General features: G+C 41.1%; 1 protein-coding gene across 1 annotated transcript; it reads right to left on the bottom strand.

Annotated features, from left to right (window-relative positions):
• Window positions 1-2,272: 2,272 nt before the first annotated feature.
• shha (sonic hedgehog signaling molecule a) lies at window positions 2,273-11,944 on the bottom strand. Its single transcript, XM_012853159.3, has 3 exons — window positions 11,082-11,944; window positions 7,783-8,044; window positions 2,273-4,041 (listed from the first exon to the last, which is right to left on the bottom strand). The coding sequence occupies exons 1-3, from the start codon at window positions 11,382-11,384 to the stop codon at window positions 3,371-3,373; spliced, it is 1,236 nt and encodes a 411-aa protein (XP_012708613.2). The 5' UTR covers window positions 11,385-11,944; the 3' UTR covers window positions 2,273-3,370.
• Window positions 11,945-59,930: the final 47,986 nt, after the last annotated feature.

Here is a 59,930-nt window from a genome sequence, read left to right as displayed (position 1 = left end):
GGATTTGCCAAAGTATGTTTATTCGGGGAGAAATGGAGTTTTATTCCACATGAATGTCTGGGAGTCCTCTCAATTACCACTGTCGTTACGACATGACAGAGCTGATGAGAGTTTCTGCAGCTGCATTGTGGCTGACAAGAGGAGCCCTGCAGCAGATAGCGAGGGGAGCACAGAGGGTCTCCAACCTTGATTTGTTTCAGACAGGAAGAAGGCGCTAAAGATGGTCAGAGACCCCTCAGAGCCTCTCCCTGAACCTTTCCCGCTTGCTGCCACGAGGCAAAGGATACGGCAACATCAGAGGCAGAACCACCAGACTGCTACACAGTTTTCAGACTCTTAAAATGATGCACCTAATACTTTGGTGGTTATTGTATTTTGATCTGCTTTGTCTTTTGACATATTTTTCTTTTTTAAGATAATCTGTTGAACGATCCCAAATAAATGGTTGGTATTTTCTTGTAAAGGGGCAATGAATTGATTGGATTTGAAGTATTTAAAAAAAAGACCTTGTAAATGATTAATTTACATGATCCATCCATGCATCCTAACGGGTCCAGGAGGGAAACCCTATAATCCCCTTAGGAGGCACCCTAATCAGAAGCCAGAACCACCGTAACTCTCTTTTTGATGGGTGGGTCCAGCAACCCTTGCAGAGAAAGACCCTGTTTGCTGCTTGCATCCAGGATCTGGTTCTTTTGGTGAAGACCCAGCAGCTGATAAAGTTGGAACTTCACTCTTGGCTCAGCTCTTTCTTCACTACATCGACTTTTACCTCTCACCTGAAAAGAACTGGATTCCTGCCTTCGGATCGGGGAATCTGTCCCGATCAAGCAGAGTAGTTCAAGAAGCGTCTTGTTCATGAGTGATGGCAGGATGGACTGGGGTCTCCTCCACAGTGTTGCTGTGGTCCGTCTCAGAGAAGAAAGAGTTGATGGGGGGGAGCAGATCTCCTGATTTACCACTCTTTCTCTGTTCTGACCTTTATCTACGATCATCAGGAAGGGATGGACCAAGACAAGAAACCCTGGAATAATCTTCCATGACAAGGTGGAGTGACTCAGGCTTGGAAGCCCGGAGAAGAGCTATTGCTCCACCACATTGAAAAAAAGTTGTATTTTAGGTGGTCTAGTCCGGATCCTCCCTGGATGCCTCCCTTTGGAGGTTTGGAAACCCAGAACCGACCGAATGGACTATACTTCCCTTTTAGCCTACAGACAATGGATAGATTTTTTTTCCCCACACACCACAGCGAGCTGATTTCTACAGATGAAGTCCCGATGCATCTATTTATCTGCAGCTCCGTCCTGCCGTCAGCCGTGTAGAAGGTGCCGAGGTACCGACGTCTCCTCAGCGTGAGGCAGAGGCCCACAGACCTGGAGGAAGTAGTACACCGTTTTTTGTTTTTCTTTGCCAGTCTCATGCTTAGAGAAGATGACATTCAAGCAACAAGAATTAATTGCGTTAAGAGTCCTAAACTCAGATCAGTTCTGTCATGCAAATGTGTCCAGATAAAGCAGTTAGGTCTGTCCCCTTTGGACTAATTCAAGTCATTTTCCAATCAGCAGTACCCCTGTTCAACCACATGGTGTCACCATTGCACCGACCAAAGAACCTTACAAGCGACAGCAACAGAGAGCGCTGGATTCAAATGTAGGCAATTACCCCCCCCCCCCCCCCCCCCCCCCGAAAAAAAGAAAAAAAAAAGAAAGAAAAAGACTCTCCGTTAAGCGCTGAACGCGCACTATAAATCTGTATGAATTATAGCGGATTACAGAGATTTGCTCCAAGTGAGGCTGTGCTTTGGTGGACTATACGCGTTTCCCCGCAGCCCGTTTGACCCGAAGCAGCCCGGCTCCCGGTGGCACAACAAACACGCTCCTGTTTCATTTGTCTGCACGTTTGGGAACTTATTTGCAGAGGGCAGAGCTCGTTAAATTTGACATGGGCTCTCAAAATTTCACAAGCATGCAAAAGGAAGTTCAAAGCGCAATATTCGGCTTTCTTTCTTTCTTTCTTTCTTTCTTTCTTTCTTTTTTTGTTCTTGAGAGCGCTGCGTCAAATAAAGTAACGCATGAAGACGTCTCTCCAAACAGGCCGAGATAACCCAATTAATCTGCAAACCGACTGGTTCTTGTCCATTATTGCCACCCAGTTTGCACGAAAAAGGCAAAATATAAGAAGTAAAGCGGATGTTTTTTTTTTTTTACCAGTTTCGAAAAAAATGTGGAGCTTTCTCTCCACCTCCGTTGTTGCTCATTTAGACAAAGACAACTGCAAGTTTGAAGATTTGCTTTATCTCATTTCGTAATAAACATATAAATAATAAACTCTAGACATTTTTTGACACATCGCCCTGTTATGAAAGTTAACTGGTATGGTAGAGACTATCCAGACATGTGCATCTGCCGCAGGTCATTTTCTATATATAGAAAACTATGTCCCTATTACAAAATATGAAAAGGAAAAAATAATAATAACATTTTAGTACATTTACAGGAGTTACTTATTAATTTATTTAACGAAGCTGTTTCAGTACTACTTTAACTGTCACTGAACTGTCAAAATCTGCATTTTTTTTCCATTGACATTTTCTTTTCATCTGAAGAAAACAAAAAATTGAAACTAACACACGCACACAAAAAAGCAGAAAATGCAGACATGACACCAAAAATTATAAAAGAAAAACAAATAGCAGTACAAGATTTCCAATACTTTCCAAGCTACTGTAGTTTTTTTTTTAAATTAAAATATATTCTCATATCTTACACTATTTCAAAAAACGAAATGTGATTCGGCAGCAAATCTAATTTACATTTCTGTGTATAAAAATATAATTTATGGAACCCCGCGAAGTTTGTTCTGTACCCCCAAAATATAACAGTCAGTCGCACATGTGTAGTGATCTTCTTCTCTGTCCAGTTTTTTTTTTATTATTAATTTTTGTCTCTTTTTTTTTGTTGTTTTTCTCCTTTTTTAATGTTTTTTTTCTTTTTCTTTTTTTTTTGCAGTTGCGATATACAAAAATAGATTATGCACAATTTGCTGCTCGCATCGTTTCACAATCCATTCCTGTGACAGCAGCAGCAGAGTTCACATGAGAATAAATTATTCAAAGAGGATTTTTTTTTTTTTAAGGCTCCGTTCATTCTTTGAAAGGGGACGCATCTTGGAAAAGTCACTGAAATAAATATCCCAACTTCGCTGGGGCCTCTGTCGTCTCTTTGTTCGTTTTTCTCTCTCTCTCTCTCTCTCTCTTTTTCTTTTAAGATCATTATTATTATTTAATATGTCGTTCTACTAGATAGTTCGAGGGTCCTACTTGAGTCTGGTTCTGTTCCTGCGGGTTGGGGAGGAGGAGGGGGGGAAGTTTTCAGCTTGGGTATGCTGACATCCCCAGTGGGTGCATCGAGTGGTCGTCCAAGAGCCACGTCCCCAGCTGGTACAGCAGTTTGGAGTACCAGTGCACCCCCTCGCTGTGCGTGCTGACCCGAGGCCCGGAGCTGAACAGCGACGTGGACACCCAGTGGGCGATCCGCACGGGCGCCAGGGCCCAGTGCGCCAGCTGGTGGTCCTCGATCACCGCGTAACAGGACGCCAGGACCTGGTCCACCACCACGGTCCCCTGCGCCGTGACGGGCGCGTAGGAGCCCTGGTGCTGCTGCGTGTAAATCCGTTTCACGCTCACGGCCACGAGCGGACGCGGCTCCCCGTCGTAGACGAACACCTTGTGTCCGGGTCGCACGTCGCCGGCGAACACCGCCGAGCGCGTGGAGTTGCCGCGGCTGACGAAGAGGAGGTGCGCGGCGGTGAGGGTGATCTTCTGGCCCGCCTCGGTCTCGATCACGTAGAAGGTCCTCCTGGTGGCGGAGTCTCGGTCCAGGAACATGATGAAGTCGGTGTAGACCGGGTTCCCGTCGCCGTCCGCCGCCAGGACCTTGTCGCCCGTCCGGAGGTCTCTGACCGCCTTCTCGCTGCCGTCCAGCAGGGTGACAGTGGAGGAGCCCGGGAAGCAGCCGCCCGACTTGGCTGCCACTGAGTTTTCTGTTGGAATAAAAGTTTATGTTAAAGTTCGACCAAATACACCCCCCACAAAAAAAAAAAAATCTCTCATTTGTTTTATGCCCCGTTTTCTCCTTCATGCCAGATTTTTCCTTAAATCTGACAGATTCTGTGAAACCAGGAAAGTTACAGTAACTTTACTGTAAAAACAACAACAAAAAACATTTTCTTCCCAATTGTTTTCAGCCTCCACTCATCTTGATGGATCCATACAGGCATTTTTTCCTGTTTAGGTTGTGTCCTTTCGTTTGCTCTGTGCCAGATGTGTTTGAGTTTGACCTGAAACGTGAATTTTTTCTGCAAAATTAGAAACCTTTAAGTCGTATTGTTGCCTCCATCATTAAAAAAAAACCCACAGAAGGAGGCCTTTCTCTTAATGTTTCTCAGCTTTCAAGGACCTTCTTGGGCCCATACCTGTTCTGCATATAGATGCTTCTTCGTGCAAAATACATCTTAGACTAAACCTTATTCCCCAACTCATCCAATAACCATAATTTAGTTTTGCATGCGTTTTGCATGTAGGCGCCCTTTTGGGTCTTGCATGCTAGACGCACATCGTCTTGGTATAAAAGCTGAAGGTTTTCATGATATTAGAAAACTTGAAGCAGTGATACGGCCAGCCTTCACACGTCTTTGTGTCTCCTTCGGGCCAGATGTGTATTGGCCCGAAACGTGACATTGTTTGAGATATTTGAAAACCCGCTCATGTAAATAGCCGTCATTCAAAGCCACTAATTCCTCTTGAATTTAAGTCAGCCTTCACACGTCTCGCCGTTCCTCTATGCATTTCGCGTATTGATGCCCCGCAGGCTCCTTGATGCTAGATGTGTATTAGCTTGGCCTGTAAAAAACCTAAAAGTCTGGGCTCATCTACCCTTAATTAAAAAAAAGGAGGGGAGGGGGGGAGCCCAATAAAGAACACGGCATTGTTATTCTAAATCAGCTTGGTGGACGGAGCTGCTCTCTGTGAAGAACACTCACGCCTTTCCCAGCTTCTCTCCCCATATTTACTCAGGTGCAGAAACCTCCATGTGACAATTCACACAAATAGGCGACTCACAACTACTATTTACCCAGTGGAGCCACTTTTCCAAGCCTCTCGAGTTGTAGATTTGAATTTAAATGAGTGGCCCCGGACTCTTAAATGCTTGCTGTTGGGCAACATCAATGCGCGCCCCCTCCGCCACCACCCTGTCTACCACCTCTCCTTGCTTTGTTGTCAGTCTTGATGACAATAATTTTGGCCTTGGTCGAAGCTCTTCGCATACCAGTTTCAAGGATCACGCAGAAAAAAAAAGAAAGAAAAAAAAAAAGAAAAGAAGAAGAAGAAGAAGAAGGGAGGTTTTCCTACTTAGAATTTTGGGGGCTTTTAATCTTCTTTTAGGGTTCCCGAGCATGAAATGAGGTGACAACTGCAAACCAGATTTGGCCAACATTGTTCGGCCAAATCCTTTCTGTAAAGTCGCCTGACCCCTGATGACACGTCGGCCCGCCGCGTACTGTGATCTCAGAACGCGTGAGGGGAATGAGAAGTGAGGGATTTATCAATAAAGTGTGGGCTGAGGGAAGCGCAATGGTTCATCTGTCAGTGGGAAGGAGGAACTTAAGTGTCATGCAGTTAAGGCCTGGATTATTTTTTTTTTTTTTATCTAACACAAAGCTGAATATAAGAGACATTTCATAAGTGATAATGAGATTTTCCATCATGATTTAAAAAAAAATATCTATATATTATGGATTGATCTGTTTTTGCATCGTTTTCTTATAGATTTTGCTTTTCTGGGTCAAAGCCAGCAGCCTTGTTGAGACTGCAGTGTGTGGTTCCCACTAGGAGACGGTGTGGGGCAATGTAAGATCAAGGAATGAGCTGCATGAAAAATGTTCACATATGCCACATGGCTGATAGGCTCTCATACATCACTGCTGGAAGTATTCTGCCTCGTCACCAGTGGCGATGCCAGGGAGGGGCCCATAACTTCTCCGGCCATTAACCGGCAAACGTTTTAAAACGGAAGACACATTTATTTATCTGCAACCTTTTATGTGTTGCACCTGACTGGCTACAGTGCTGTTGTTTTTTTAACTCCACTCATTTGCTTTTCTCAGCTTCCCACAAATTTCTGTAGGAGCCGTTTCGAAAACCATCATTTTATTTTTTCCAGTGCCTAACACCGCATAAAATGTCACAAATCAAAGCCTGGGTTTTCTAATCGGTCATAACTGTAAGCATGTTTATGTCCAGCTTTGCTCTGTCCTTACACTGAGATTTTTATGCTGCTCTCAATCTAAAATGGTCTTGGTGCCAAAAAAGTATTAAAAATGCATTGAGTCCCAGAAACGGAACAAGGATTTCATATATCTCAGATTTTAAAGATTTTCAAGAGCAAATGTTTGCAGAACAGAGTTCAGATTAGTAGTTTAACTTTTTTTTTTCAAGATTTCAGAATTTAGTCAAGATTTGTTAAAAACACCGCTAAAATAGCTCCTGAATAATACTAATCAGAGTCTCAACTCAGATCAGCAGCTGGCCTCGTTGCACAATCATATTTTTTTTACACTCCCCACTGATTGGACAACACAATAAACTGCAGAAAACCAGTGCGATCCCAAATGACTCAAAACCTTTGTTTCACTTTTGTTGCCCCCTGACAGAGTTGCACCCCGGGCTGTGAGCCAGATCGCCCATATACAAAAACCCCAGGATGTCTATAAATGTGCTGCAGCCACACCTCTACAGCTCTGGAGTGGTGGACATCGACTCCATCTCCACCAGCCTACTTACATGGTATAGGGTTTAATGGTGCGTTTGATTTGTCTCAGAAGTCAGACCCAAGTTCAGCACCCTCCAGTTGCAAATCGGAAATCCAGCCTTGGTGGTTGTTGTGTTGATAACTACTCCCAGCAAGACCAGCAGACAACGACATGTTTTTCTATTTCTGTAGAGTTTGGACTGAGATGCCCGACATCCAAAATGTCGGTGAATGGTTCATGCCTTTCACCGTTATAAATGTGCGGCAGCCTCACTGAAGTCGGAGAAAGTTGCCCACCTTTAAATTTTCCTGCTGGGAATCCAGACTTCAATAAGTTAATGTTGCATTTCTGACTCAGAAGCAGAGAATCCAACTTCTGAGCACGGAGACAACACGCCACAGATGTGCCACCCTGGGTTCATTGGTGGTCCCCCATCTGGCCACCTTCTTTGAGGGCCTTTTAGGATCTTTACATACACCCAGTGTTAACCAGCAGGACACCTTTAAACAACAAATCTGCGACTTTTATCTGTCGTCAGCTCCCCTCACTATTCTTCGCAGGGCCGTCTTGTGAGTAAGTCAGAGATCTCCCGAGCTCTGATCTGTTTTTGAGGATCCATTTTCTTATTTGATCCAACAGCCAGCACCACAGGGTGCACCCCACAGCTCCCGCCTTAAATGCAGTGGATTCAACAGAGGCAGTGGCGACCCTATGAATAGCCTCCCACCCCAACTCCGGTGGCCAGTCAATCTTAAATGGTTATTTCAGATGAACGTGAGTGGAAGTCAATATTCAGTGTTTATATATGACCATCTAACTAACTTTTAGAGCAACTTTTGAATGCTCACTCCCCCACACTCTTATATATTAAAAGTGTATAGTAAAAGTCATGCAATTCTATTATGACTTTAGTTTTTTGTGCCATTTAATGATCACTTTCTTGCAAGACGTTGTAGAGAAGCCCCTGCTTACCTGCTTTAACAGAGCAGTGGATGTGAGCCTTCGACTCATAGTAGACCCAGTCGAATCCGGCTTCCACGGCAAGCCTGGACAGGGTGCCGTATTTGCTCTTGTCTCTATCCGAGGTGGTGATGTCAACGGCCCTGCCCTCGTAGTGCAGGGACTCGTCAAAGTGGTGCCCGTCCTCGTCCCAGCCCTCCGTGACCCGGAGCTTCACCCCGGGCCACTGGTTCATCACGGAGATGGCCAGCGAGTTCAGCTTGTCTTTGCACCTCTGCGGGAAAGCAGACGTCAGGTAAATCATCTGAAACCGACGCAGGTCATTCGAATGTGGTGAAAGGAGGCCATTCTTTGTCATGCTGTTTCACCAGAATAATGCTTCCACACTTTCTCCATCATACACCGGTTTGCTTTTTCCTACAGTAGCAGTGAAAGATGGAACATTTGGACCCAGTTAAGCGTCTCCATTCGCCCCTGAATCCACGGATTCTCTCAGCTGTGCTGAAACGCTGCAGCTCTGGATCCTGAGCTTGCATTTCTCAGTGTGAGCAGCAGCGTCAGAGGGCACAGCTCGGGTAAGAAAGCTGCTCATGAAATATGGATAAAGCACTGCATTCGCTTCACTGGCCCTATATCATATGGGTCTTTGGTTTCTGGAAGGTGCGCGGAACGTCACTCCCCCTTTCCTATCAAAAAAAAGGGGCCATCTGAACAATATTATTACATTATAAATGCACAAGTTAATGTTTGTTTGCTTTCGATCAATAATTGATTCTGGAGGTGATATGAAGTTGATCTTTCTGTAGAATGTGTGTGTTTGTGTGTGTGTGTGTGTGTGTGTGTGTGTGTGTGTGTGTGTGTGTGTGTGCACTCAGTGAAGATGCTTGGCCCTCTCCAGGACAACTATTCTCAATATGTCAAATAAAACATCACAAAGAGTCCTTTCAGACACAGGGTGGGGGGAAACTTTCCTTATTCCTCCTCTGTAAAGTCCTGGAAAACGTGACCTGCCTCCTTAAGTGGAGGTGTTATTAGTTTGCTGACTGACAGACCCGTAAAATATCAGAGGAGCCTTATTGTTATGGACAGCGCAAGATTTTCGAGGCTTCACACTGAATTTCACTTTATTCTGTGTTATATAGGAGCGACTCACTTGCAGGATGTGATTAATAAAAACCGTTTAACAGTGGTGGTGATGGTGTGTGTGTGTTTGTGGGGGGGGGGGCAGCAGAGTGGGGATTGTCGGAGTCAAGAGCCGTAAAGGCTTGAACCCTGTTTATTAATTCATCAGGTCGTGTGCCGCAAATCAAGCCAAATTCTGCTCAACCACCATGCATGAAGCAGAGCCCAGCGGGGAGCCTTGCAACCCTGCGCTCCTGCGCTCCTGCGCTCCGGAGGGGTGAGTTGTTCAGCAGCCCGCCTCTTAATCTATTTTCACAAATGATTTGGTTAGAGGAAACACTTATCAGCTACCTGTCAGTGCAAACAAGCCCGAGAGCGCAACTCACTTACACAGACAGTCACACCGCATAAATATACACATTAACAGCGGTTTAATCCACCAACCAGAGTTAAGTCAAAATAGGAAGCCGAATCAAAGAGACAGATTAACTTGTTAAGTTGGGAAAATAGCAGACAGTCCACAGAGAATGATCGGGACGCACTTTCTTGTTTCTTACAAGACATTTGTGTATCACCGACAAAGCTGCCAGACTCGGAACTTTCCTGGGAGGGGGTTGGACCACCTTCCCCTTGCGGTTCTATTTCGGTCCTGGCTGGACTTCAGTGAACTGATTTATTCATTTTGATACAGCACAGATATCTCAGAGCTACTGATTACGCCTTTAGCGCGGAATACATAGTTTCTAACCCGTAAGGCAGCAGAGAGAAACTGCGGTTTCGTGCGTAAAGTTGTGTGCGTCAAGGCGCGCACACCTACGGAACAAAGTAAACAAAGCTGGTAAATCGCCATGCATAAGGCTTGTGCCACCTGCAGCCACTATCCCTCTGTAAGGGGTTACGTGCCTCCATCCTACAGCTTCACGTGATGTAAATGGGAAAAGACGATCTGTTACTTGGACTCTAAAGAGGACCAAACAGTTTAACGTGTGCTCTAAGTCAAATTGAGGACGCCTTGGAACTTTTCAAAATAAGACACGGGTGCAACACGCACCGCAACAAAAGACCACCATATTGCATAAATATACGACACATTTACACTTCTGGTAGTGTTTACTGCCTTTCCATCCACGCGTGTTTAAATCTATTCCAGAAACAACACTCGGATTCTTTCAGAATGTCCTTTTCTATTGAAGATGGAGACAAACAACCTCCAAGTTCATCCTCATGGTTCGACTCTGGAAATAAGACATCCTCCCAGGCCTGTAATTTCATAATCCCCATCTTTTGGGAATTTACAGGTATCTGATAGAAAGAACGAGAGAGGGGGGACATGTGGGGAAGGCTGAGACCGCACGCACGCAGTGAATATTTCATCGGCGCTCATACATGGTGCAAGGAGCGAGTTCAGGGACTCCAGCGCGCCACCGTCGCCACCATCACTACCGCCGTCGCATTTTTGTTCTCACTGAGCCGATATCAGCTCAAAGGCGCCTGTTGTGTGGTTTTATAATTCACCATGCTCTTGTAGAGCTGAAAGTAAGACGAAAAGCGGCATGCTGCAGACCTGGAGACGGGAATCGCAGTAGGATCTGCCGTCATTCGTGCAAAAAAAAATAAAAAAACGAGAAAAAAAAAAAACGCGCAACCGGTCCACGTCCGATCCCCACCCTTTAAGAAATGCAACATCTTTCTCTGCACCCGCTGTGCGCCTTACGCGAAAGCTAAATAACACAATCCAGTTGTGGGAAGCGTCTGAAGCGCATCACCCAGAGGACACAACAATCTCCTTTATCCAGTAACATAAAGAGTCACTGAATGTATCTGAGTGAGGCTCGATCTGAGAGTCTCATTGAGATACAAATATAGATATGAGGAGATGAGAGGTGGCGGTGGTGGGGCATTAATATTTCAAATCCACTGTCACAATAATGAAGGCCGAGTGTCCTGACTGTCCGCCTGCACATCACTCCTCCAGCTGGATTTCTATAGCAGAAAGTCCCAGGCTGGCGCATCAGAGTGCATCCGGATTTATAGTGAAGTTAAAAGGCTCAGTGTGAAGAGTTCAGACTTCACCTAACGTGCGCAATCAGCCTGACAGGGAGGCTGTTGCAGTGCGCGGCGATGGTGGTGGTGGAGGAGGAGGAGGAGGAGGAGGAAGAAGAAAATAAAAAATAATTCAGTGCGCTTACCTGAGTCATCATCCTGTCGGCTCCTGTGTTCTCCTCATCCTTGAAGATGATGTCTGTGTTATAATTGGGAGTGAGCTCTTTAAAGCGCTCGGAGTTCCGTGTGATCTTGCCCTCGTATCTGCCGCTCGCCCCCAGGGTCTTCTCCGCCACGTTGGGGATGAACTGCTTGTACGCCAGAGGTGTCAGTTTCTTGGGGTGTCTCCTCCTGCCGTAGCCCCTGCCCGGTCCGCATCCCACCGCGGAGGACACCAAGGACAAGCAGATGAGAGCGACAGAAGCGATTCTGGTCCAGCGCTGATGCATGTTCAAAATAAAAAAAATAAAAAAAGATCTAAAAAAAAAAAAAGAAAAGAAAAGAAAAAAAACGAATCACCGCTGCTGCTGCTGCTGCTGTCTTGTCTCAGCCGCCGATGTCCTTGTCTCCTCTCTTCTCCTTCTTTTTCCGCCTGCGTCTCTTGGTCTCTTACCGCGGCAGGTGCGGGAATGAGCGCCTCAGACTGATGGTAATAACGGGGCACATCGAAAGAGGATAAAAAAAAAAGAAAAGTAGCGAGAGAATTAAAAGCCACGGGATCTCTGGTTAAAACTGCAGCCGCTTGTGTGAGCCGGGCGCTTTTACTGCTTTGTATTATAGCAACGATCTATAGCAGGGGTGGGACTTAATTGGCTCGCCTAACCCTCCTGATGTTATCCCACTGAAAAAAAGGAAAAAACAATCTGAAAAAAAAAAAAAGGATTTCTCCCACCTTACGGGTAGTCTCCCCTTCATGGACGACGCGGGCTCCTCCTCCATGGGAAAACATCAATTATGAACCAAAGCGTCTCCAACCCTCCCGCTTTCCAGCTTTTCCACAGCAGAGGGAGAAACTTGCAAAGTGCAGGAGATCTGAAATCAGTGCAAGTTGTCCACCCCCCCACCCACCCACCTTACCCCCACCCCTCCCGTGTGCGCCGGGGCAACTCTCCGCATGGAGACACTCGCGGACGCGCAGTGCGCATACCTGTGTTGGATGACTTGGCAGTGATCCGTGTCCAGCGTGAAAGACGTTCAAAAAAGACACGAAGTAAAATAGAAACCTTTCTTGGGTCTGAAACAAACTGACTTGGTATTCCCTTTGTAAAAAAAATAAAATGCTCAAACCTGCGCAAAATATTCTTGGAAACACTTTTAGATGATGTAAAGTCCGGTACAGCCATTTTAATTTATGGTTTTGATACAAATCAAAAAAATCACTTAGTCCAAAAGTTTTCCAAAAGAATGACAGCATTGCATTGCACTCTCCATGCACTTATTCTGTGGGCCATTTTATCCATTAAAGCAACAGGACAGAGTGACAATAAAATAATAGATTGTGTTTTATTGAAAAACTAATGAGTGCCATAAAACTCCAGATGTAGTCAGAACGAGCTGACTACTATTTGTCAGATGAGCAGATGAGGCTGTTTGGTATTTAAAACCCCAGAATCAACCAAATGATCCCTACTCTGTTTCACTCGACCAATCCAAAAATAAGGAAAGAAACATAATACATGGCTTTAACTCTTCTACAAATAAAAATCTGTGAGCCGGTATGTAATTACAGCTGTGGGTCTTCATAGGTATGTCTCTCTTGCTGTAGATTCTTAAATCTAGAATTTAACCGAGCCCTTCAATCAGCTCTAGCCGATTGAAGGGCTCAGCTCCATCCACCACCAACTCTCAGCACCTTCTCTGTCCCCACAGCATGATGCTGCCACCATGCTCCACCATGGGGCATCGTGTGCTCAGGGTGATGCGCAGTGTTAGTTTCCACGGTTTTGTGTGCTGGCCAGAATGCTTACCTTTGGTTTTATCCGTCTAGAGCACTCCGTTCCACATGTCTGCTGGTTCTGCACGTCTCGTGGCAAACAAAATAATTTCTCACGGTTCTCTTGGCACTCTTGTCTTAACGGCTGTTTTTGTGGAGAGCATGATTCAAGGTTTTGTTCTAGTTGCTCTGCCCGCTCCTTGGTCTTCATGATGCTGCTTGTTCACCCAAGTTCTCTCACAAACCTCTGGAACCTTCATAGATCAGCTGCATTTATACTGAGATTAAATGACGCAGGGATGAATATGCATTTATTTGTTGGGGATGCTATTTTATTTAGGGGTATCTGTCTAAAGGCTATTTAATGCAATTGCACGGCACAATCCTTAGAATTGTATTTGGCATGCTTTGTGCTGGTATATGACATCAAATCTCAATTAAATACCTTGAAGATTCTGGATGTAATATGACAGATTGTGTAAGAGTCCAAATAAGTATAACTCTCACTGAATGGTGAAGTCATATGTTATGTAGGTCAGCGCTGTCGGACCAAAACCCCTTTCTACATTCGAAGCACACGGAGACAAAAACAGATATTTTAAAACAGTTTCAGGGATTCAAAAAGCAAAGCAGACCCTGATTTGTCTGATAACAAAGAGTAAGTACAGGCAGAGGGCTGCTTTGTGGCCAACTCTAGCTCTCATTGCACAGACTGCGTGGCACGTTTGCTCTGAAGTGAGGACAGATACAGCGGCCTTCGGTGTGGCTTCGGTCTCATTAAAGCGCGCTCTGGCTGACCTCCAGGCTGCTGTTGTTCAAGCCTGTGCCAGGCTTGTGGCAACCAGAGGAGGTAAGACTACCTGCTGCTCACTGAGATCGCGATCATCAGTTCCTGGCCAAAAGATGGCCGGTGCACCTGGCACGCTGCTGCATAACCCTTAAGCTCGTCCAACGGTGGATTGCAGTTGCTGTTTTTTGTTTTTTTTCTCGATGGATGCTCTCAAGATGCCCTCCTCAGCAGCTGATTCCGCAGATGTCCTTATGCAATGCTTGCCAGTACCCTTGAGCGGTACCATGGGTCAGAGAGTTGGTTTGGGTGTCTAAAACCCGCAGAGATGAGCCTTCCGGTAGACCTCAGAGGTCTCAAGTAATCGTGAAAAAAAAAAAAAAAAAAAAGGCTGTCAGGCAAAATAAAGCTCACAATAAGGTGAACGCTACAGGCCAAAGAGGGTTCTTTGTAAATTAAGTGAGTGACAAAACGTGATGCCGAATCAAATGAATTATGGAGAAATTGCGATGAATAATGCAACCAAGAGAGCAAGCAGCACTGATGGGTTTGAACTTGAGTTTCTCCCACAGAGGAAACCAAGAATCTCTCAGCCAGACCTGGGGCAGAGAGTATTGGCAAACATTGCTCCTCGGTGTTTGGGTCTGGTCTGAGCAAGGAGGCAAATGGGTGGAGCTTGAAGCTAAAACCAAAGGAGAGCTCTGCAGACAGATTAGACCGTAAAGATCTGACAAATGAGAACTACTGGAGATGTTTTCCTTTCTTGACCTGTGAAGAAAAGAACAAATGTAAACAAACTTTTGAGATCAAGGCCTTGACATTAGGTTGCGTTTTAAAAGCATTCATACCCTTTTCACTTTTCCGCATTTTATCACGTTAGAGCCTCAAACTTCAGAATATTTTATTGTTTTTTTTGTGTAATACACCAACAGAAAACATTGCATGACTATAGAGTGGGAAAAAAATGATATGTTGTTTTAAATTTTTGTTGACTGATCTAAAACTTGAAAAACTTTTCAGCCCCTTTTACGCTCTTACGCCGAATAAACTCCTGTAAACAGACGGATCGCCAATTAAGTTCTGGAGACTATTCAAGGGGAGTTGGGTTATAAAATAGGATCCCATGAATTAAACATCTCACAGAACACTTTTTTATTACATATTTCAAAAATCAAAAGAAGAGGGCAAGTAAGCCAAGAGGCCCATCGTGACTCTGGAGGAGCTGCAGGGATGTACAGCTCAGGTAGAAGAATCTGTTTAGAGGACAGACGTTTGTCACGCGCTCCACAAATCTGGCCTTGATGGAGAAGAGGCATTGTGAAAAGAGATCTGTACAGGCACAAAATAAGGACCCTAAATGGGCCATCCCTACGTTTAAACATGGCGGCGAAAGGACCCGGCACCAGGAATGCTACTCCCCAGGTAAATTGCTTTATTAAAACCCTGAGAATTTTACATATTTACATTCATGCTCACGTTAGATATGACAGCAAAATAGCAAAAGGAAGGTCCAGGTTATGAAATAGTTCTTAAGGGTTTGAGGTCGTTACACAATTCATATTAAGAAGTCAGAGGAATGTGATGCCTTTCCCACTGAGGCCCAGAGCAGCCAGTCAGGAACTACATTTAGCATTTTTTATGTCTCCAGTGAAAAAAACGAAAACTCCAGACTTCACCTGCACTGCTACCTGCTCAGTGAAATACTCGCCTCTGTTACAAATGCCTTCCTTTTAAAATCCTCACTCTTCATCTCGACACTCAAAGGAGTTAATAGATATGCCTTTGCTAAAACCAAATCCCCGCCCACGTTTTGATTTCTCGAACCACAGTCCCGATCAAGCACGAGCTAGATGCAACCAGGAGTGTTTGATGGAGTTTAACCGGAGTAAGTCCCCCCAATTACTGCTTAAAGCCTCCTCCTGTCTGAATGTTTTGTAACATTGTTAGACGGATTAGGGCTGCGGAATAATCACGCACAAAACATTTAAGCAGTGTCAGGCTGCTGCGCTGTTTTCCCTTCGCTGCAAATAGGGTTTCCTTTCTTCCAGTCCATCGGAAAAGCCTGCCCCACCGCAGCTCATTGTGAGTTTTTCTCGCTCGCAGGTGGGGTCCGCATTCAGGCCTTTATCCTGTTTTGAACATTCGACAAACAGTTCGCAACACAGACAGGTAGCGATCAATCCCACGGACATGCGTCCTCTTTTGTCCCAGCAATAAAGTCTGAATGGTCTCCCCCTCAATGGTTTATTTAAGTTGCACGCATAAAGCATTATGTGGAGGCAGAGAGCAACAATTCAGCTCAACAGATACAGGTGCCCTCGAGCTAATCTATCAGCCACAATGGATATTTCACAATACAGTATCTGGAATCACAGCCCTCAGCGTGCCCCGGAGTCTGTAAAGGCATTTTATTTGCACTCTCCAGCCGCTCCCAATACTTAAACATTAAACGCCAAGGCTAGACAGGCAAAACCACTTTGAACTGCAGGGCAGGGTGAACTGCGAGGGAGGGGAGGAAGAGCTGAGAGAGCACAGAGTAAAAGGGGGCTGGTGTTTGAGCTCCAGGTGAGTCAATGCAATGCCTTTTGCAATGGTGACGGAGAAGGGAGGGACCACTCGTGTCTGTGTTTTTAGATGTGACTGTGTTTCTTACCAGACAATGTAAACAAGGTTTTATGATTATTTCTTGACCTTGCAATAAAAGGGCATAAGTCATCATCTTTTGAAGCTAGAAAACACACAAAAAAAGAAGTATTATTCACGGATAAACCCAATTATTACATTAGAAAAGTGGGTAAGTACATTTAAAACACAGTTTGGAAAACAGGAAGGCATTACCATATATGGATGATGCTTCTGTAACAGCATCATCTCAAATATTTCCACAGTAATCACAAAACAGCTTGTTTTCTTGACAATACAGACCTCTTTAACTGTAATATGTAGACTAGAGGCTGACATTTTTTGGTGAGCTTTAGTAAAGATCACATGACTGAGACGGTACAGGATTTGCGGGAGCAAACCAATAGGAAGTAAAATAAACTAGGAACGATGGCAATAAAATAAATTAGAATCGGAAATAAAAATTTTTAGGATTGACGTCTCCATTTTGTATTTTTTTCCAAGAAACCTAAACTATAACGCAAGTCAAAAGAATTACACGACCCAAAAGCCAACGGTGCTTCTGATCTATGTTTTCCGCCCGCGTTCAAAAACGTATGAAAGTAAATTATGAAAGTAACGTCTTTATGCCCTTTTTTGTTAATTGAGTATAGATCTCTTGCTAGGTGCATTTTTGTTTAGTTTCAGAAATTTGAAACAAAAAAGTAACTTCATTGTTCAAAGGAAATAATTACTTAATAAATTAGTAAAAGGCAACATTGTACATTTTGCTTATTCAACTAAGATAGGCACAGTTTGTTTCCATGTTTGTTACTTTTATTATTTATTTATTATTATTCTTTTCACTTTAACTGGCTTTTACTACAGCTAAAAACACAATCAGTGTATTGCCAGAAGACTTAATGAAGACAACAAGAATGGGAGTGGCGCAGTAGCGGGACTCATTCCGAATGGGAGTGGGTGTAATTTCACCAGGAGTGGGATGGGACAGGAGTGAATATCCACTCCCGTGTCACCCTCTAATGCAGACTGGAGCGCAGCCCAATTCATACCATCGCTATGAATTAGCTCAAACAGGGCGTCAACAGCCAGACCACTTAAGCTACTGCTGGTGTAATTTGTAACCACAACATTTGGAGTTGTAAAATGCTTTCTTTCACCAATAATTAGCTTTAGCAACATCATTTTTCTTTGTGTCTGGGCCAAATGATGGGATTTAAGGAGAATATATTTGTTTTGCAGCAGCTGTCTGTTTTCCTTCCTTCACAACCAGTATAGGTGTAGCACAATACACCTGTCCCGGGTTCCTGTCCCAGCCTTTGGACCTTTGCTGCATGTCTTCATCCTCTCTCTCAACCCCATTTCCTATCAGTTTACTGACAAATAAAAGCCATTAGTGCCAAAACAAGGACTAATTAACCACAAAGCTAAAATGTATTAGTCAAAGTACTGTATAAAAAAATCGACCCTTACTCCCTTTACAGTATTTAAGGATCCTAGACAGCCAGGTATGATTTGTCTAGCAAACAGTTTCCAGTGAATAACATCAATTGTGACCACTTTTAGAAATGGAAGTACACTGAGTGCTCATCTAAAGCATTTAAGCTTGTGTGATACATAACAGCAAGGAGAAAAGACCTCAGCAATAGCTCTAGAGAAGCAGCTATTGTTGCAGTACAATCTGTAATGGGTTATAATAACATGTAAAATAAAACTGAACCCCCACATGAATGTGTAGCACGTTATCAATCTGGTATTGTTCCTATCAAATCTGTTTGGGGGAAAGGAGCAGAACTCTTCAAGCTGATTGGGTGAAGCGACACCTAGTGCCCGCCTACCAAAGGTTGCTTTTAGCAAATCAAATTAAAACATAAGCAGCAGACATCAAACCACAACAAGGTAAGCTAGTCAAGGCACTTCTTCCTTTTCTTTTTTCAAAGATGAAATTGTGGATTCATAAAAACTAAACGTAATAGCAGCTATGCATACGTCATCCTGCGCCGCATCGTTATGTCCCGCCTTATACCACAATACTGCAACGTGATTGGCCCGAACCGTTTGTGAACATGCAAATACCGAGAGAATTCATCTTGCATGGTTACATGAAAGCAGTCAGGGCAAGGCAGGAAAATCCAAAAAAAAAGAAACGTGGTTGGGGCCAGAAACGTGGTAAACAGGCATGAAGAAACGCTGGACATGCACTTGCAAGCAGGTTTCAATAAGTTGATGCTGTCTTGCTGTCAGAGGAGAGTTTATAAAGGGGAAGGAACAGGTGTGTAGGAGAAACCTGAGAAGTCCAGACAAGTAGAGGGATAAAGACAGCAGGCAAGGCCAGATCATGACAATTAAGGGATAGTGCTGCATCTTCTAAACCTGAGTGTGATTGAATGCACTGGACTGTTTACTCACTGTCAGTATACCCGCCTCTATTAAAGCAAAACCTTTTGTGGTTTGCTGATCTAGAACTAACAGGTGAGTGTTAACATAATACCAGGGTGGAAAGATAACAGCAATGACCTTAGATAAGCAGACGTTGTTGCACACGAATCTCCGAAGAGTTATTGGGCCATTTCTGAACAATCTGAAGTATATCATTCAACAGTGAGAAAATATTATTCAAAAATTGAAAATGTCGAAGAACTTTCCTAGGTCTGGGTTAATAGGAGGAAGAGAAAAAACAAATAGCTCCATGTAGTGGTCTGTTAGTTTGGTAAATGTTAAATGTTATGATGGTTTAATAAAAAAAAAAAGAGAACTGAACATGCATGGCTTGTTTGGAAATGTTGCCTCTTCTCCATAAAACAATATGGTGGTCCAATTTTAGCTTCCAAACGTGAACCTGTGGTGGTGGAGAGGTTGATTTGGGCTTTCTTTGCAGCCACAGGACCTGACCACCTACCAGATATTGCATAGACCATGAACTTCTCTGTAAACCACATTATTCTAGAGTCAGATGTGAGGGGTATCATTTGGAGAAAGCTCCCTAACTCAACAGCAAATGTAAAACATAATGATAATAAAAAAAAAGAAAAGAATCATGGAGTTGCAATGGTTCAATGAAAGTCCAGGCATCAACCCAGGGATGTCAGAGATTAGAGAAGTACTGGTTTGAGATGATAGAGGAGGATCAGTAGCTCAAATAACCACTCGTTACACCCAAGGTGTAAAATACGACCTAATTAGATAAGTCTTGATTTCTGACATTCAAAAGGTGGTGTCAGTATTTGCCGTAAACAACGTTAAATATATGGATCTATTCTGACTCTTCTCGATGTTCCAGACCTGTGGCGGTGGTGTAATGGTCTGGACCATATTTTCTTGGCATATTTTGAGCGCCTTCCCTAACCAGCTAGCATAACTTAAACCCCACAGCCTACCTGCAATGATCAATTTCTGGCCATGTCCACTCCTTTGCGTCATCAATGCACCGATCCTCTGCTGGCTAACCCCAGCAGGATAAATGCACCATGTCACTAATCTCCAATCTGCTCACATTGGTTTCTTGAACATGGCAATGAGTTAATTCATGTCCTCCAATGGTCATCACAGTCTCCAAATCTCCACCAGGAAATTCTCATTTATCAGCAGCAACTGCATGATGCCACCATGTGACGATAGACCAGCGTCTCTGATGTTTCCAACACCTTGTTGAATCTGTGCCATGAATAATGAAGGCAGTTCTGAAGGACAAAGGGAGTCTAACCAGTGTTTGGTGTGTTGATACTGCTTGGTATTTTGGTAAATCTATCTTAACCAGCTTCACTTGTCTTTGGCCTAATCCATGTTTGTAGTATGTCACTTCACCCAACTCCCTTAGCCTTCTCTCAGGTTCGCTTACAAACCTTCATAACAAAAGAGCCAAAGGAGGAATTTTGCTCTAAATATGCGAAGCTTTCTCCCATGGCAACAAAAGCCTCGGCTGTTCTCCCTCATATCCACATAAACTCGGCATGCTTGGAATGAATCAATATTGAACTGAATCAGAAAAGAAACTGAATTGTGACTTTATGAATCAGAGCCATCCATTGTTAGACCCCGGCAGCACGGTTTGTTTCTTTTTTTGCGGCGCTGAAATTTGCAAGGCTGCTCATTGTTGGGTAAAATACTGTAAATGTGGAACTAGTTGCTTTTAAGGTTCTTCCAAACATGAACTGCAACCTCCATTCTACAGCAATGCTTCATAACATTTTTTTTTGAGTAAAGCCGGACATTTTCAGGTCGATAGACTTGACAGGTGACAATAAATAATAAGTTTCTGTGCATTGGAAATGTCTTCCTGCCTCTTGAACTCTCCCACATGTCTGTCGCATAAAAACCACAAACGTTTTAAGATGCATGTTGTGTCACAGACTAACACAAAGTAGTGTACAATGGTGAAGTTGAAGGATAATCATGCAGGATTTTCAAAATTTTTACAGATCAACATCTGAAGAGTAGCATAGATTTGTCTTCAGCCCCCTTAATTTGGATGTCCAGTGAGAAACAGAGTCCGCCTGTAATTTAATCCCAGTGTTAATCCAGCTGTTCTGTGAAGGCCTCAGAGGTTTGTTAGAGAACATTGATGGGTAGTCATCATTATGAAGACCAAGTAACTCAGCAGACAGCTCAGGGAGAAAGCTGTGGAGAAATTTAAAGCAGAGTTATGTTATAAAACAATATCACAGGCTTACACGGCTGTCCATGTAAACTGACAGACTGGGAAAGGTGAGCTTTACCCCCAGAGTCCACATCCTCCGTGCTTGTTCACGTACGTCCGACCGACGGAGCGACTACATTGTCATGTTAATTAACGAGAATGGCTCCACGTTCTCCGTAACTACTCCTTACGTCACAGTCGACGGACCCGCTCTCCGTCGTTCAAAGTCAAATTAGGAAACAATTTTCTGCTCCCTTATGCTCCGGCCGGGTCAAGCTCCACAGTTGCAATCATAGCAAACAGGAAAAAGTACGTCAACAACCTCCGGTTTGTTAAAGTTAAATGGTGTGAATAAAGAATCATCATAATAATGTTCATCAATCATAATCTTTAACAGTCAACCACATGTTAAATGTTTTTTTTTCATATTGACAATATAATTAACTGTTTTATTTAAACAAGGGATGCAAACCACTATTTGTGCCAAATAAGGAAGTGGATTAGTCATTTCAACATTTAATTTGAAATGTGGTAATCGTCTCTTAAAAGATTTGCATTCTGCTTGTAAAGACAATGATCCTACATGCTCTCCTCGGGCTCCAAGAAACTTTGGAGCAGAGATAGACTGAGTAACCGCGGATGTAGTAGGCTTTGCTTTTTACGGACACACGGAGTTGGTTTTGAACAAAACGGACACGTACAACAGCGGAGTGATTACGGGGTATGTCAGAAAAGCAGCATAGATCTGCAGAGATCCGCAGCTTAGATTGGTTTGCACAAAAACTATTACCTGTGTACAAAGAAAAAAATCTTTCTTTCTTCTTGCCAAAGAGTGGCAAGAAGAAAGCCAGTGTTGAAAGAACGTCATAAAAAGTCCCATTTGAAGTTTCCCATAAGCCACGTACTGAAGAGAACAGAGGAAACAGCTGGAATCAGGTGTTCTGGTCCAATGAGATCCCAGCTGAACTTCTAGGCCTACGTGTAAAGTCAAACTGGGCACACCATCTCCACGGGGAAACATGGTGGTGGCAGCATCATGTTGTGGGGAAGCAGCAGTAATTGCAGCAAATGGTGGTTCTACATTAACTCTGGTGGATTGCAAGAATATGCAAGAAGCCCAGGTCCTAAACTAATTCAATTCAATTCAATTTAATTTTATTTATATAGCGCCAAATCATGAAACATGTCATCTCAAGGCACTTTACAAAATCAAGTTCAATCAGATTATACAGATTGGGTCAGATTATACAGATTGGTCAAAAATGTCCTATATAAGGAAACCAGTTGATTGCATCAAAGTCCCGACAAGCAGCATTCACTCCTGGAGAAGCGTATAGCCACAGGGAGAGTTGTCTGCATTGTACATGGCTTTGCGGCAATCCCTCATACTCAGCAAGCATGAAGCGACAGTGGGAAGAAAAACTCCCCATTAACGGGAAGGAAAACCTCCGGCAGAACCGGGCTCAGTGTGAACGGTCATCTGCCTCGACCGACTGGGGTTACAGAAGACAGAGCAGAGGCACAATGGCAGGTGATACAGTGATAAATTAAACCCCCCCTGAACAGCTTGAAAGAGCTCTCTACCACGCATTTGTGCAGCTACGATATTAAGTTCAGCACAAAATGTGAGCACTGACATTGCTGTAAAATGCCGCAGCAATGCTTGTACCAACACATGTTGATCTACAAGCTCACAGGAGAGCTTCAGTTGGAGAACAACTCCAATGACTCGAAGACATAAAGTTGTGAAACAGCGTACAAATGATTTATCCTCCAATCTGATTCACTGTGATCTGAGAGCCCCGGCTGTACGAGTACACTTCTTAGAGATGAGCAATGTGCTTCAACATGAACTCCTCTGCGTTTGCTTTCATTAAAGTGAGGACACTGATTCTATCTCTCTAATGAGCCCTGAGTGCTTCGAGTGTGTGCCATTTCACCCCGGGCAGCAAAAAAAAAAAAAAAGCAACGGTAATAACTCCCCTGTGACTGAAATGAGAAATAGGAACACAACAAACAGCAGGAAAAGCTTCAATCACGCCCCGTTAGCAGGCCACTACACTACCTGCGCCGACCGCAGAAACCACCTGTCTGCCTGAGTCACTTCAGATACGATGCGCAGACATTCCTCTCTTAAATCAGCTCTTTCCCACTTGATAACTGCAAAACATATCTGTTCGTCAGCAAACTGACGGAGAAATGTTTGTTTGGTCCCATGCAAGTTTAAACACAGATTTATATATATATATATATATTTGCATATTTCCCTTTTTAGAAATATGCAAACAATCATTGAGGTCCTGTTTAAACCAATCTCAGGTTAATTTGCAGCAGATATCTCAGGTTAACCAAAAGAGGAGGAAGTGCTGGCGTGCAACAAGGACTCAGCCTTTAGTGTTAAATCAAAGCTGATAACAACCTATATCCTTCCCGCTTCTGCTCGCTCATTCAGACTCCACTAATCCGGGAAACTGCAGCTGCTGATCAAAGTTGTTGCTTAGAAGGAACAAGGAAGGAGAGCCAGTGTGGCTGAGCCCCATATCTTAACGGTGAGAGGTGGCTTTGGATAGACACAGATCTTTGTCAGCTGGATGTCTGATGATGATCTGCAGTGGAACTGGCCTAAGATTTTGGAGCACACTGCGGCAGGCGTTGCCAAATTATTCCTGATGGTGGAACTTGTTTTTTTTTTCTTTTCTTTTTTTTACTTTACAACCACAAACGGCAATCTATTTTGTTGGTATATTTGCGTAATAGACCAACACAAAATAGTGCATGGCTGCAGTCGAGCTAGAGTGAGATATGTTTAATAATGGGGTGGTGTGCTCGGGGTGATGTGCAGAGTTAGTTTTCATCCAAACAGATTGTTTTGCATCTACTCAAAACAAAAAGAAAGGTGAACTTGCTCTCATGTCACCCAAGCATCTTCCACATTTGCTGTCTCTTGCTGACGATATGTTTCCATCCAATTGTCATACCAATTTTGAGTGAACTTTTAAGATGTTGCGGAAAAAGAAATCAAAGATATGTGTGCATCCGTCTAGCGGTTTGGAGTGAATTAACCAGGCTACGTAAAGCGTAATTTCTTCAGCAGTTGACCGTTACGCATGGCTGTAATAAACAGGAAGTAGAGGTTGCAAACTAGTATTGACCAGACGTCTGAGAAAGATGGAGAGAGGTTTTCCATAATCTGTTGCCATCAGGGAAGTTGTCATTTTCCTGTCGTGTCGACTAGTATTAGCGATGTTACATGCTGAGCGGAGACGTAGAGAAAGAAATGCAATTCTATGCGCGTTATGGGAATATCTGGGAAGACGCCATGTGAGGTAAATGTTCGCTCTACCACAACTTATTCAGCAAACGTGTTTCCATCTCATGTTTAGAGTTTTAATTATATTTCAGAAAAGCCAAAAAACAAAGACAAAATAACACACCTCAAGCTAGTGTAAAAACCTTTTTTGTGAAATTAACAAAGTTATTTCAAATGTTGCCGTCACCATCAACCTTTCCTAATGCGATACTTCAAAATGCAAAACTCTACTTCTTGATCAGTAGAGTGCCCAACTGTTCTGACAGGTTTTCCCACCTGAGCTGTGAATTTCTGCAGCTCCTCCAAAGTCGCCAGGGGCCTCTTGGCTGCTTCTCTTACCTAGCCTCTCAGTTTAAGTGAACAGCCATGTCTCTCTTGGTGGTAAGTAGCATCGAACTCCGCGTTTTTAGATAAAGTATTGAGCAGGGATCTGTGAGATGTTCAGATATTAGGGCACCAAGTTAACTAAATCTAACCCTAACGTTACGTTTAACTTCTCCACATCTATCTCCCTGATGTGTGTGCTGTGTTCTTCGCTCTTCATGATACTGTTTGCAAACCCAAAGGTCTTCACAGAACCGGTGGATTCATACTGAGAGATGCGATGACACGCTGGTGGACATCATTCAGTAATTTGGTGAGTTCTGAAGGTTGCTGGTTAACACTAGATTTTGTTTCAGGAAGTCTGAGTGAACCTGATTGAATACATGCTGCCACGCTTTTCAGATTTTAATTCTCACATCACACAAAACCCCCCCTCTAGCTCTAACATGTGGAGAAGGTCAATTTTTGCGAATGTTTACCCAAGGCAGTGCAGTTGTTGATCGTCCGTCTAGCTAACTTTGGAGTCCTAATCCAAAGAAAGAAGCAGAAGCCACATTCAGCTCTTGTATAAATCAAATAATCTCATCAGAGAGGGACAGATAAATGTGTCTTAGCTGCATTTATCGCGTGTGTTTCATAGAATATATGTTTACAACAGGGTACATAGTAAATGTCAAACGCTGTGCAGAAGGATGAGCTTGTTTAGCGATCAGATTGCCGTGTCCTGCTCAGCTCCACCGTGGCGACGGCCACAGCTCATACCCTCACACCCACAATAACAACATCCACCCTGAGATGTCTTCGGTCATTTTCTCTTCCGAGCAGGACCTCCCTGAAAAAAAGGATTCATAAAAAGGACCAAATCCATTGGTGGCAGCTTCATAAAAGAGCCGGGCTCTCATCCCTCTTTTTTTATGATTTGTTTAGCCAGCTTGGTCATGTGAGCTCAGGGGGGTTAACTGTTTTAAATTGCAGTGGCTTCTGTTTGTGACACTTAAAAGAGGCTATATCGAACTGACCTGCATTAAAACTCCTTTGATGTACGGCAAGCGGTCGATCGATTTAACTGAGAGGAAAGATAAGACCACAAACAGACGCGCCGTTTAAATTAACTCCTGCACCCAAAAGAGAGTGGCAGTGAGATTTGTTCCAATTAGAGCTGAGATGAACAAGTTGTGACATTAATTTAATCAGGTTAACAAAAAAAGTATATATTGAAAAGTAATCCAAAGGTTTCCACTTTTGCATCACTCTAAATCAGTTTGTTTTTTTGTTTGTTATAAATATATATATTTTTTGCACTTTTTGGTTTACTTGTATAAGCTGCAAAATGTTCAAGTTGCAAATATAAAATGCCAACATTCACACTTCTCTGTCAGGGGAAAAAAAAAAAGAATTTAGCTATTCGCTTGCTAAACATTCAGCCTTTTTAATGTTGGATAAGTTAAAGAAATTTCATATACACCAAAACGTTGAATGACCGGTTTTCTAGAAGAACAAAATACAGCGGCAGACTGGAACAGCAGCTGTTGATGCTACTGCAAGACTTGCCGAGGAAATAAGGAAAATAACATCAAACCTTTATTAAAACAAGGAGGAGGTAGTGTCCTGGAGCTGGGTTGTTGGTTTTCTGCATGAACTGGACAGCATGGCATAATAGATGGAAAGAAGAGTACTCCTCTTTAGCAGTAAATTCTGAAGCAGGTTGTCTCTGTCTCATTTTAGAATTGGTATCTGGTAATTGGTAATCTGAAATATATAAGTGTGATAAAAAAGCAAAGATTTTCAACAATTCAATTTAAGTAATTTATTTCAGAATAACTCCTTGAGTCTGCTTCAACATTGCACCCACTCTTTATAATATTATTTCAGTTCCTTTATAGGCAATCATGAAGCTCCCGATGGTGTAGCATCTCAACCTGCCTGAGATCTGCACCTAGGATGGTCAGCTCCAACGCTTTATTTTTGTTTTGGTTGAGGTCAAAGCACATGCAGGAGTGAAAATGGTCCAGTCAAAGTCCAGCCTTAAGTCCAAATGAGAATCTGGGGCAAAACTTGAAAATCGGTGCTCACAGACAGGAAGTGCATACAAATTGATGCCACACATATTTAAATATGTATTTGAGGAATATTTACAAAACCATACATAATTTTCCGTCTAATCCAGTTCCGCTTATCCGAGATCGGGTTGCTGGGGCAAAGCGCTCCCAATGGGACGTGCCTGGAAGCCCCCTAGGAGGAGTCGCCCTGATCACATGCCCAAATCATCTCAACTGGCTACTTTCGATGTGGAGAAGAATTTTGAGCTGCCCCCGAATAACAGAGTTCCTCATCCTATCCCACAGGAGGAAGCTCATTTCGGCCACTTCTATCCTGGATATCGTTCTATCGTGATCATGATCCATGCCGGATGACCTCACGTGAGGGTCAGAATTTAGATGGACCGGTAAACTGAGAGGTTTGCTTGTTGGTTCACTTCTTCCGTCTGTCCATCTCTAGTTCTGTCCTACCTTCAATAGTGAACAAGACACTAAGATACTTAAACTCTGCGCGCAGTACAGACTGACCCCCTACCCAGAGGGTGGGATCCACCCTTTTCTGGTTGAAGACTTTGGCCTCAGACTGGGAGGAGTATACTCTCATCCCGACCACTTCACACTCAGCAGGAAACCGCTCCAGGCCCCACTGCACTGCAAGAAAGGAACTAAAAGTAGGTGAAATTTGCCAATGGAATATGATTTTTGCACTTAAAATAGGAACAGTTTATCTCCATCATCTTATATCAAGTGCAGGATATCTAATTATCTTATTTTAGGGGTAAAAATACTCATTCATTTGGCAAATAGTCTTATCTAGCTCCTCAAATCAAGGAAAAATACACTAATTTCAACTTACTTTTAGTTCCCTTTTTGCAGTGTGGAGGCCATGGCTCGAAGAAGCCCACAGAATCACATCATCCGCAAAAAGTATCAATGCGATCCTTAGATTTCCAAACCAGACACCTTCCTCTCCACGACTGCGCCATAACATGGTGTCCATGCGCACCGCAAACGGGATTCGTGGCAAGGGGCAGCCCTAGTGCAGGCAAACGAGCACTGGGAATGTGGACACAACTCTTGCTTTTGGCATACAAGGACCGCACAGCTCTCCGAAGCTGCCCAGTTACCCCATATTACCACATCACCACCACCACCATCACCAAATACCTAGGAAAACACAGCCGTACGCCTTCTCCAGATTTACAAAACCCATGTAGACTTGAGAAGCATACTCCCATGATCCCCCCGAAGCAATACAACAAGGGTAAAGATCTGTTTTTTTAGATCAACACGCGTTGTGTTGATCTAAAATCCCAACAAAGCACAATTGAAGTTTGTTGTTGTTCAAGTACACATGGGTATGAAAACTCCACAGCCTCCAAAACCTCTTGACAAAGCGTGATATGGCTGAGAATGATAGATAGCGCCGATGTTTTCCACCACAGTTGTTGATTCACAAGCCGAGGCGAGGCACATTCTTTCACACTCCACCAAAGTTCACAAAGTCTAAAGGCTGCCTCTCCTTCTCGCTCCGTCTGCGCACAGCTCAGTAAGCCCGGGCTAATCCTGTCCTGCCACCGCAAATAAAACCCCAAGCCCTAAATTCATTTCTGAAGTACAAACGAGGAACTGGAGCATTACTATAGGTGGGATGTATGAGGAAGAAGGTGGGCTGTGAGGGCATGTCTGAGCAAGCCCCTCCAAGCGACATCTTCCCTTGTGCTATAGCAGAAGGTCAGACCTTTTTCGCTTGTTTTTCAGGATCTAGGTTCCTGCTGTAAATGGTACCACGGAGGGCCTAAAAACTATTTATGTTCGGCTGCTCTGGTCTGAAATGAACTCAAACCCACTTCCCGTCGGCAGGTGGGAAACTCCTCATCCTTTATCTTTACTGCCTGAGAAAAACGGCTGCCCCGTCAGGCTCAGAGGGAGGAGTTTAACCTCTCTTTCCACTGTGCCGCTGCACGTTGGTGGAGGTTTATAAAAGGCTTAGATCACAGGTGAGGGGATCACAGAGCAGACAGCGCAGGTGTTTGAACAGTGAACTGAAGGTTGTTTTAGGGCCCTGTATATTTGAACATAATCTCAAATCGTACGTTATGTTTCAGCTTTGTGAAGACGTGTTTCTGTCTGCAGATCAAAAGCACAGGAAACGGACCCGCTCCCACTGGAGGTGGCGGCAGCATGTTGCGCCGCTGCGGCCCATCTCGCAGCTTATCCCGCTCAGGGCTTTTATTATTCAATAGTAGCGCAAATTGATGATTGTTTAGGGTGCCTGAAATTGATGTTTACGTTCTTGCAGGAAAAGGTGTTTCCCCCCACTTATTGTTGTTGTTCCTCAACCTCGCCTCGCATTGCTTCAGAAATTCCACGCGGTTAAACTGCAGTTTAATGGTTTCGCGGGTGGTTTCTGCATCTTTCCAAACATTTTTGCACCTTCCACGGGAGGTTAGGGCTACTGTGGAGCCACATTCTCCACTGGCGGAGCTCCCCGAAAACTGACAGGACGGTGTGCAAAAGCTCACCCACTCGCTACATTGCCCAGTCTGCCAACCAGACTACTGCTCAGCCCTCAAAAATGTATCGAATGTACTGCCTTCAAAGTATTTTTCCTTAAGCACGGAGGCACAGAGTGAGTTTTTACTGTCTTAGCAGGCAGACGTAGAGAGTCAAACAGGTGTTAAACGTTTAATCGCGGCAAAAGCTCGGCAAATCTGAGATTTAGTGTAAATTGTTTTGGAATCCTGCGCAGGAAAGAACATAATGCACAAAAAGGTGCAAAACAGACTCGTGGTAGGAGTGTCGGCTGCTCTGGTCCCTATCAGGCTGTTTGTCCGTCTGCATGTCTGGGTCAGAGTTGAAACAATGTGCAGGGTGACGCATTGTGAGCTGCTGGAGGTGGGGGGGGGGGGATAAAGTCATAAAGTTGAGAGAATAAAGAAGTGAATTTAGGAGAACTTTAAAAAAAGAGCTGTCTTCCAGTTGTGTTAAAATGAGGAATGTTGAGCATCTTGTAAAGTTATAGGTTTTATGTCAGTTTTACAAATAAGGAAATTCTAAATTTGTTGAGCATATCAGCATCAAGTTTTTTATTAGTGTCAGGACTTTCAAATGATTGTGCATACGACAGTGTCATTTCATTTTTGCATCTTCCATAAAGAATTGTGTATTATGCCATTTTAAAGAAAACAAATAAGAATAAAAAGAGATTCATTCCTCATATTTGCAACAAAACACTTTGTTGTTTTCTGATGTTGAAATGTTGTAAATTTCAAAAAATTATCAGTTTGAATGATTGCAGGCATACATTCATATGTTCAAACCAGTATATCTCTGACATTGTAAAGTCAGATAATTGAATCATCATTTGGATCATCTCTGGGGCCCCTGGGGGTCCCAACCCCCACTTTGGAAACTCCTGTTTTAATGTTTCATATCCTTTCATGTAAAAATTAAAGCAAAGAACCAATAAAAATGACTTCAGTTGCACCCCTTTGAAACAAATGCACGGCAAACTTGTCAGATTGGATTTTTTTCATCATTTTGAAAATGATGTTTATGAGAACCTTTCTTGTCTCACAATGGGGAAATTCGGGTGTGAGTGGCATAGACACAGACAGAGATACACACAATAATTAGTAATGAAAATTGAGAAGTCTATACCGACTGGATTATACTTTATATAAAAAAATGAGGGAATTTTATAAAAGTTTTTAAACAAGTTGGAAGCCGATATAGATAGAACTCATTATCTGGGCAAAGTAAGGACTTAAAATGAACCACACTGTTTGAAAATGTACAGAAATTAAATTAAATTCACAAAAGGACTGAAAGCTGGTTTTGAAAACAAGTTTTTAAGTTAATACATACATAAAAATATGCACAATTATGTGAGCAATATATTATAAATACTATGAATGAAAAATAATGTCTCATACTAGGTGGTCCAGTTTTATCAGTCACTTTGTTTATCCTTTTTCGTTTTTGCATTCTTATGTTTCGTGCGATTATTGATTTAGTGCTGCATCATCCTGCCATCCTAATGTGTTCCTTTGTCTTTGGTTTCTTGTAGAGCTGCAACAGTTCACAAAAATAACTGCTGGTTTTAAAGTCACGCTGCAGGAAAGTTTTGGTACGTTTAATCAAAGGTGTATCATTTTTTTTCTTTTTTTACTATTTAAAACATTCAAAATTCATATTTTAACTAACTTGTTCTAACATTTCAAAAATAACTGACAGGAGATTTGGTTTGATTTTCTCAATTGACAAAATCATTACACAACAGTTAAGCCAATAAAAAAACAGTTTATATTGTTGTTTATGTATGTTTGAAAAAGAGTGCTGAAATGTAATAATAGTAAAAAAAAATCCCTTTAGAGTCATGTTGATATATAGACAATTAAGTGTACAAGTTCTCCTTGAATGCACTGTTGAAGCCCACCTGGTCCGAAGCAGGGCGGAGTCCCCTCGACACGCTACGGGTGTGTGGTCGGGTGGCTTCACATCAACAGACCTGCAATAAATATCTTAATCATTATGCTGGATGAGCAACTTCGAACAAATTCAATACAAACCCACTGTTAAGATACATTCATTGCTACAAAGTCTATAAACAGAGCAGATGACTTTTGTTTTACTTTTAATTATTACAACAACGGGTATCATTATTTATATTGAAAAATAGATTTATGAGCAGATATGGTGGGGCTAACTAGCGGTGTTGCACTGCAAAAACGGAACTAGAAATAAGTAAAATGTTCTTAAGTAAAATGTGTCCTTGATTTGAGCAGGTAAATAAGATGATTTGCTAATGGAATAAGATTTTTGCACTTAAAATAGGAACAACTCATCTCCATCATCTTATTTCAAGTGCAGGATGTCTAATTATCTTATTTTAGGGGTAAAAATACTTGTTCCATTGGAAATAGTCTTATTTACCTGCTCAAATCAAGAATAAATACACTAACTTTAAGAACATTTTACTTATTTCACAATGGGTATAACTACATACATTTATAGAGTATGGAAACGGATGGTGTATTACAGTGTGGTGGGTTGCTTTGATGAGCGTCTTTTGGGCTTGTTTTCATAGAGCTGGTCGCCTGTTTCTCTTGCAAGATCTGGCAACACTGCTAACTGATCCAACCAGGCCCATCATCAGCCTGTCAGCTTGCAGACCATTGTTGGCTGTTGTGGAGGATGATGCAGCAGTTTTTGCAGCCCATTCCGGTCCATCCCAGGCCTCTTCATGATCTTCTTCTGAGTGTTTTTCTTTGTCAAATTATGCAGAAATCCATGTGGTGTTTCAGCTTTTGGGTCAGGTTTTTTTTTTTCTGCAGCAGTGCCGAATACAAGCAAACACATCTGAAGAACAAATGGGAGATAAAAGCACAAAAAGTCATGCTTTGACCACAGTGGCCATGCTAAGCAGTCCTCGGTTCTGAAGACTAATATCCACTATGAGGAACATCGATCCATCGCTTTGTAGAGTATTTTTTTCTACCTGTTAAATCACAATTTATCATAAAAATTATAAAATAGACTTTTTTTTTTGCATAGCGATTGAACTATAAGTCAGGCTACACGGGTTCCGTTGACTTTGAGTTTTTGTCCGGCCAGTTCGTTCCAAATCACTCAAAAAGGAAGAAAACAAACGGAGATTTCTGTCATTTTCTTTTCAGGAATCAGAAGTTGTTTAAAATCAACGGCAGATTTTACACTTCAGTGAAAGAATGGATAACAGTTTGCTTTGAATCCGTCCATTTGAGGTGACCTGCAAAAAGACACTTCTAAAAGTCAAAGTTCAGGTCCAGGTGTGTGTGTGTGTTTGTGTGTGTTTGTGCTTCACCAGGGTTTTAACGGGGATTTTAGAAAGCCCTGAAGAAGCACCACCACTGGAGACTACGGTATCCTGTTGACACTTTGACGACACATATTTATGCCTTTCGAAAGCATTAATCTGTACATTTCACACTAGCAATCACATTCCTGTAGAAGTACTTTCACACAGCACTCAAGATTTATAAAATATGTAGATATTTAAATGATGCTTCTACAACCTGTAGGACGCAATTCAACCCCGCTGTTGGCCATGCCTGCACACCTCCTTGTCAGCAGGACATAATAAAAGGGAAATATAGCATATATACTGGATGCTAGATAATAAAGATCCCCCAAACACACATAAAATGTGTCCAGTAAGGAACAATATGACTAATACTAAAGAGGCAATTAAATTTCAAAGCTGAGATAATGCACATTGGAAGGTTCATAGTTATCTCATCGTTGTTAAAATGGTGTTTTTTTTTTTTTTAGACGTTTATAAAGGTCATGGCTGCAGCAATTTAAGCTTTGGAAAAGCTATAAAAATAAAAAGAGTTGAAATCAGACAGTGAACCTTCTTAATGAGAGTTTGATTTGTGCACTGCTGCTGCTTTTATTGTATGCTCCCTTGTAAAAGTATTCTTACCTCTCGTACCTATTCACACGTGAAGGGTCTGTCACATTGCTTGCATTTTATGTGATACGCCAATGCACAGTGGCACATAACCATGAGGTGAAAGCAAAAGGATCCACACTTTATGCAATAAATCTGGAAAGTGTTGCATGAATTTGTATTTGCCCACCTATAATCTGATACCCCTAAATAAGATCCTGTGCAACCAGCTGCCTAACGTTTAGATAGGATCCACATGTGGATATTTGAACTTCTCAGTAGATGTAGACGTTTTGTGATGCACATTAGTAAATAAACAGCGTCGTGGAGAACAGTGAAAGCAGGGTACTACTAAGACGTGGTTGTCCATCTAATATGAGAAGCAGGGCAGGGAGAGCCCCTCAGAGAACCACCCAGGAGGTCCATGGTATCTCTGGAGGAGCTGCAGAGATCCAGCAGTCAGGCTCTCTTCCCATCTGACCTTTATATAAAAGTGGCCAAAAAAAAGGGACGCTTTTGTTGAAAATCTAAAGGTAACCAAAAGCCATGAGGGGAGGCACAGCAAGCATGGAGGAAGGTGTCCTGGTCAGATAACACACACAAAATGCCACTAATTTTTTATGACCTTAGTGCTAGCTTGTATTGCTAAAGCTTTAGTTTGTAGTTGCTCTTGTTTACCTTTTTAATGGCCCATGTTTTTTTTTTTTTACTGCATTTAATCCTATTGCACATTGCTTACACACACCTTTAAATTTTGCTATTTTTAAAATGACTCTGGCACAAACAAAGAAAAAAAGAAAAAAGAAACAGCACAAAGATGGACACCTTTTGGTGTTATCGTGCCGGGTTATGGATGATCTGATCAGAGTCCAGCTTCCCTGATGGACAGAAAGATGAACAGAGCTAAACGGAGGACTAAACCGGAAAAGTAAAATACAATTTTATGGTTGAAAAGTTGAAAGGTTCCCATGGTTTGAATACTTTAGTCAGGCGCTGTTTAGGAAAGACTTGCAGGAATAGAATTGAAATGTCTCTCCTGGTGTTGCCATACTTTTACCCACCTCAACCAGGATCCAATGCCTCGCCACTTCTGAGTGAAAAGGGGAAAGATAGAGGAAGCAAGCTTTATAAACAGGAAAAAAGGAGCAAAAAGAAAAAAACATAAAAATTACAGCATTTTATCCTTTCAGGTGATCTTATTTATTAGAAATTAACATTTCTATATGAATGCCTGAGATAAACCTCATAATCATTCATGCCTCTTTCCTTATGAACGTGGAGGGTCAGTGACTGAGAGGATCAACAGATGATGCAGGGGCCAACAGGGGGCACTGGGGGCCTAATCCTCAATTCAAGGGAACACGGAGGAGAATTTTCCTTTCACTTCTAATGCGTTTCTGCACCAACTTTAAAGCAGCCAACTGAGTCAGATAAAATCTTCATGTGTCTGATCTCATTTTAAGATATTAACGTGCTTTAAAGAAGCAATCAATCTTGTACGCCGAACGAGCCCGCGGACATGACTGCTCCCATCTGAACCATCATCAGTGAGTCAGTGCTGTCTAATCAGGACTTGATTGGCACCCTGGGTGGAAACGACCTGTGAATCAATCAGATGTGAAGTGCATTTTCAAGGGCTCGACCGGCTCTCTGCAGGCGTACGCGCTCCTGTTGTGCTCTCCGTGGAAATTCACATGCATTTGCTGCGGTTCAGGGTGTTTTATCCCCCCCCCCCTCCTCCCCATATATGCCTGGTTTAAAGCTTTTCCAAGAATATCTGCTTCTTATCGGATTGCGTTCAACATAATCAACAACTTTAAGAAGCTTTCGCTCTAATTACGCTCTAAGTCTCTCTGCTTCTGTGAGTTATTTGCTGTGGAGAATTATGATAAAGCACATTGTTTTCACCAATTATCCTCCACGGAGAGACTGACCTGCTCCCCCTCTCTACCTACTGAGCCGTGGTTACCAATGGAAACGGTGCGAGACTAACATTTACTCTTTTGTGTGATGCATTGCAGTTTAAAAAAAAAAAGAAATAATGAACAAAGCACAGAAGCGCACTGTGTGCAAGAGCGAGAGGGAGACGAGGCTCTGCAGAGGCTGAACTTTCCCAACTAATGTACCTTGTGAGGCTGATGGTGACAAAGATAAATTAGCCAAAGAAAGAGCAGGAGACGCTTCAACAGCAGCCGACCCTCCGACACCAATTAGCAGATTGATTATGCGCCTGAGAGAAGCGGACGCTTGTCAATCAGCGCCACACAAGGGGAGCGACAGGAAGGAGCTGGTGTGGATGTACCTGGAATGTTAAAGGAACAAGAGGCTGCTCCAAGGGACTCATACAGAGGCACTGATCCATAGGACCGCGCGGCGCTCAACACTGACACACTAAAACAGCAAAAAGGTGCAAATACCACTATGCCATATAGAGGCCTGAATACCTGAAAACTAAAATACCTGTATGACTGGATGCAAGCAGGCCTGTTTGTGAACCCAGATTCCTGTACTGAGAGATCAGAGCAGATTACTGCGATTTACAGTGGCATGCCAAAGTATTCACACCCCTTGAACTTTGTCACGTTACATCCACAAGCACAAAGTGAGGGGGGAAAGAAAAGGATGCTCCAAATTGTTTACTGATAACAATCTTAACAGTGTGGCTTCCACTTCCACTTAATTCTGATAAATTCAAGTAAAATGGAACCGCATTCAGAATTTGATGTTTCATTTTTGTGAAATTTAATCTTGGCCTATGGTCCTTGGAAGACCTGAAGAACAAGGGAAAAAGCAAGTTTTATCCCTGGCCTGTCCAGATAAGTTCCAGAGAAGTCCAGAGATTAGTTGAAAATACTGCTTGTTTGCAATCCAAAGACATAAATGTGTTGTTTCTGGAGGTGAAAAAACAACAAAGCTTATTGAAAGATAGCCAAAGAACGTCATATTTGCATTTTACCATAAGGCAAGAGAGGGGAACATGTGGAAGAAAGGGCTCTGTTCAAATGAAATCAAGTTGAAACTGTCTGACCTAAATGCGATGTGCTATCTGTGGTAGAAAGTCAAAGTCAGGTCAAAGTATCTTTATTAGTCTCCCTTGGGAGAAATTTGTAGTTTGAGTGGCTTAGGTTACCCTGAGCTATCTCTATAGTTATGCTGCTATAGGTTTAGGCTGCTGGAGGGCATCAGGGCCTATTTTTCTCACTCTGCTGAGTTCTCTTACTGTTCTCCAATTTGCATTGTTTGTTGGTGTTTCAGCTTTTAACTTTTTGTTCTCTTTTTTCTTCATAGAAGGTACACCTGGTCTGGTCTGTTAGCTGTGACATCATCTGCTATTACCATATAACATTGAAAGGATTCCTGGATCAATGTGTGCTTCTGTGCCTATTTGTTTCTCTGCTCTGTCTTCTACAACCCCCGGTTGGTCGAGGCAGATGATCGTTCATACTGGGCCTGGTTCTGCTTTTTCCTTCCTGTTAAAGGGGAGTTTTCCTCTCCCCTGTCGCTTCATGCATGCTCAGTATGAGGGATTGCTGCAAAGCCATGGACAATGCAGACGACTCTCCCTGTGGCTCTACGCTGTTTCATTAAGAAGTGAATGCTGCTTGTCAAGACTCAATGCAATCTGTTGGGTTTCCTTAGATAGGAAACTTTTTGACCAATCTGTCTGGATGATTTGATTGAATTTGGCTTTGTAAAGTGCCTTGAGATGACATGTGTTGTGAATCGGAGCTATACAAATAAAACTGAATTGAATTTAATTGAATACAAGGATCAGCTGCATCATACTACATCTCAGTTGCTAACAAAAGAAGTCGCAGTAAAATATTTAATAGCAATATCAGTTCGTAAATCTCAGGTCAACAAAAAGGTCATATTAAAACGGTGCAAATCAACATATAAGAATAAAATAATAAACTGATATTGCACAGCACCCTGAAGACTTCATCCCCATGGTGACCCTTGATGGCGGTGGCATCATGCTGTCAGGTTGCCATTTTTTCTGCAGAGATCACAACTGAACCATCACCCAGAACACTCTGTCCTGACAGGGAAACATGGCAGCGTAGCATCATGCTGCAGGGATGCTTTTCTATAGCAGCGAGAGGATATGTGGCCTGAGTTGATGGAGCTCACTTTTTACATTAAGGTTGGATTTTCCAAGTTCCCATTTGGAAAAACAACAAATATCCCAATAAAGTCACAACTATGACTGGAAATTATTAGAATAAAGTCATAAAGTTGCATCAAAGTCATTATGATTTTATGAGAACTCTCACAAAAAGTGCTGTCTTCCCTCTATGTGAAAATGTGGAATGTTCAGCATCTTTTAAAATTATATCACTTTGAAAATTATCATTTTCTGTCCAATTTGCAAATGTTTGCTACTTTGTGTTGGTTCATCACATAAAATCCCACCAGAATAAGTGCATCTAAATGCCACTAAAGTCAGAATTATGACTGTGAAGGCTGGAGCTCGATAAACAGCTCTGGGTTTTCTGCTAAACATGGCTGCCAGGCATTTCGGATGTTGCAAACGTTGCTATTTCTTAGCACTTTTGACAATTTGTATCTGATTAAACCACTGGCACACATAGTGATTTACAATATCTGTTTTCAAACGTGTTCATTAAGCATTTAAATCAATGTGTTTAAAGCAAATAATCGCTAACAGCCTCCATTACTAACAGTTAGAAGCAAGAAAAGTACCAATTTGCTACCAGAATGAGCTCAACTTGCATAGATATTTGTCTGGAAGATTCATCCTCCACCAGAAGTGCAACACTAGACATATATTGAGAGCGAGAACTGAATGATCAGTCCAATGTGTTGGAATGGCCTAGTCAAAGCCCCAGGCCTATTTCCAGTTAAGAATCTGTGGCAAGAGTGGAAAAACTCTCCATGCAGCCCTACCGACTACATTATAAAAATATAGTGTGATGTTTTTTTTGTTGTTAGAATATGAAAAGGTGTGGAAAATTTCAACAGGTATAAAAATATTTGCAAGGCAGTGTTTGTGCATGGCACAAGGTTTTCAAATTCGTTTCCTCTGGTTTCTATTCATGCACACGCGTCACAATGTTATTCATCGCAACCTGAGGAGGTGGGCAGCGCTGTCATCTGGACGGTGACAGTCCTGTTCAACTTCATTTAGCAAGGACACCCCGGCAAGGACATATCATTAATAAACGGCAAGCTTTGTGCAGCCTGACAAACATAAAGGGCCCATGGAAAAAAGAGACACTTCATATATTTTAATTCACAAAGAAAATTGCACACCCTAATGTTTTACTCAGTTCAAACTGGGTGACCTGCATGCTGTTAATAGCAGTAATATGTGTGGCGGAAGCTCAGTTTGATGTATGGCTTCACATATGCAATAACACAGCAACTGAGGAAAGTCAACAGTTAAAGTCCACAAAGCTCAATGGGGCAGCTAAACTTGGAAAAGATAAGGACAAAATTAGATTTGGCTGCAGGAGGAGAGACCATTAGGTCCTGATTCTCTGCCGCTCCCTCACAATATATGGTCCACAGTCACTCTTAAAAGGATGAGATGATGACATCATCCCCATATTCAGAATACCAACTGCATGAAAGAATGAAAAAAAAGAGAGGGGAAACAGAAACCAATTTGTTAGATTAAACATTTCTCATGCCGCCGCATGATTTAGAAGGGCCGTTGACCGCAGTCACACAAGGTTTTACCCGTCCTGAGACACGGTATTCTGTCAATCTGGCCCAACCAGATTTTCTAATTATAGGCTACAGCCGCAAGAAGGTCAAAGGCTTATTAAAAGTCAAGATTAAAATTCCCAATGCATTTTATAAGCTACCTCCTCCCCTGACTTGCAGTTATTTGCTAACTCATGCCAGCACAGTGAGCCATAATTCTCAGGAGGAGCCTGTTACAGTACATGTGAGGTGAATATACTGTATGTGCGTGTGTGTGTCTGTGGGAGGATAATTGTGTTTTAGATAATGTGCAACAAGGTATTTCACAAAGCAGACATCGGCTTGCAGCTGTGTACCATCTGGTCATAAAAACTAACTCACCGATTTACTTTGTGGTTGAATATGTTTATTCAAGCGATTATTAATACTTACCTTTAATCTGGTACTTGCATTGCAAATAAAACCTGATGTTTTTAGTGCTCGTTTTTCCTGAATCTGTTACAACATTGAAAAGTCCTAACACGTGCGGGCTAGGAGAACTAGTCATTCAAAACTTCTCAATCTTTTCTCAATCTCAGGATTGAGAAAATCTTTCAGAATATAAATCGCACCAGACTATAAATTACATTTATTTGGAAATTTATTTTACAAAATCCAAGACTAAAAACTGACATTTCAATCTGAAAAACTCACACGGATAGAAAAGACAATTAGAAGAACTTTATTGATACAATATTTTTAGACTTTGGCGCTCAGACCTCGGTAGGAAACATTCACGCTGGATTATACTTCAATATGCATAAGCAGGTGTATGAGAATAGGGATGTTTCCCCCCAGGCCTGAAACTGGTGGTGGAGTGGAGATAGACGAAGTTTTGTTCAGTCCATATGATGATCTGTTTGAGCTAGATGTCCAACTTGATAAACACAGGTTTGCATGAACTGTCCATGATGAGCAAGCATGAAGCGACTGTGGAGAGGAAAAAATCCCCTTTGGGAAGAAACCTCTGGCAGAACCAGGCTTAACATGGCGGTCTTCTTCCGGACCGTTTTAAGGAGTGACGGGGAAGAGTCCGGGAGGAATTACACTCTGATAGGGACGAGGTTGAAGGAGGACCGTTGGAAAGTCAGGCGGAGCTTGCTACGATGGGGGAGAAGGGGATGGAGGTGGGTTGAATCCAGTCATCAGAGTCCAAACCATACACGGCGCAGCTACCGCTTGCCCGCTGGGCAAAAGGGCGAGACGTGGATGTGGAGTTCTTTTAAGATGAACCCAGGATGCTGATTGGCTTGGAGGAGGAGCAGTTTAAAGCTGATAGGCTTGCGACGAAGGCGGATGAGTCTCTGATTGGATGGAGGTAGGCAATAGAGTTTCTTCAGTCTGAATTTCCACTTAAGCTCCATTTAATCTCGTAAGGCAATTTATTCAATTACACAATTGCATCCATAACAGGCTGAATAACATGGAACATACCTGGGAGGTTAAATTAGGTAAATTTGCATAACAAGTCAGCAATTCCAAGCAGGATGTTAGCGGCAAGGTTCTCGCCAGCGCGAGCAGGGGCCGTTATGCTGAAAGTTGTCAAAAATACACTAAAATTAGTCTATGCGCATAACGGGGCTATCTGCTACACTAACATGTATGTTTCAGAGCAACATAGAAGGGGCAATAAAGCTCTTAAACGTGCACCAGTAAAGTTGTAAACCACCCGGACAACCAAAGCTAACGCTAGCTGTTATTAGCTTCACGGACAGCACAATGTGTGGTGCAGCCCTTTGAGCTGCACCACACATTGCTCCACTGCGTGAATACATACTGAAACAGCGAAACAACATACATACGAGTTCAGTCTTTGTTGTCTATAAGTTAATGTTTCAGTAAATTTTTTCGGTGGTACAGGAGCAGCATCTAGTTTTCATAAGCCTAGAGAGTTCTCTTGCAGCTATAGACAGTAATGTTTACTCCTTGGTTCATGTTGGTCAGTATGAATTACCATTTAAAAACATGTCATATATTTGATATATACGTCAAACCTGACTAATAGTCGCAGGATCAGCTAAATTATGACAAAAATGTGACTTATAGTCTGAAAATTACTATTTGTAACTAATCTAAGGGACGGTCTTGATAAACACTAAATTTAACTGTGTTCAAAGTTTATGAAGAACTTTTGTTGTGAGTTTTGCCAAATTGTCAATGAGTCATATCAAAACTGAGAGCAAACATGCTGTCATTTCAGAAAACTGGAGAGGAAAATTTCATCAACAGAAACAAGACATGGGTTTAATTCAAGACTTAATCTCTGGACCAAATATTTGGAGCAGTCAGTAGAAACAAATCGCCGTGACTGCCACATATAAAACATCACTGGAGAGCGATAACACAATCACAATACTAATATATAACATGCAATACAAAAAATATTGCAATTTTTTCTTAATATATGACATTTAATATAATAAAGAATAGGACTTAGAGTTAAGGGAAATTATCATTTTAACAGGGCTCAGATTGGTTGTGGAGCACATCCCTACTTTAGTTTTTTTTTCTTCTTTAGAATCAACACATGTTTGTTGACTGGAAAGATCCTTTAAAAAAAAAGGCAAAAATTAAGTTTTTGGACTTCACAGTTTGTTATTGCAAGAAAAAAATAAATTCTGATTTTAAATGACACGTCTGTGTAGGAGGCATTCTGAAAGTCTACCCTTGGAGTAGCATGCTTTTGTCCTATGAGATCTGGCTTGCAGTGTCAAGGCGGGTCATCACAATAAACATGGTCGTCTCCTGCTTTTCTGAGAGTGACTTCTTAACTCACCTTCTTTAAAGAACCTCCCAAAAGATGTGCAGACAGACACTCCAGTGGACCAGCTAAGCTGTTGCTAGCCGACATGATCTGTTATGAACCAAGGCCATTTCCGTCAACAAGATCAATCTCACTCAGGAAAAAAAAAAAAAAACAGGCTGTCTGCCTTTTCTCTCTTTTTTCCCCCCCTCCCATCTCTGGACCAGTTCCAGTGGTGTCTAATCACTTTGCTGCTCTGTTATAGAGTTCACCTTCCACTACAGCATTATAGCTCCTTAATCATAATTGAAAAATTGATTAAAGAATAATGACGTGACACTTGTTTAATCAGCTCACTCGGAGCCAAGCAAATAAACTTACTCATCCGCATGCACGCGCTGTCTGGTGTGTGGATAATGAAAGCTGCAAGGTGAAAAGCACTTTATCAAATGAATGGCTGAAACGAAGCCCGACCATAGTTATTATCAGTCCGAGCTGGAGGCTGAGACTCCTGTGAAGACAGGGATGCAGCTGAGAGTAATCTCTAACTGGATTTAATTGCTAGGTAAAAAACATCTATAAGGAGGGGAGCGGGGGGGATTGAGGGGGATTGCCATATTTATGAAAGTAAACATGATACCTGACTTCCATGCTCCTTCTTCACATGTGGTTTCCCAGTGTCAGGTCATCTTTCCTGTATACGCAGCTTGTGAAGGCAGCTGAGGAGAAATAAAACATTAATTATGCCTGTGCGGTTAAATGGTGTCTCGGGGTATCAGCGTGGCACCGCATTTTGAATTTGACCCTTAGTGATTCCTGTACGTTCGGGCCCGGATGCGAGACCGGGCACGTTTATGGTCTGCGCTGATGCACCCAGGGTCTGAGGAGAGCTCTCAAGAAAGCCATGCATTTGTATTCATACATTCACAATACAACAATACTGCTCTCTGTGGCTCCAAGATGGGGATGACACGCGCTTTTTTTTGACTGATCAATTTACCCGGCCACACAAACATGTTGTGTTCTGAGCCCCATACCTGTTTTTCTTTGTGATCTGACAGATTTAAAGATTGGCACATGAGACTAACCACATCTCTGTAGCCTATATTGGTTGGCTTATTTACATTTTAATAACAGGGTCATTTGATACGACGTGGTCATCCACACTGCTGCGTTCATGTAACCTGCACAACTGAGGGGGGGAAACATTTTCAATGCTAATTTTTCACACCAAAGGTACTCATACCTATTGAGGTTTTTTTTAACAGCAAGAACAGCAAAAGGTGATTTTCCTTTCAATTCACAGCAGTTGTGGTATTTTATGCTGATATAGGTATAAGTTGACAAAAATTCAAGGGATGTGAATACTTTTGTAAGCTCTTATTTTGATTAAAATGTAGGGTAACTTTTTCATCTACTGACTTTCGTTTTAAATGTAATCTGCTTTTGAAGTGTTCTCCCACAGAGGAGGGAAAGCAACATTTAATGCACAGGTATCAGAATTACTGGAGGGCTTCTGTAGAGTGTCAGCTGCCACTTTCTTGTGGTTCACTAAGTAAAACTGGGTGTTGTTAAAGATGAAGGGCCACAGTGAAGTTTTACCTAAATGATCAGGGATGATTTTTATTGTGTTCTCTGCTCCAAACCTTTGAACACAGGATGTGTTTACAGTGCATGCAATTAACTCGGGGTATGGCCATTTTCATCCACACTCTGTCAAAAGATTGGATGAAAAGTTCCCAAAGAAGGAAAATGAAAATCAACAATATTAGACTCCCGACAGCGTTAATATGCTAAATATGTTGTGAATCACATGCAGTGGTTATTTAATTTTGTGATGAGATCATCTAATTAAGCTTGATTTAAGCCAAGTTCTTAAAGCCATATGATGCTCATAACCTTTAAAAGGCTTTCTTGAAACTTTTGATAGCTTTTTATTTCAGAAGTGGATATTTAGGGTGTTAGAGACTCACTGGGCCATATTTCGTCATAGTTTAGTACTGGAAAAAGCTTTAAGTTTTGCTTGTTTAAAATAATAATAAAAGCACTAATATGTGCCATTACAGTTTTCAAAGCAAATAATAAAAAAAAACACATTTCTGATACAGTAAGGTACAACGGAGACAGAGTTTTGCAAAATATAATTGGTACTTCCATATAGCCTTCTTAACGATAGACTGTTTGTGTTATTAGTAACACAAACAGTGGGTAACATTTGTTACAGAACCTTGGTGTTCAGGGCAGAACTTACACATGGCTCAGAAATACTGCTTTGGGACTCCAGTAAACTACAATAGAAAGTCCCGAGATTTAAAAATACCTGGGATTTTTTAAATCTTTTTTTACCGGGTATAAGGAATCTTGGGTAGTTTGTGTGCTTTCTGTTTCCACGGCTCTAAAAGACTGCAGGCGTATTTAAATCAGCCCCGTCCTAGTGAGTAAGTTGAGAAGTAAACTGCACTACACCTCCAGTCCAGCAGGTGGCAGAAGCAGAGGCGTGACCAAGAAGCATGTATTCCACCATTCTTTCACAAAACAAGACAGAGAACACACAACAGGCGTTTTTCTTTCATTGGTCCATTCACAGTCACAAAAGGTACGCTTCATTAATAATACAAAGCGGAAAACAACATCCACAGGCAGGTCCTAAATATGTTTGGTGAGCGGAAGTCAGAACACTGCAAAACAGTGTCCACTCATTGTTGCCTAGCTCATAAACCCACCCCTCAATAACCCTGGGGTAATCCCAGAGTCCTACCCTCAAACCAGGAACTTTTTGTTTAAGAAAGAGTGGAACTGTGAATTTTGCATTACTCGGGTTATTATGTCAAAACGAGTGGAGGGCTTTGAAAATCCATAGTAATGACTGAAAATCCCTCTAATGGAACAGGGGCAAATAAGAGTCAGTATTTACAAATGGAGAAAACATGGAACAGTGGTTAACCTCCTCTTATAAATACTCCAAAAACCAATCAGGGACTCATCCAGGAGGTCCCAGATGAACCCCAGAGCAATATCTAGAGCGCTGCAGGCCTTAGTTGCTTAGTTAAGGTCAGTGTTCAGGATTCAGCAATAAGAAAGAGGAAAAAAATGGCAGCCACAGGAGAGTGCCAAGGCAATAACCACAGCTGCCAAAAAAGAACACACACACAAAAACTTCATATTTTCCAGAAAACATCTCAAGTATTCCTAAGAGACTTGGGAAAATCCTCTGTGGATTTATGACTAATTTGGAAGGTGTGGATTTACATCTGGAATAAAACGTTGATATTTCAGAAATAAAACATACCTACAGTCACAAATGACAGTGATTGTAATGTGGGGCTCCTTTGCTGCTTCAGGACCTGGGTGACTTGTAGTTGATAGAATCATGAAACCCAATCTATAGCGGAAAGACCTCAAGGAGAATATCTGGCCATCAATATTTAGTATTTTTTTGTACACATCTATAATTTTTACTTTACTTTGTTCTTTTTTTCACCAAATGTCGGAACATATATGCACTGAATAATTGTTATAGATGTGACAAAGTAATTCAAATGCTAACCATGCAGTCTCCTTATTACTGCAAAAGAAACAAGAAGAAAAAGGAAAAAAACATAAAACAAAAGATAGGATATGGTAAATGGTAAATATATAGCAATATATTTGGACACATATGTGCAGATAACAGTAAACATATCCATATATAAATACTTGCACATATGCATATGCACACATTCTTAGATATATACCGTTGGGGTGATTGCGACTGCTTCCAGTAATGGTCATTATTTTTCGTAACCAAAATATATAGAAGGTACCAAGGCTTGTTATCGCCTCTTCTTGTGATATAAGTGCTCCATTTCCCCCCCGAGGGGATCACTTTTGTCCCTTTGTAATCTGAAGCTAAAAGTCAGAAGTTCCATAGTTTGGATGTCTTTAATTATGGCTTCCCACTACTTAACCGTGGGAAGTTCTGTGTTGAGCTATCTTCTTGTTATAGCCCTTTTCCTTGCTGCATTGAAGATTTTTAGAATATATCTTTCTTTTTTTGGCAGTTCTATGTCTGTATTTCCCAGGTAAATTAAAACTGGTGAAATCAAGATTACACTAAAAGATGGCCTCAGTGATGCATTGAACTCCTTTCCAACAGGGTTTAAGATTGCTGTATTTACTCTGGTCATCTTTTGCCTAGAACAGCTGGAATGTTTTTTTTGTTCTTTTTTGTAATAATGTTTGTAAGGGCAGTTTATTGCGCTATGGTTCAATTTGTCTTTTATTTCTCTGTTAGACATGTGAAGCAGAAGAGTTTAAACAAAGAAGATTCATTTGTTTCATCTCTCAGTGTGCTAACATGGCCGCTTCAAAGACTGCACTCAGTGATGTGTGTTTAATGTGCATCTTTAGACTAAATATCAAATTGGGAAACATTGTTTGCTCAGTTTGATCTCAGCTGAGCTCATCTTAACGTTGTTTTGTGATGATCCAGAAAAATCATGTGTGTTGTTGACTTTATATAAAACATGAATGAATATTACATTGATGTAACCCTATTAATTTCTTATGGAGGACTTCACTTAACTATTATGTATCAAAGTGTGTTTAAAACAGACACTGTATATATATATATATATATATATATATATATATATATATATATATATATATATATATATATATATATATATATATATATATATATATGCAAGTATTTAGTGTCAATTAAATGTATCTTTGCATTAAGAAGTATAAAACTTGGCTGCTCTGTACAGCTGCACTGTTTCTTACCAGCTGGACATCACACTGGGAGATACTGAATGGGAAAAGAGAAAGAAAGATCCAGAAAGGAAGCACAAGTAAAGAGTCAAACAATAAACAATATAGGAGGCATTGACTCACCCGGATCATGTCAACAAAAGGCAAAACAAGAGTCTCCTTGATGTGAAAAATAAAGGAAGTCTCTTATTCAGTTCCTAAGCTACGCATTCTAGCAGTTGTTGACAGAACAGTGTATGCGTAGATCTTATTAAATGAGTGCAATTTGTTCCTTAAGAGAACATTGTTGCATATTAGCTGAGCACACAACATTAATTATTTTGCCAGTCAAACGCAACATTGTTGATTTCAGTTCATTTAATCCACAACCATTATGAATCAGTCCTAAACCACAGGTGTGTGTGTTTGTGAACGCACAAATACCGCGAGAATTCAGCTCGCGGGCAAGGTTAGGCTACATTCACACAGCAGGCGAAAGCAGACATAATGTGTTTTGTCTACTTTCTCCTTCTGTTACCTGTGCATGTGGGTTGCTTTGTGGTCTTGAACTGTTTAGACGGAAGTCTGATGGTGGTCGCATTTAATTAGTAGTATAAACGACCATGCAAAAAAATATAAAAAATATAATTTCGGCAAAGAAAAAGAATTGAGCCTGAAAGACCTGCAGTATGAACGTAGCCTTAGTCTCCCTCCCTCAGCTTCCCTGCTTTTCAGTCTGCCATGACTGTTCCACATTTTCAGGTACCTTTGTAAATATTTTCTCCCCTCCCATGGTATGTAAGCACCTGGGTTTTCACTTTTCAATGCTCGATTCTTCCGTTACTGTCCTTCCCAATTCTAGATGCATGTAGTGCTGCATGAAGCGTAATTGGAATTCATATATGTACAATAAAAAAGTTTTAAAGAGCCAATCCAAAAATCACAGCAAGCATCATCAGTCTTGTGAACTGAAAAATATATAATATCAAAAAAAGGGGTATTTAAACAAATATTTAAAACAAATGTGTATGGCAGGGTTGATTTTCATTCAAAATCTATATCAGTTATCTTTACTGCCCCTTAAATTATTTAACATAATGGAATAATCAGCACTTTTGCTGCTGGTGAGTTCTTTGCAGTGAAGGTGACGTCACTCCCTGCCTGCTCTGCTCAGCAGCTGCAATTAGCCCTGATCAGCAACACCTGTGGTTGTCCCAATTAAGAGAGTTGCTGCACCTGATCTGCTAACTATATAAGCCTGCCTCAGTCACTGCCAGATTCTCAAAAGCCATAGCGGGAGTAGATCTTCCAGCGTTCTGCGATCGCCTGCCTGTTACCGATCTTCTCTGTCTGGTGGATTTCTGCCTGTTTGCCTTGCCCCTGTCGGACTCTCCTATTGGCCTCTGATTGCTGGACATCATTATATCTGATCTGTCTCGTGACTAAGCCCGCTCTCTTTGGAAACCTCTGCCTGTCTTCTGCTCATTGTGTATGACTCAAGCCCAGATTATGTATTGTCCCTTTGCCGTAGCCCCGCAATCAGTCAACAGATCCATCGTCAGCCTAAACTGCTTGTTCGTCTGGAGCTGTCAGAGCCACTTGTCTGGTCCAGAGCTTCTTTCCAACTACAGAGGTTAGTCGCTTGTTTTCTATATTCACACATCATCACTCAGAGTGTGGTTCAGCCACTAACCTTTCTCTTTCCATTGTTGTCCGACTGAATTATCGGGTCTCCAGTCTACTACACATCAAACATACTGTCTATTGCAGTTATGTCATTCATATAACTTAGTATTAAGCATTTGTTGGAAGTATCTGTTAAGCTGTTTGATTTAAGATGATGGGTTTGGGTAGCTTTCCATGAGATGCACACAATAGTTTGCTGGCATTTTGTCCCATTCCTCCTGACACAACTGGTGTAATTTAGTCAAGTTTGTAGGTTGCCCTGCTCACAAACATATTTTCAGCTGGCTGCAAATTTTAATTGGAATGGTCTGTGTGATGACCACTCCAAAGCAATGACTTTGTAATTCATTTGGTGGTATGCTTAAATTCATTTTTTCATTGAGAAGACCAATTCGCAACCATTTTTTCACTTCCTGATTGATGTACTAAGATCTTGCTTCATATATTCTTATTTCTTCACAAGGTTCTTTCCTCATAAGTTTATCTGTTTTGTGAGGTGTAACTGTCCCGTAAAAATCAAGGTATTTGCACCTTAGTGCATTTGCAAATAGTAATCAGGTTTTTATGTTGCCTTTGGACTATCTTCTTCTTCTCTGAGTGACCTATCAGTCCATGTATTCAGGCCACAGGACTAAATAATGACACGTTTTCTATTCAGCCAACATCTTCACAAGGTCTTTTGTTTTTGTTCTGGAGTGGATGATGCTTTTCCCACAATCACACATTTTTCTCTGCAACAGAGCACCCATGTTGTTGCTGTTTTTTTTTTACTTCTACATATTTACAGATGCACATGACACCTGCATGCATCTAATAAAAAAATAATTAAAAAAACTCTCATTATTCTAGCAAATATAAATTGCTTGTCCTACCAACATAAAAAGGAATATTCTTATTTCATCTCCGACTCTTAGAAAAAGTGGCTTTGTGTCCTTCACACAGTGTATGTAGCTATGTGGCTTCAATTATAGACTACATTCATCAGTAGTTTTAGAATAAACACTCCTGTTGTGTAGAAAATAATGTTTTTAATTTTTTTATTTTTTTTTTTGCTGTTCTACTCTGTCAAAGCAACGCTGTGAGTATAGATAGCAAATATTAGCTGGTTAAGTAGTAGACAAACCATTGGATGTAACCCTGAGCAACAGGGTACATTAATATAAGGTACAAGAGGTATTTACCTCCACATTAATGAACAAATATGCTTCTCAGCAGCCAAATTGGTGAGTTTTAGAAGCGAGGGATAAGTGTAGGGGCCTTCATTTTCAGCCAGCCACCTGGAAGTGTGCAGCACCACCTCATTAAAACCTCTGCAGACCGGCTGAAAACTCTGATCACTTCTTTGGCCTGTCAGTAAAGACACTTTATAATGTTGGATGAGGATGTTATAGGGACAGTTTTTCCTGGATGTATGAATCTCTTTCATCATCTTTAGTACATATGTAGTTTAAAAAAACTAGTATGAATAACAAACACCAGAGCAGGTTGAAAAAAAAAAGAGATTATTTTTTTTTTATTAAAAAATGTCATAACAGTTTTATTTTGTCTGGTGGAAATATCTGGGGTTTGTCTTATGGCTGTTGTGTGTAACACCAATTACAATCTAATCATTTCAAATAGCAAATTATATTTCATTCCTTGTTAATATTTTTAAGTACTATTATTTACTATATTTTTACTTTTAAAAATACATTTTCACTTTTTCATCTTTATAGGCACATTGTCATGTGAAATTTGGTTCTTAAGTTACTTAAACTGCCATATCTCTGCTGATCATGGGCCATTTTTCTTTGCTTTTGGCCAAGTCATTGTCTTTCAGTATGAGCTCCTTACTAAAGCTCTTTTATTAAAAGTAATAAATGTGACAGTGAATAAAGTAAACAGCATGACAGTAAGTATCAATTCATTACACCTCTGGCTCTGCGAGCTATAAAGCAAGCAAGAGAAGCATTGGCCATTATGTACATGACAAAATGAGATACATTGTCAGTTGTAAACATCGCAGTCTGTCACTCTGACAGTACCAAAGTATTAACGATAAATGAACATCCCGATGACCCAAACTGTTGGAAAGCCATCAAACAACTCTCTCCTGACTCTGTAACAATGAAGAATCCATAAATATAGTGTTAAATCTTAGAAAATCCCTAAAATGCACACACAATCATCCATAAATACTCAATGATAAAAGAAGTCTCGCAAGATTTAATACTTTTATAATTCAGAATGGGAAAATAGCTGGCAATATTTATATTAGATGTGTTATATTTCAGTTTAAAGCTACGTTTAAACAACAGCCTGTCATTAATTTGTCCGTCCGTTGTCTTCCGCTTATCCGGGGTCGGGTCGCGGGGGTAGCAGCTTTAGTAGGGAGGCCCAGACGTCCCTCTCCCCAGCCACTTGGGCCAGCTCCTCAGGAGGAACCCCAAGGCGTTCCCAGGCCAGCCGGGAGACATAGTCCCTCCAGCGTGCCCTGGGTCTTCCCAGGACACGCAAATCATTAATTTGTCATTTCATATAAACGAAAAAAAGTTGGTCAGCAACATCTGTCCACCAGTCTGCATACAGTCTGTTTCACTGGATGATGGATGGTGGTAGTCTCTAATCATTGCTTTTCCTGTTTTTACACCAAATACTCCCTTCAGCATCAGGATATCTGTTTTGCAACAGACTCACCGCTTTGTGCAGATGGATGCTAGCAAACAAACTGCCAGTACATCGACCTGGATTCTGAGTTGTTGCTATGTATAAAAAAAAAAAAATTGAAATAATATTTTCCTACTTCATCATGTTGCATGTGCTTTTGCACTTGTAAACAATCCATCCTGTCCTGCATGGGGCAAACATTTGCAGGCTAAAGCTGTATTGTTTTCAATACAGCTCCTTCTGTTCCAGTGGTGCCCTCTGAACCTTTATTGGGCCATTGATGATTATTATTATTATTATTATTATTATTATTATTATTATTATACCGAATAAAAGCTTTTTGTCACTCAAAATGTTTCTAAAAACAAACTAACAATAGCTCTGTTTACATGCACAAATTTCACAATCTGATTCAAATGTCTTCGGACTCAAAAACAAAAAATAATCATATTGTACCGTTTATATGGGCACATAATCCATTAAACCTGTTCATGATGTGCGTTTATATGCACATCATGGAACCACTGACCCGTGCAGAGGTATCAAATTTCCCATATAAAAACCACAGAAGAAGAATTATTTCTGTCTTTGCTGAACAACAAACAATAGCAAACAAAGCAGTAGTGTGAGATCATTTGTCTTCTGAGCGCCCAGGATGGACTCGCACCAGCTTCTAATTCCAGTTGTGAAGTTACTGAGAAACTACTCATTTTGAGCTCTTTTAATATTTCAAATACAAAGGTTGTATCGAGATGCAAGCACTTTCCGCCACTCAAATCGGAAATACGTCACGTTGGCGTGGGCCACTCAGGTCTGTTTGCCCCATTCAGAATAATTTGATTGTGACAAGCGTTTACATGGATGCCAACTGGATTGTTGATCGGCATAAACCACCCCTCTCATCCGGATTACAATTGAATTACAATTTAGCTTAATCTGATCACAATATTCTGATTGGCCTGTTCACACGACACATTTTTATTCCGATTGGCCATTTATTGTGATTACTTTTGTCCATGTAAACGTAGATAATTTTACCTGTGAAGCAACATAGAGACAACACAGAAACCCTCAGATATTACTCACCAGTATTGTTAAGGGGGAACATACTGCTTTCATGTCATGTGTACAATGTACACAGTTGTGTATATGATATATTTGGGTCATCTACAGAGTCAGTCTCATGGTTTTCAGTCTTAACACTCCAGTCCAATATGTGCTATTTCGTGCTATTTTTTTTAAAGTTGTTTTTTTTTTAAACTGTCTAAGGTATATTATCAACACAAAAATCTAACATGCTTCCTTGACCCTGAGGGGTAAACTCTGCAGAATCTGATTAAACGTAAATCTTTTCCGAAAAGTATCCCCTCTGTTGTTGTTGTCTTTCTCTGCTTTGATTTCTCAACTTTTAAGTCTTTTTCTTTGACATCACCTTTGGGAGCAAAGATTTTTCATGGGCATGAATTGTTAGATAGGATAAGAAATACCTTTACTGTCCCACAATGGGGAAATTCGGGTATCAATGTGCATCGGTAACATGCTGCCAAGATTCTGGACTGCACAAGCTCCACAAATTACGTTAACACCAAACAGGTCCAGCACTCGACTTGTCACTGACACCATAAACTGTTCTTAGAGTTTTGAATATCCATGTTTCTCGTGTCTTTCAATTTATTTCTTACTTACCAGAGCATGTGTATTTCATTCTTATCAGACCTTCTACAATAGGCCAATATAATAATTTTCTTCCTCTCCATCACATTGCCCATACTGATTGTCTGCTGTATAGAAAACTAATGAGGAAATATGTTATTTTTTATCAGAGATTGATTGCAGGCTAGTGTGCACCTCTGCCTTGCAGCATGGATGTACAGCATGATGTATTGCATGTTCTCCAGTTGCATGCAACTGGTTTCCGGCTTCCTCCCACAGTCCAAAAACTTGACTATTATGTCAAATTGTCTCTCTAAACTGCTTTTATGTTGCCATTTATTAATTGTGTGTTTGTGCATGGTTGTTTTATCTCTGTGTTGCCTTGCAATGGACAGGGAACCTGTCCAGGGTGGTCCCCAAAAACGCAGCGAACCGTTGGGTGTCGATACAAATATTAGATAGGATCTACCTGCCAAGCAGTTGTTTAGAAGATTTGAGTTTTTTTCTGTCCTTCCATCACTAAACTCTAGAGTAACCTTCACTGGAACCTTTTGTTTTGGTCAGATTGAGCTTTGTAACAATCTAAGCAGAGATACAAAAACAAACCTGGTTGGAGCTAAAGTAAACTGGGTGTTTCAGGGGACAAATCAACACAGAACTGGTTCACCAGACACATGATAAACCTGTTTTTTCATGGTCTGCTCAGTTCTTAAGACTAAAACCGTTTAGAAATACTTTGGGGCAAGCTGAAGCAAAAGAGCATTAGAGAGTAGCCGTAACCAATAAATGTCAATGTCCATTATTGAAAAAAAAATGTTCCTGACGTGTGCAAGAATTTTCCAGGTCAGCCACAAATTTATCTTGTAATTCTGCTCCAAAACAAAATGGCTGAAGAGGTTATGATAGATGACAAAACACAAATCATTACATTTTTAATTGAATGCTTTACAAAGCGTTAACAGCATTAGGACAGAGTGAGAAAATGTTTTTTTTTGTTTTCTCTTCATAATTTAGTAATATAATAGATGCGTGGATATCGTGGGTAAAAAATTATTTCTCTTTTTCTCTGAACACATCACTTTAACATCTTTTGTGCTCTGGATTTGTGCTGCGCTGCAAAAAAAAACCCCGAATTTCTCCGCCGCTGCAACCCCGTAAACTGCCATCCAGCAAAATCAGTGAGGTAATGTTCATCGAGTGACAAATACAGAAATATGATATTACATCATCGGTACTAAACCTGGGAGGAAGGCACAAACATGTATGATCACACACACACACACACACACACACACACACACACACACACACACACACACACACACACATACACACACACACGCACGCACGCACGCACGCACATCTTGGATAATTAAGCTTTTTGCTGCTCAGGCTCCATTGTTGCAGCCTTTCAGAGCCTTTGAATGTGGTGCTAATTTGGCAACGATGGTGCTTTTTATCATTTAGCAGATGCTTTTCAATCTCGTGTGATGCTGTGGGAGGAAAACGAGGATTTCAGGATAGTCTAGGGGAGTTTGGTAAATTGGTGGATTTTGAGAGGTGGGGGTAAGGAAGCTTTCAATGTGTCTCCACTCATGGCGGGAATAACAAGACCAGAGTGCAGGAAGAACTAATTACATCCCCTGAAGAGTTGTTTGACAGTTTTATAGTGCAACATCTATTTTGTCTATCCGCCATATTGACATCTGGCTTGGGAAAAGGATGGGAGGACTGCGAGGGGCATTAGTTTCTCTAAATTAAATCGAAATTATTAATGATCCATTTCAGAAATGGCCAAATAAAACCCTTATTGACCATTTCTTTTATATAGAATTTAATATCTTTCTACAGATCAAACATTCCTGATAATAAGAACAAGATAAGTAAATTACTGATTTACACTTCTTGGATTTCTTGTTCATTGAGAATGATATTTAGCAGCAGCACAGTAGTTAAGACAATCAAAATATTGCAAAACACCAGAATCTCCCAGTTAAACTAAACAAACAGCAAATGTACATTTTTAAGCCTACATTTGATCTTTACTTCAGTCCCTAGGTAATATAAAAATCCATATCCACATATCCACTGCTTTTCTTTGTGTAATCCAGGTCTCCTGTTCCTGTGTTCCTATCTCTTCTGGAAATGAGGCGCCTCGGCTTGGCCATATGTAGTTTAGTTACACAAGTGATAAGGACGGATCTCTAGATAGCCGTGTCCAGGACAGCAAATATTTACCTCTTAAAGATAAAATGCCTGCCAAAGTACAATTACTCTCTATAACTTCCAAGAAAGTGCTCCTGATGATATTTAATGACACCACCAGGAGGATGTTCCATGGCTGTTGTTTTTCATATAGTATTTCTCGTTGCTGCAGTTGAATTTGCCAGAATCAGTTGTAATACCATTTCTATTATTGATATGTTTGTAGAAAGTCCAACTCAAATGAAACAAATCCTGCTGAATGACTTTGTTGAACATATTTGAGCATCAATGAACATTTTAGAACACGTCAAAAAATATATTATAGCATCCCATCATAAACTATCCATTGTCTGTACAGGTGTCCATACTGGGGTGATGCCATTGGCCAAAACACACACTTAGACCTAAGTGCAGTCTAGAGAAAACAATTAACCGTACAGTGTTTTTGCAATGGGGGAAAAAGCCAGAGTACCCCGAGAGAACCCAAGCATGCGCGGGGAGAACATGCAAACTCTATCCAGGCTGGGATTCAAACCCAGGACCTTCTTGATGCAAGGCAATCGTCTCATGATTAGGTCAACAAAGACTTTCCCCCACAATTTCAAAAGCGTCAAATAATCTACCATGGCCCAGTGTGATTGGGTTATATTTTGGGGTACTCACTTGTTTTTTTGTTAATTTTCGTGCGGACTACTGTCTCATAGGAAGCTCTTCCAGTGTGCTGAATGTACAGCAGGAAGACCAGCATGTATCACTGCTCTTTGCCAGATTGGCAGGCAACTACTTGTGTTGGGTATATTCTTGCTTCCTTGAAGCTCTGTATTCCTGCTGAATGGTTCCTCATTCTCCTCCCTACTTCCAGCAACCCGATGATTTCCTCGACTGAAAAGTTGAGGAACTGGTCTTTTGTGAAAAAGGTTTCTAAAATTTCTCACCTGCAGCTCCTTCTGTTCCAGTGGTGCCCCCCGAACCCTTTATTGGGTCGTAATCGGCTGTTGCATGTGAGACTAAACAGTCTGAGTTATGATCTCAACCACAAAAAAGTTGTGAAAAATTGACTATTAAAGAAGAATTTGAGTAATCATCTAGACTGAAATAACTTGATAGCACAATCTTTTCAACGTCGTTCTTTTGCTGGTGTTTTCTCAGCTCCCATCAGCAAGTTTAAAGCAAAGAGCTTGCCCTGGTGTAATGGTTTTTTTGAGTCGAAATTGACCACGTCAAGCCACCGGTGCTTAAAAATCAGACGGCTGTTGAAGCCGACGTGCCTGGAATCAACAATATCTTGTCAAAAGTTGCCTAAATCACATGTTTGTCCCGGCAGAATGGAAGCTAAATGCTGACTCGACGTCTGCGAAACCGAGCCGTTTGCATGAACAGGAAGACTTTTCTCATGAAGCAGGGTAACTACAGCAGGGCGTTTCGTTTCTCGCGTTTCTTAATTGTGTCGTTATGACGCACGCACTTCCATATGTAACAAATGCGTTAACGTATTGGTGCTTTTGTAAGCAGCGAGAGTTCCTGATGTCTCTCACAATTATGTGTGAGTGTCATCGCTATTTAGCGGAATACCCTGTAATATTATTCCTTCTCTCTGTAAATTAGGGACTGTGGAAATTACAGGCTGGAGTTCTGGCTCACAGATTTATGAACTTTAAGTGCTGATATTGATGGAAGGGTAATAGCAGAGCTCAGCCCTGAGTGTAAATAGCGTCTGAGGCGATTACACTTTTATCACATCACGAGAAACACCGTGAGAGTCCTTACATGGAGGGCTGTGCTTTGGATAGCAGCAAGCACAAGGTTTGTTGCATTTTGAACATTGCACATTAAGTTCTTCATTATGCAGCTTTGTTCATTAGAGAAACTTTACTTTTGTTGATATGTAATAATGCATTTCATATAACCTGCACTGGCAGCTAGCCATGCAGTTGTTGCAGATCCTCTATGCAGATCCAGCAGCAAGAACGGGGCGGTCGGGTTCAATCAAATAGTCAAGACAAACATGACCGGGTTGACTTGAGGATATTCAACGGCACAGTTTTGCATCACTACAATTTGTAGGTGTGCATTAATACAACAGACTATTAGAGTCAGTTGAAGAAAGAACATTTCTCAGAGGAGATTTGTTTTAGCAAATATCATCAACAAATACCATGATCAGAGTAAAGAGATGATCTTAAAGACTCGTTTTATTTCAAGAACCACGATAAAAACATTGAGATGAAGGTCAAAATTTTAAGAAAACCTTGACTATTTCATGACTAAAGTTAAAACGTTGAGAATAAAGTTGGAATAATATTTTAATATATAAATGCTAATGTTTTTGTGCTCTATTTAAGTTATTTTATGTGAGGAATAGCTGCCTTATCTAATTTTTGAAGAGTGCTGGCATGGAATTGGTTTTTTTTGTGGAAATTCAATTTTATTCATAACATTTAAACTTTATTTAAGATAAAGGCTTTTACTATTTTTTCCCTCTTTTGTATCAATTAAACTTTTTTCTTGTGATTTCAACTTTTTACTTTAAAATATTTAGTTTTTCCATGGCATTTCAACTTTATTTTCAACCAGTTATTGACATTTTGAGATTTTCACAGCATTCTACTCCAAGTTATGACAACTGTTTTTGTTGTTGCTTTTTTATATCTTTTTTTATTTTCTATATTTTTTTTTTTTTTTTGCATTTTGCTTTTTCTCAATGTTTCTTTATTTTTGATGTATGGTGTTTTCTTTACTTTTAAGAAAATTTTTCTTTTTTCTTGTCATGTTGACTTAAATTTTAAAACAAATGAATGCTTATTTCTCATTTTGTTTCCCGAATTAAGTTGGGTATTACATTCAAAAAGCAGGTGACTGCTGTTATTTCTTCTTTTGTTTCACAATAAACTTTTCAACAATTGACGGCATTAGAAACTATTTGTAAGAAAACTAACAAATAGTTCTTCCCTTTTTTCTTTTTCAAACATGTCGTGGTAGCACTGGTCCCATAAAATGAAGCAGGGAAACACTAGCCTGGCCAGCCTGACTGACATACTCCACATGTGTTCAATACACAGCATGTTGCTCTGGACAGGCTCAGACTCTCGGGTCTAAAACTTACAGGACCAATCACAACGCGATAGACAGGAATTTATGATGTGCAGTCTTTACCCACAATGCAGCAGGATTTTTCTGCTGCATTGAAATTAGTTTTGAAATTAATTTCGACGTAACCCCTATTATACCCCCCAACCCCACACAGCAATCTTTCAACAGCCATTGGGAAAACCTTTTTGTTTCTTTCTGAGACACCCTGTTGTTGATTTGATGGCGTTCTAGGAATCATTGCCCTGCTATAGCCCAATCATTGGGCTATGTCAATGATTTGGCAAAGCCTGGATGACATTGGGCCAATGTCATCCAGGCTTTGTCCTTTGACAATACTTCTTTATATTCAGTTTTAGAATATTTTTGTGACCCCTCCAACATCATGCTTGGCAGCTCATTGGTGCTAATGGGCATTATCTGGTGGAGTGTGTTGTGGTCAAGCTTATTTACATTTGTGTCATCTGTCCAAAAGGTGTTCCAGTTTGGTTCTGATGTAACTTAGCAAATCTATTTTGTGTTGCCATATTCCTTTTGAGAGAAGACTCGGCTATCCATTAAAAAAAATGGATGTCGCAACTCTTTGTTTGCAAAGAAAAGAAAATCCCAAATCTCAAGATTTGCTTCCTTAAGTTGTACTGTTTGTCAGCCGGTTGCCAGGTCCTTTGGTTAGCATTAGCAAACGTTTAACCTAGCTGTCCAGAAGGAAAGCGGTAACCTCTGCATGGCTTCTCAGGCCCTTTGCTACTTTAAGTCGACACCAACGCTCAAAAGCTTGACCGATATTCATCCTTCATTTTGTTTCCTTTTCGGTCCACTTGAATCTGAGAAATGTAACGCAGAGAAAAAGCCATTTCTCAGAGCTATCACGGAGCTGCTATGACCTGGCAACACCTGAGCTCTGTCTCATGTGACGACGGTGGCATGATAACCAGAAGTAAATGTTTATATATTTTAGACCTGTTAAAATTCATAAAACAAATATTTGCATACTATATATTTATTTTTCAGTAAAATTTATATTGTTGTATTATGTATTTATGAGAAATTAATCGTTTTGATGAAAAAGTTGTAGCTATCACCTTTAAACTTTTGCAAACTGCAAAAAAAGGTTGACAGTTTCAAAGTTACTTTAAACAGAATAGAGATGACTAGAGAACTGTGTTGTGTGTTCATCCAGTTCATGCAGCAATGTGTCTGACTGACAGAAATCACGAATGCCTTTGCTTTAAACAATTTGAGGAGGCCCAGATGATGATGTGATGGTTTTGTTCGCTTCTGATGGATTAATTCATTGGATCTGAGTCAATCGGAGGCATAGCTATGAATGTCTTTTAAGGCAACACCCGAAACCCACTGCAGCCAAGATGTCAGGAAGAGAATTATCGATTTATAGGTGCCTGAAGGTGCCACGTTCTTCTGGTCAAACTATTTTATACAATATGGGAACGTCAAGACATCAGACCGCTCAGGAAGAAGATGGATTTCTATGTTTAAAAGGTCAAAAAAATCAACCCCTAAACAAAATTGCAGGGAAGAAAATGCACATTTCTGTAAAAATGAAGCCTCAAATCATTACCGCTCGATAAGCACCCTACTACCTGATTATCTGTTATCTGTGACTTTCCTGAAAGCTAAACCCTTGTTCATTGCCTTTTTGTTTGTCAGTTTTTGTATTATGTGCAACGAGAAATTCTGCCATGGTGACAAATCAAATATTCTTGATTCTTTTTGATTTTTGGTTCCAGAGAAGTCAATATTACTCCAAAAGCAACATAAAACGTCATATTACAAATTGCAAAGGACCTCTGGGACACCAGACCTCAATTTTTAGAGACGTCCTGTGTTCTGATGGGGAAAAAATGGCACATTTTCATTGCACAGACATAGTTCAGTGTAACCTTTATAGGTAACTGCATAAGTGTTGGTTTTAATAAAATAATCACTTTTAACGTTTCCATCCTGTGATACATTGTCTCGTCTTTTTTTAAATGCTGAGTTTAAATATTTTGCTAATCATTGAAATACAAACAGTCTTAAATTTAAAGATAGAGTTGTGTGTGTAGTAGTGCAAAGAAAAAAGGACAAGACTATATTGGCATATCTTTAAAATGTATATCTTTATTAAATAAAAGATGACTATTAAGGATGTTTAAGCATGTTATTTTATTTAATATTCCTAATCTCCTAATTTGCGGAGGATGATAAGGATTTATTTTCGAGGTTAGATGGCAGTAACTGTGCACAATGCAAAGCTGGACAGGGAAATTCAACAAGATGTCATAATGCCAGTGGTGGGACAACGCGCTCAGCCTGATGCGTAATCTGAGGATCTGACACGGATCCGTGATCGTCTCAGCATCGCCCCGCAGCACAGCATCCTGAAACTTGCTCTCCCTTTTTTGCTACATTTTCAATCAATCTGCCTGGCAGCTCCTC

This window comes from Fundulus heteroclitus, chromosome 21, assembly GCF_011125445.2.
Source record: "Fundulus heteroclitus isolate FHET01 chromosome 21, MU-UCD_Fhet_4.1, whole genome shotgun sequence".
NCBI lineage: Eukaryota > Metazoa > Chordata > Actinopteri > Cyprinodontiformes > Fundulidae > Fundulus > Fundulus heteroclitus.
This window is presented reverse-complemented; position numbering and strand designations above follow the sequence as displayed.

What these genes read in the sequence shown, in the direction of transcription:
- shha (XM_012853159.3), bottom strand. Translation starts at nt 11,384, where the DNA reads ATGCATCAGCGCTGGACCAGAATCGCTTCTGTCGCTCTCATCTGCTTG. An exon ending in CCGACAGGATGATGACTCAG is followed by an intron (nt 8,045 to 11,081) that starts GTAAGCGCACTG and finishes GCTTTCCCGCAG; the next exon opens with AGGTGCAAAGACAAGCTGAA. An exon ending in CCACTGCTCTGTTAAAGCAG is followed by an intron (nt 4,042 to 7,782) that starts GTAAGCAGGGGC and finishes TTATTCCAACAG; the next exon opens with AAAACTCAGTGGCAGCCAAG.